At 38.8% G+C, this 72,089-nt stretch overlaps 1 protein-coding gene and 1 long non-coding RNA gene across 3 annotated transcripts; both read left to right on the top strand.

The window, feature by feature from the left end:
* The first annotated feature begins 34,879 nt into the window (after positions 1 to 34,879).
* On the top strand, positions 34,880 to 39,924 carry LOC145041394 (putative phospholipid-transporting ATPase 9). Its single transcript, XM_078989423.1, has 7 exons — positions 34,880 to 35,570; positions 35,669 to 37,002; positions 37,090 to 37,200; positions 37,300 to 37,665; positions 37,877 to 38,414; positions 38,503 to 38,694; positions 39,144 to 39,924. The coding sequence occupies exons 1-7, from the start codon at positions 35,184 to 35,186 to the stop codon at positions 39,780 to 39,782; spliced, it is 3,567 nt and encodes a 1,188-aa protein (XP_078845549.1). The 5' UTR covers positions 34,880 to 35,183; the 3' UTR covers positions 39,783 to 39,924.
* A 1,547-nt stretch (positions 39,925 to 41,471) lies between these two features.
* Positions 41,472 to 43,565, top strand: LOC145041393 (uncharacterized). 2 transcript variants are annotated; one of them, XR_013680175.1, is made up of 2 exons: positions 41,472 to 42,081; positions 42,901 to 43,565. It is a non-coding gene; the product is annotated as an uncharacterized LOC145041393 (long non-coding RNA). The 2 variants fall into 2 exon arrangements; XR_013680174.1 differs by having other exon boundaries at positions 41,472 to 42,446.
* The last annotated feature ends 28,524 nt before the right edge of the window (positions 43,566 to 72,089 follow it).

Here is a 72,089-nt window from a genome sequence, read left to right as displayed (position 1 = left end):
AAGGGCGTTGCTTTTACTTGGGGTCCAGAGCAGTAGACCTTGTTTGAGACTCTTCACTAGAGATTGTGCGAAGCTCCGATGTTATCCCTTCCGAAGGGAATGGAGGATTTTGTGGTGTATTATGACGCGTCTATATCGGGATTGGGTGCAGTGCTTATGCAGAGAGGGCACGTGATAGCATACGCATCGAGGTAGATGAAGCCTTATGAGACGAGGTATCCCACCAACGATTTGGAGTTGGGGACAGTGGTGTTTGCCCTCAAGATATGGCGTTATTTGTATAGGGTTCAATGTACCATATACACGGACCACAAGAGTTTGAAGTACTTGATGGACCAGCCCAACCTGAACATGCGCCAGAGGAGATGGTTAGATGTGGTGAAGGATTATGATTGTGAAATCCTGTACCACCCGGGCAAGGCTAATGTTGTAGCTGATGCCCTGAGTCGCAGAGCCAAGAGTGCCCCGATACGAGATATTTGTATGAGGATGACGGTTATGACTCCGGTGTTGGATATCATCCGAGAGGCCCAGACAGAGCCTGTGAGACCGGAGAACCGCAAGAGAGAACGGGTGACTGGGCAGGTAACCGAGTTTGTTACCGATAGGTACAAAGTATGTTTCGACTAATTACAACAAAACAACCCTTACAATCTCCCCCTTTGTAATCATAGTCGAAGACTTCAATTCGTAAGCAGTTGAATGGAATACAACATCACCCTTCGTATCTCAGTATACCATGAGATAATCTTATCAAGTTCCTTTTTATCTCCTTCATTATTCTTCTTAAAATGATTCATACGAACGATTAAGTTCGTATATTGAGAAGTTGAGTACCTTTCCACCTCACCAACTTGGAACAAAAATCGTTTTGATTTTCCAGACTTGTCCTTCCCTGAGAAGACTAATCCAAAAGGCTTCAAGCAAATTTCACCATCAACATACTTCTTTAAATCTGCTTGAGTCTTCGAAGGATCCATAGGAGCTGTAATTTCAACTCCTTTAGCTGTAGCCAACTCCACATCAGTTAATGCTAAGCATTCATAATAATTGTCAATGAAGATCTTGATTTGAGTAACTCCAAGCTTGAACTCCTATGGATCAGTATTCTGAAGATAATAGAAAGATCTTTCCTTCAGCAATAATGCAACTTGTATAAGGTCATACAATTTCATTAAAGGAAAATCAGCAATTGTAAAATCACAAACATTCCTATTCGCCCTGGCTACCACATACTTCATATTTTGGACAGTGTTTTCAAAAACAACATCCTTCTTTATGCTGATTACTTTCTTTATCTTTACTAATGACCACACCTCTTCAGCTGGTTTTGCAAGGACTGCATGAAACCTGATTTTCATATGAGTTCCTTCATCCTTCTCTTTGAATTTGCTTTCGGCTTTGAACTGGGGCATGATGAACATCATCTCATTGATTGGAAAGTCCAATTGGCTTGCATCAGTATTCGTGACTATGTAGCTCTGTTTTGGCTTCTTTTCGAATGAATACATATGATTAAATGCAACCTTGGCTTCAATTGTTTCATAGTTATAATGCTTTGATGGATCACCTTTGTTCATGCCTGGAGGATCACTTGCTCTTTGAGTCATTATACTTTGTACTAATCTCATCCTCTCCAGTTCAGCCTCAGCCTCAACATTCTTTTCTTCCTTTGACTTTTCTATCAAAATAGATTTTCCTCTCGCCTTAGAAGTTGAATCTTCTATTACTTCTTTCAATTTTGAATCACTCCCACCAACATCAACAAATTTACCAATCACAATTCCTTTCGAAATTGGTCTTGTAATTGGCACAGTTGTTACTACTGTCGAAGAAATTGGACCAATAGATGCTATAATTGGTTTTGTAGTTGGAATCTTCGAAGGAAATACCTTTCCCACCACCTTCGCATCATCACCTCCATCCTTCGAAACTTCACCCTTCCTTTCTCCCCCTTGCACACCTGTAAAAACATGTGGGGCATTTGTTGTTAGAAGAAGGCTGGATATGCGAGAAAGAGGAGCCAACTGTTGGAGAAGTAGTGCTTCAAATTGTGAAATTTTTTGGAAGAGATCATCCGAAGATAGTTGAGAAGACGAAGCTAGTTTTGTAGATAAGGCTTTGAGCTCTTTTAACAATGTGAGGACTTCCATAAAAATTTTGTTTTCAGTTGTAGAAACTTGAGATATTTGAGGACTCAAACTTTCATACAACTTAGCAAATTTTGTCACAACATCACAAATTATGTCAACCTTCTGATTTAGAGATGCAAATTCTGTGCGAACACATGCAATCTCTTTTTCCATGTCTTGGTGAAGCTCTTGAAGTTTAAAATTAACATCCTTTCGCACCCTTTTAACATCTTGAACGAACAATACATTATGTTCCTGATGGGTTTTAGGCATAAGAACAATCCTATGTGCTCATACAAACCCTAATGCTTGGATCTAGGTTTCTCTATTGTACATGCTTTGAATCCAAGACTAACAAACTTAGATCTAACATATTATAAACTGAATTAGGGTTTATAGAATTACCTTTTATTGTTATATAGCAATAACAATCAATTCCTTGCTTGGATTGGCTTCAAAAGCTTAGTGCCTCAAGTGTTGCACCTCTAATGGAGTCACAAACACCATATGCAACTTGGATGAAGAGGAGAAGAAAGGGGAGGCACCAAAAAATGGATGGAAACCCTAATGGAAGTGTTGTTCACGTTTTTAGGGCTTAAGGGTCCCTTTTATACATGTAGGCTATTAGGGTTTACAACTAGGAAACCCTAATCTGACTGCTTAGGCCCTAAGCAGCCCATGGACTCCTTAAACATATCCTTGGACGATTTCTAATGGGCTTCCCATAGAATTCGTTCAACCTATATATTATTAGGTGATCCATAGCCCAATTATAATTATCTTATAATTACAACTTCAGTCCCCTAAGTTTAATTAATCTCTTTTAGCCGCAAAATTAATTCTTAATTAATTCTTGACCAATATTAATTAAACAATATGATTTCTCCTTTAATATATTATTCTCATAATATATTAATAAATCATATTTAAACCTTTCTCTCCTTAAATCATCCTACATATTGCTATGGTGAAGGCAACCCAAAAGGACCTTGCTCATAATCGGGTCAAGTACATACCAAAATAGTTATGGACTTAGACACTAATCCAACAGTCTCCCACTTGGATAAGTCTAATAACTATTTTCCGTATGACTTTAGAACCTTATCAGCAATCGTAGCTTTCAAAAGCCGCTGTCAACTCTGATCTTATCAGATAGCGTGTCCTCTAGATAAGGGATTATATATTCCTCCATTCTCAAGATATCGTATAGACAAAAGACATGAATTTCAATCATTCTCTCTATACTGTTTCCCGACTTCCGATTTATGACGACAAACAACAGACTATAATTGAACACATCAACTTAGTCCCGGCTTGGCCAAGCGCTTATGTGTCATCAGTAAATCATCGGGAGGCCCACAAATATCGCTTTTATCCCACTTTGGGTAAAAGGAATGGATAAACTTCGACTCAAATGCTCGCTTGCATTTACTGATCGAATCATACACAACAATAAATTTTATAACACCAAGTTACTGGTGCGTTTACTTATTATCAATGTGCAACCGACCAACAAATAACAACTCACACGTCTCGGTTTCAAGAATATACAATATTATCGTCTCACTAATCACTCGTGATAAAACCATGAAGTGATCCAAGTGAGCGTGGGTTTAATCCAATACTCTAATCTTATCAAAGCACTCATGAACTCTGCAACAAACTTGTGCCATGTCTAAACACTTCAGAAAATCTACAGACAGATTCATGACAGTCTTTATTCATACCTACTCCCAACGTATGACTGACTGTGGATGTTTGAACAACCTAGTTATTCTGGAAGTCAAAACATGCAAATTGAAACATAACAAAAAATACTTAATCCTATATGGCCTCAACCTTTGTGAGAGTAATAAAATACTTCTATTTAACCACCATATTGATTACTCATTATTATCGTTTACTGTTTCAGAAAATCAAATTATTACTCGGATTACAACAACAGCTATCCCATGCATAAAGCATGAACACTATGTTTCCTATGGTCCTTACTTTGTGAAATGGATCAATTGAAAAACCTTTTTAATAATGGTCATTTCACAATTCCCAATCCTTATCATTAGTGTAAGAACACAAGGTTCTTTGCTACTATTAGAATATGCTAGATTCTAACATTTTACGCAACGATCCTTTCGTAAAGTCATAGCACAAAAGTCACCAAGACTTGGCCAATGAATTTACAAAGTGCTCTATCGGAAATTGTTACAAGACAATTCCATAGACGTGAAGTCTCACATTCAAAGTACATTCATTTGAACATCCTTCTTGCATAAAGTTTCTAATCTAGACATAGATTCTCAATATCCAACTCCCAATATGGAAACATTTCCACATTTTCCATATGACAAATCATTCTTAATAGAATCTTATCTATTCATAATAATGTCGATATGGTCCATCCAATACCATACTCCCAACTACTCATAAGCAACCAATCTTCAGCGAACTTTGCATCGTCCTTTGACAGTTGTTTAATTATTTTAGTCAAAACCAATTCTAGTCCTTTTTTCCCTCTTAATGCGCTAGACATTTGGAAAATTTTAGAATGGTAAATATTATAGCATTTGCAATCGATCCTATACCCGAAGCGTATGGGACACGATGCATAATGTCTTACATAAAGATATGATACTTTACCACTCTTTTGCCATAATATTGTACGTGTCATGTTCTCACAATTCGAACTATGAAGAGGGATGCCATAATCATAATCGAATTTAAAGAACACACAATGTATCCTTTGACTGAAAATGTTAAAATTTCTCAATCTAAGCTTTAGATTTTGAAATGAAGTATAATATTCTCTCCCTTAATTATAGCAAAACAACTTTTCAACCCATGCAACTTTGCAAATTGAATCTTTGTTTTTCTATAATTAATATTGCTAACTTGCAATACTTGTCATAATAATCATACAAGCATAACACTTATGCTCCCACTATCATGATGATTATCATATAAGCATAACATTTATGCTCCCACTAGCTTTGACATGTATTCAGAAAACAAATGAACTTCCAGAAAACAATGCCTATTGAATTTCTGAAATTCATATTTCTAATACCAGATGCTTCGATAAGCCTTTATCTAAGCTTGTTAAACTTATACACCTTTGCCTTAGATAGCTCATATGTGTGCTTAAACAATTTAGAACTTATGTTACTAAGTTCCAAATGTTCAAACTAATTGCCAAATCTCACAATTCGAACTATGGAAAGGGATGCCGTAACCATAATCGAATTTGAGAATACAATTTTCACAATTGCTATCTTCTTAAGATCTCTCTTAGTGAAAGCATTTCCTCATAGTTATTTTCATGAAGGAGGGAATCTTATGACACTTAGATTTTATGGTGTAGGAGTTCCTATCCATGTGAATTTGCCAAAACCAAGGTTTGCGACAAATCCAACCTCATATGGACTGAACTTTCTTAATCTTGATTTCTTGCCCTATGGTAACACGAGTGCCCATCATGTCTTCCAAGTAGTTTACTAACTTGTCCTTACATATCAATGTACTTTCCATCGACTAAGGCTTTAGTATGCATTCAAATGAGAACTCATAGAACTCACATACACAATTAATTCAATTGGAATGGCACATAAACAAAATAATGTCAGCACGATAGGTTGTAAACCTCAAGTCGTGTGCTAGTGATGATCGATAAGGTTTATTCTTGATTTGTTCTTGAAACCTTTCAAGACCATTTAGACTCCCACTGACTCCTTGACATATAATATTCTTTGACAAAGCAAATACTCAAGAGTTAGTGTAGTTCTTATCAAGACAAAACACTTCATATAATTGGTCCTAGTTGGTCTTTGTCTTACCCAAGACAACACAACTTACCAATTTCAAATGTATAAGAATAAGAAAACTTTTCCAGGTTCCACATTTGATTAGTGTTATAAACCTACTTAAAACTTTTTACTCAATGTCACAATCTTGACTCTAAGACTTGATATTGGAACGAAGTATGATTGACTTATTGATTTAACCATTTCTACAATACTTGATTCCTCTTCTTAGACATGCAATTGCACTAAGACTCACTTAGAGATCTATTGAGACATGGTTCTTAATCTTTAAGACTTATCATAAAACACAATAAAAGGTACTCTCCCTTCTTCTTAGAAAAGAGAAACTTTTATCTTTCTGCCTACTTGATTCTTCTTTATTCGTTCTACTATTCATTGAAACTCTTTCAATCAACTCAGAATTACACTTAATCTTATAAGTATAATCACATTTACTAAACTTTAGTAAATCATGACGAATATCTTTTTCACTCTTGTGGTGGACTTGATCAACGCACAACCTAGTGTACTTGATCTCCTAGTCCTTCAATTGACACGTTGTCAAAGAATTAGTCTAAGTTTCCCAATTGTGAAAGTTTTTCATTCATCATACAATACACATTGCATGATTCCAAGTTTCTGTCCAGTTGAAACTTGGGTGATGAGGAACTCTCCTTACTTGGAACTCTTGACACTTCCACAAATAATACAATTAAGAATCAAATCCATTATTGCTAATAATAGAAACATTCAAACATCAATTTTTCATACATGCCATCGCAAGGATAAATAAGTCAAAATTCATTTTATTGCGGAAAAATTTTTGTCCTTACAATGCAATTCAATTGAAAAACTATGTTATTAAATATTTCTTAACAATCTATTCTAACTCCAAGTAGTAGCTCAAGAATCCATTCTTCAAGTAATGCGATCGAAATCCATTTCTTCATGATTAGATTCAACTCACTTCTTTTCTCAAGCTTCCTCTCTTTTCTTCGATCCTACAAAACATCAAAATGTAATCTTATCACATCATGTATTAAGAATCTAGAATAGGAACTCAAAGGAGTTAGATAATGGATTCTACCTGAAGTAGAGCCATATGTCTTGACTCTCCCATCTCTTAGATCTTTCTGGTAGTTAGGGCAGCTTCGTCTCCACTGCCCCTTCTCTTGTCAATAAAAGCAAATGGACTCCTTTGGCACAACACATCGGACAATCATAGACTTAGTTCTTTCTGGACTTCCAATGTTGCCAGTGTCCATTGAAGTTTGGGAGTTTGATTCACTAGACAAATTTGCTTGACCAGCACACCAAATCATTGCTGATTCAGCAGCTATAAGCAAATAGGTGAGATCAATTAGGTTCACGTCGTGGTCCATCATATAGTACTCTCTAACGAACTCACTATATGATTCAGGAAGTGACTGAAGAACCCAGTCAACAGCCAACTCGCTTGAAATCTCGACACCCAACATGCTTAACCTATCAATGTGTGACTTCATCTCTAAGACGTGTGCACACACAGATTTCCCATCTTCGTGTTTACTTGCCAAAATGGCTTGAGTGAGCTTGAACATTTCAAGCCTTTGAACTTGTGGGTCAAGGAGAACAATTGGAGGAGGTGGAGGAAGTGAAGCATGACTCTCATTTCCTTGATCGTATCTCGGAACGTCATCTTCATTTGGAAAGCTTATTCCAAAGGATTTGGGAAGACCATTGTAAGATGTAGACATCTACAAAACGAGAGAAAATTCAAGTTAAGTTGATTAGAATTCTTGATGTAACACCCAAATGAAACATCAAGCTAGGATCCAACACAATACTCTACAACCTAGAAGAGGAATGCCGTAATCTAGTTGTAGAATATTTGAAGGTAGGTAAATCACGATTTACCAATTTCCACCATGAAAAACGAAAAGGAAGTTTAAGTTTTCAAATGAATTGAAACTCCTAGATCTTTTGAGATCCATTGAACTTTTCAATGGCATGTTTAATCTCGGTTATGCCCTACTATTTGTGACTGGGATGCCGATGATCACAAACAAGGTGTGAATAACCATACGAATCACGTGGTGCACCCAATGCTACTATTACCTAATCAATGTGCGGGTTAGCCACACACGCTCCATTGATCTATGATAAGCATCGAGCCACCCTTCGCCACCAATGTCATCCCCAAATTAGTGTGCCGGTTAACCACACACGCTCCACTAACGTTTGACAAGGGTACGAAGTGTAATTCCATGGCTTAGCATACAATTTCACATTTTGCCTAAAGTAACTATGATTTGGGAATTTGTATAAGCATTTAGTTACTTTGTACTTCATTATACTTATAATGGAAGGTTTCTATCCTATCCTACCCGTTCGGCTAACGACCCTCCACTAGTCAAGAGTGCGGTGGGTAAGAGTGGATACCCATTCAATCGCCATTTTATAAGCAATTTCCTTAAACACCCCTTATAGACCAGCTTCGTGAATGAGGCCTACTAAAGGTAAGACTGACTGTTTACTCATACATATACAATATTAGACTTTTAATGTTATATATAGTATAGGGTGTATTTTACACTTTTAAAATACTAGGTGGTTTAATTTAGTAAAATTATACTTTTAATTTAATTAAATGTAAACCAAAACTTTAAGGGCCTATTAAATCACTTTTAATTATACACTTTAATTAATTAATAAAACCATAAGGGTGTGATTTGAACTTTTCAAATTACTAGGGTTTTAGAATTTAACATTTCAAAATTAAACTTTTAATCAACTTTTAAATTCCAAAACTTGAGGGCAAGTTTGGAAACATTTCAAAACATTAGGGATCAAACAACAAATAATTCAAATTAAACAATTAATTTCATAATTATCTATATTTGACCTAATCTTATTTTAGTCATTAGATAATTACCAAATAACTTTAAATAAACCATATTTATCACATAAACAACCAATATTTAAAAGATTTAAAATTATCTATTGTTTTGGCAAGGATAAACATATAATTAAGATAAAATTCGGATTTTAACTTCATAAAACAATTTAAGCATCAAATCCAAGTCAAAACAGCAGCTAAATCCCGAAATACCCTCCGCCTGACGCACAGACTCGCCGAGTCAGACCTGGACTCGTCGAGTAGGGCCAACTCGCCGAATCCAGATACTGACTCGCCGAGTTGAGTCGGGTAGAGGCAAAAAACTCGTTTTTTAGCAAATAAAACAGTTAAGCATCACATACAACTGAAACCAATCAAGGCTCTGATACCACTGATGGGTTTTAGGCATAAGAACAATCCTATGTGCTCATACAAACCCTAATGCTTGCATCTAGGTTTCTCTATTGTACATGCTTTGAATCCAAGACTAACAAACTTAGATCTAACATATTATAAACTGAATTAGGGTTTATAGAATTACCTTTTATTGTTATATAGCAATAACAATCAATTCCTTGCTTGGATTGGCTTCAAAAGCTTAGTGCCTCAAGTGTTGCACCTCTAATGGAGTCACAAACACCATATGCAACTTGGATGAAGAGGAGAAGAAAGGGGAGGCACCAAAAAACGGCTAGAAACCCTAATGGAAGTGTTGTTCACGTTTTTGGGGCTTAAGGGTCCCTTTTATACATGTAGGCTATTAGGGTTTACAACTAGGAAACCCTAATCTGACTGCTTAGGCCCTAAGCAGCCCATGGACTCCTTAAACATATCCCTTGGACGATTTCTAATGGGCTTCCCATAGAATTTGTTCAACCTATATATTATTAGGTGATCCATAGCCCAATTATAATTATCTTATAATTACAACTTCAGTCCCCTAAGTTTAATTAATCTCTTTTAGCCGCAAAATTAATTCTTAATTAATTCTTGACCAATATTAATTAAACAATATGATTTCTCCTTTAATATATTATTCTCATAATATATTAATAAATCATATTTAAACCTTTCTCTCCTTAAATCATCCTACATATTGCTATGGTGAAGGCAACCCAAAAGGACCTTGCTCATAATCGGGTCAAGTACATACCAAAATAGTTATGGACTTAGACACTAATCCAATAGTTCCTTTGTCACTATTCTCAATTCTTTCAAATCACCTTCAAATGTAGACTTCTGAGAATTCACCCTCATCTCATTGTTATGATCACATATATCAACTTTCTCCAAAAGACGAGACCCAGAGTCTTTAATCATGCCCGAAACTTTTAAGGTGATCCTTCCTTCTAGTAGTTTTAACAAACCATCAACTTCTAAACTCGTTACAGAATGACCTCCCCCAATATCTGCTTGTGGTTAAAGAATTGAATTCAGCTTTGTATTCAAGATCTTAAACTGCTTCATTGTCATCAGCATATGATATGGGAAATCAGCTTCCTCTTCATTAAATTCCAAGTTCTCAAAAGTTCCTCCAAAAACCTTCAAATTCATGCTCAGTTTCCATAAAAATAGACTCTTGAATTTGTGAAGTGGTTGTGGGTGGATCAGTGGATTGAGAAGAAAAAAGAGAAGTAATTGGTTGTTTGATAATGTTTTCGAAAGTAGGAGAATCAGTGGTGGAAGTAGTGGTTATGACAGGTGTAATTTGTGGAGGAAGAGAAACAAAGGTTTCTGAGGTAACAGTTGAAGGTTTACCTTGGTTTTCTTTCTTCGAATCATCCTCACCCATGATGGCATTTTCATCCGTATTAGATATGTTTACAAGAATGTTAGAAGTTCGGGCCTCCTCAGATAATGACTTGGAAACCAAATCTTTGGGTGGTATAACAACTGTCTGTGTAGGAGTAGAAGTATCCTTGTGAAGATTGGCTTCAGGAGTTTCTGGAATTGTTTCATCTTCGTCAGCTGTAGACTCAGAATAGATGATCATTTTCTTTTCTTCTTCTTCTTCTTCTTGGAAATATGTTTATCCATATCAGCAACCCTTCGTTTCTTTGATGATGGTGAAGCAGGCGCTGGAATTTCATGAAATAAAAGTCCTTGATGAGTAACATGTGGCTTTCGGACGACATTCGTGAGTGGAGATTGGCTCTTGTGCTTTGATTTCATTTTGATTTTTCAAAAAATACCGGTCTTCGAAGGAATAATTTCTTTTTGAGTTAAGGGTGTATCAGCAACTGAAACTTCGTGTATTATTGGCTCTGCATAGTAACTAGTAACTTGTTTGGAACCTTTGTAGATTTAGACTCCTTGATTTGTTTATCAGAAGAACCAGCGTTAGTCTTCTTCGTACGATTTGACTTCGTCTATTCTCTTGCCAATAGAATTCCAGTCTCAACAGTTGTATCAATTGTTTGCAAATAAGTCACTAAGACTGTATTCGTTGGATCGACTCGTTTGAGCATTGCATCTGGAACACGAGCTACAACAGGAAACTCCTCAGCATCATCAGTTGCATCCTTCAGACAACTATACACGTGAAAAACAGCTTTTTCTTCATCATTAGGGACCATAATCCCCTCTTTCTCGTAAAAATATTGCAAGATCAAGCTCCAATATCTCGCACATGAAATGCATTAAGAGAATTCGTGTTTTCAATACTCTTCAAAAAATTATTTCCATAACTGAGCAAAGTGATGTGTGTAAAACTCACTTAGTTTTAATCCTACTTTAATTATCAAATAACACACAAAAGGCAGTGAACCTATCAATTGTGGTATAGCTAAATAAGCAGGGTATCGAACACAGGGAACGGCAAATTAAATTAAAAACTAATTCTATCTAAATTACTTTAGCAAATAAGGGTTTTTCTCTAGTTTTACAAGACTAGAAACTTACTAAACAAAACTAATGCAAGGCTAGAAAAGAACAAATTAACTAGATTCAATAATGGGAAAGAAACTTCTGCTTAGTTCAACTCGGTTAACTTTATGGTTGCTTTTAAGGTAACAGTGCAATGGATTAATTCTTTCGTTGGTTACCGATTCAAGTGATTAAGTTGTGTTCACTACCCTAATCCTTAGCAAATAAACTAATTCAAACAGTGGCCAATTGCTTAACTTAATTATATTTACTAGATTAATTATTCGGGTTAAGTTAGACTTGCAATAGCTAATTAAATTGTTATTCTTAATTAACCTCTTGTTCGATAGTCATCTTACAAGCTTGCACATGAATTTACTCAATTTACTTATTAATCCTAGTTTCATATTCATTAATCCTAGACATATGATATAGTGGTCACTTATCATATGAGGTTGATAATTAATAGATGTTCATGCTAATTAACTATCTTCCTATTAACAGAAAATAAATTATCATTCATACACAAGGTTCTTTAGCAAGCTAAAATAACAATTAATCACCAACTTGGAATTAATCCTACCAATCAATCAAACCATATTGTCAACTTTGTATCCCCAAACAGAAGTATAAAGAAATTAGTTCATAACTAAGGTGAATAACAGCAAACAAATAAGTTCAAGTTGCTTAATCATATTGACAAAACAAAAGAATTGAGTAGAATGATGAAATTACGCCTCAATTACTCCCGGAATTGGATTCTAGCTTCTTTGGTCGACTTCTAGGGTTCTTCTGGCTTTTTATTCGCAGCTAAACACTTCTGAAACTTCCCAGAATTCTCCTCTTTTCGCATTATAGAGTTATCTTTATATATGCATACCGACTCGTCGAGTCCCTCTCACATTAGTCGTAACCTGATAACTGTCTTGACTTCCGAATGCTTATCTTTCTGAATCCGCGACCGGACTCATCGAGTCAAGAGGCAACTCGACGAGTAGAAGTTTTTTTTTTTTTTTTTGGTTGTTTTCTTTCTTCTTTCCACTCTTGAGCTCTTAACCGCTTCTCTTGCTTCCTTTCGCTTCCGAACTTCATCTTTGGACTGAAAAACATAATTTAACACTTTTAAGTACTTTTTGTCCATAATATGCAACAATTTAGCTAATACATAATTAATAAACTACACTTAATACACACTAAATATGCACATATCACAAAGTAATCCACTTGAATATCATAATAAAGCCCTGCTACCATGACATAAACCTCCATTCTACCCTTGTACAAACCAACTATTCTTCCAGTCAAACACCTCAAGAAAATACCAAATAAGAAATTGTTGAATCCATTTGTGTTGCGTCTTGGGCCATAAGTTTTGTACCCGGATTGGGCCTGTCCATCCGTGGTTATCTAGAATAGTTTGATAGTTATCTAGATTAGCTAATAGGGTTTTAATAGAAATATGCATGCATGTATGCATAATTAAATGCAGTCATACATTACGTTTATCATTGTAACCCTAAACTCCTCTATAGTTGAAGTTCTTCGTCGAGCTCATATGAGGTGTTGAAGTTATAATCATTCGACATATTCAGTACAATTCTCGTGTTCTTTATTACGTTATTATTTATTAACTTGTTTAGAATCATTCGATCTTGAAAGAATTTAGTTCTAACAATTGGTATTAGAGCAGGAGATTGTGTGATCAATACACATTCCTTCTGTATTCAGATTACTTTAAGGTTTTCGCTTTTATCGTATAAATAGAAGTCGTCTTCTTCATATCGACGGTAACTTAGTTTCTGATAAAACCCTAATCTCAAGATTACAGTTTAATTCTAACAGCTCACCATGTCTCACGATGATTCGCATACAAACCCCATCAACATCTCAAACAACATTGGATCTACAACAAGGGTACCCATACTCTATACTCAAGATTACGAAGTATGGGCTCATCACTTTAAAGACTACGTGGTTGGATCTGAAGATAATGGCTATCTCATTTGGGAAGCTATCACTCTTGGACCGTTTGAAGACTACGTGGTTGGATCTGAAGATAATGGCTATCTCCTCTCAAAAGGATGAAGAGAAAAAGGAGAGCAAGTTTGCAGGAGATTCTGGATACGACTGTAACTACTGTCATGGCAAGAACCATTTTGTCAAAGATTGCATGTTGAGAAAAATGGCTGAGAAGAGAGAGGGTGAAGATGATGAGGCGTATTATATGCGCAAGTTAGAGGAAATCAAGAAGAAAAAGGTGACTAACAGCTCTATGAATGCGCTGATTGTACAGGAGAATGCTGGGGAAGATGAGTTCGGTGGCGTAGAAGTTTGGTCAACCGAATCTGAAGATGAAGAGGTTAGAAGGCCACTCATAGAAAGGCTTTTGTGACAAAGGAAGAAGGTTCGACTGGAAAGTGTTTCATTGTCACTACTGATCCATCAACCGAAAGTGAAGATAAGGAACCGAACCTGACCGAAAATAAGTTTTTTACGGCCAAGCCAGTGAGTGAGAAGATCAACGATTGCGATCGGCTGATAAAAAAGGTACAATCTCTTCTTGAAACTCTTAAAATTACAAAAACAGATTATCAAGAAGAATTAAATGAATTGAACTTTAAATTTTCTAACCTTAGTAGTAGCCTCACACAAACTCGCTTAGTGAATTCTAACCTAACTGACCAACTCAGCAGGGTGTCTTCAAAAAGTGAGGAAAGAAGAATGTGGATTGAGCTGAAGGAAGCAGAGTTAGTTAGAGCTAGGGACGAAAGTATTTATTTGTAAAGAGACAATTTAATGTTTTTAAAACAAAGAAATGTTTTCTGTATAATTGCTAGGCTTCTTTATACTAATATTGCTGAATTACATTTAAGTTGTGAAATTGGAAAGAAAATTCATAAAATGATATTGCCCTTTCTTGAATTTAAGGAAGATGATATCATAGCAGAATGTGAATCAGTAGTGTCCTTAGAAGAGACATCTATGTCTTATAGGCTAGGTCTGGAAAAGATAGAAACCTTCATCGACTCTAAGGAACATAAAAGCATGCTAAAAGATATACTAGATGAAAATGATAGGCTAAAAATTAAATATGAAACTATTCAATCTTTCGATCTCTCAACTGCCAAACTTGACAATGAACATAAAATAAACTTAGAAAATACATCTAAATTTGATATGGAAAGCGAGATGAGTGAAATCTCAGTAGAGGACGAAGTTGACTGCTCTAAGTTTATGAAAAATGAAGCTGAGAATGAAAAACCACTAATATCAGAAAACTCGGTTGAATTTGCTTGTTTGTCAAAAGAATAGAAACCGAAACTCAAGGAAAAGGCCATGGTCTATCAAAAGGTTCAGACTATGCCAAATCAGGTTTATGATGTTACTGGGGTCACTCAAAGGCAAACGGCAGAATTAAGAATCTTGGTCGACAAAGATAATGCTGAAGGATGCGATGACTACTTCTAGTCTGCTCCAATTGACAACGCATATGAAACCGTTGGCCTATCTAAGTAGACTACATTGAGGGTTAAAGGAAGATACATTGCAGAACCTATCAACACACCCTCAGGTTTCGACAAACCAAGCACAAGTGGAACACAAAAAATTCCTGAGGAACCAATTGAAGAACCGAAAGTCCTAACAAAGAATAGTGCAGAAACAAAAGTGTCCAACAAGACAACCGAAACTCAAAAGGAGAAACCAAAGGCCAGCTTCAATATCCACAAATCTCAAAAGGAGCTAGCCGAACAGAAACGCTTGAGAACTCAGAGACATGCCAAGAATCTCAATGAACGAAAAACGCACTGGAATTCTCAAAACTACAACTATGAGCCTCCTAGGAAAGGATCAATGGATAATGGAAAGTAAAAGTTGAAGGAAAATTACAGTCCTAATTCATACTATTCCAAGTCCCAGAACCAAAAGTTGAGTTTCGGTTCCCAATCCAGTTTCGGTCCTAAATCCAGTTTCGGTCCTAAACGCAGTTTCGGTCCTAAACCTAGTTTCGGTTCCTCAAAGTCCCAAGGTGAAACAAATTCTATGAAGGACATTAAAGGAAAAGGAAAGCTAATACCAGACTTTGAGATGAAAAATAATAAATCCCCAGCTAACCCTAGGGATCAAAAGAAAAATTCTAGCTCTGATCATCAAATAAGATATTGGCTCTGATCATCCTGACATCCACTAGCTCTGAGAACTTGATTTGTTATACTGATCCACTTCACAGTCACTATCGGGTCATGACTCCCTTCATATTTACTCAACTTGCACACCGTGAATGACCTGAAAGAACATCCCCTCTTCTTTGCACGTGATGGATGACATGACACAAGTCAGGACCCTTGAGTTTGGGATATGTTGATGACAAACCATGCACCCATAACAGATGGTGCACCCGCAATAGATAGTGCAACCTCATGGATCTCTGGAGGCTGATCCACTAGCTCTGAGAACTCGGTTTGTTATACTGATCCACTTCACAGTCACTTTCGGGTCACAACTCCCTTCATATTTACTCAGCTTGCATGCCATGAATGACCTGAAAGAACATCCCCTCTTCTTTGAATGTGATGGATGACATGACACAAGAGAGGACCCTTGAGTTCGGGATATGTTGATGACAAACCATCCACCCATAACAGATGGGGCACTTCCAACAGATGGGGCACTTCCAACAGATGCTGCACCCGCAACAGATAGTGCAACCTCAGGGATCTCTGGAGGCTGTTCGGGTGCTCCTAGATGAGCATCTAATAGTCGATTCATTTCTTGGCGATTCTCTTCCTTTAAGTCACAGAGAAGCCTCTTAATAGCTCCCATGACAATTGGCCGAGGATTCTCTCTAGGCGTGGAAGTCCCTTCGCCCTCATGCAAATCTACTCCGCTTTTAGTATGAACCATTATGTAACCATAAAACACTTAACATGAATATACAGATTCATGAAATCTAACAATTAAAATTTGTAAAAGTATTCAAGGAAAAGACACTAAAACACTATAGTTCTTTCTTTATCTCACATAGTTTAGGCTTAGGTAGGGACAACTAACTTAATTCGTTTATACTATGGTTCTGATATCAATTGTAACAACCTATATTTTTCATAAACAATTAACATTAAGTTTCCAGAAAAATATCAGGTTTTACATGCATGATACCAAAAACCATGGTTTCAAAAATCTTTTAAAAGTACTCCCAAAAAATAAACGAGTGTTACCATTTCATATCTTAACCATAACAACCTTCATATGATTTGATCAACAATGATAATTTCATTTATATATTTTGAGACTCGTTTTTTTACAGTCAATAGCTTGTTGGGTGACAACAAAACAAGTTAAGAACTTCAAAAAAATAACAAAAGACAAACTTCGATAAACTCACAAAACTTCTGAAAAACATAAATAAAAAAAGAACACGATATTTAACGTGGTTCGGTCAAGGTGACCTATGTCCATGGGCGAATGAGAGAGAAAGAGAGAGAGAGAGAGAGAGAGAGAGAGAGAGAGAGGAATTTATTAACTTTCTGGAACTATTAAAAGCACTCAAAATTGTATCTCACTTTAAGCTCTCACATAAATAACATACACACAGCTATGCTAAGCACACACACACAAAACCACCTTTCTTTCGTTATTTCACTTTCTATTACATTTTATAAGGTTGTAGTCCCAAAATAACATACACATAGCTATGCTAAGCACACATACACACACACACAAACACACATAAAACCAACTTGTAGTGGCCGGCGGTGGTGAGTGGTGGCAGTTGGGTCTTCCTTCGGATCTCCGGCCAAACAAACATTTCAGTAGCCTCATACCAACACCACAATCGAACATAAACACCACAATCAATTCTGGCCGAGTACGAGTCCATCCACCCCTCCTGGTGGCACTAAATGACGAGAAGGGTGTAAAATGACGGCGGAAGTAGCGACACATGCCAGGTCTAGTGGGGAAAAATGGTGGCAGTCCACCACCAAAAACCACAATCATAATAGCAGCAGAAGAGGAGGAGAGTACAACCGGTTTTTGCTTGACATCGGCGATGAGAGTGGCTATGAACTCAACAAATAGAAGGAAGGAGGGAGGCATGTGTGGTCATGGCGGTACACGACCATGACAATGGTCTTCGAGGTTCTCATCTTCATCACCAATCAGACGGTGATGGGCGACGGCGTGGCATCGTGGTGATTCTCCGGCTTCAAGAGGTGAGGAAGCAACGACCGGCGATGGGGGTGTCATGAGATTTGCGGCCGCAAATGGGAGAGACAAGGTGGGGGTGGGGTGGGGGGGCGTTGGCGGCTGATCACTTCCTTGGGGTTTAGGGTTTCTTAAAAGTTATATACCCGACACACCATGATAAATCTTGCCATAATGGAAAAATGGCCCCTCCCTATAAACATTGTTGCAACCAAGGCCCAAAATTCACTCTTTATACTCCTGCTCCCCCAATTCTTTTCATTTTAAGTTAGATATTTACCTTTTTAACCCAGCCCCCTGAAATCCTTTACAACTTAAGCCTAATAATTACAAAACAGCCCCTTAGCCTCCAAAAATCTTTTCAAAATAAATCCTAAAATTACTCTTTACCCCGCAAATAATCCGATTTATAACATTTGGCTCCCTAAAACCGATAATCCCCTAAATATTATGAATTTATTGCAACTATTCGTTCATCAAATTTTATCTATTTGATTTAGTAAATAGGATGTTATAACTCTCCCCCACTTAAATTAAATTTCATCCTTGAAATCATTCCTTACCATCCCTTACACGCCCGACAACTTGGGCGACCTGGTTACAATTCTGGGCACACCTTAGCCTTCCCAGTGTAACCATGACTAGCGTTTTCAAGGCAACCATAACCCTTTCTAGCAGAATTTTAAAACCTGAAGATGAACGAATTCCCTACAACAAGATCACGTCTTCTTTTTCTGAAATCTGCAGTCTCAAGGTGGTCAGACTCCCTGACAGACCGTTCATACTGCATCAGTATCGTTGAATCCAACCCGCTTATCCTTCAAATGACTACTCAACTTCTGATAACTCAAGGTCCCTACTGTGAGTGACTTGTTACTTCCCAGTCAATCAGCAATTCTGTTCGTATACGTAACCTAAAACACCATTACTAATACTTCCCAATTGCTGAAACTGCTTGAAATACCATGCTACTACATGACCGCTCCCAAAATCTACCGATACCTTCTTGGTCTCAATTCGCTCGTCAATCATCTGAAATATCGGGTTCCAACCCGATTATGGAGCCAAAAGGCTCATACGTAGTTGTTCCATGCTTCTTTTGAGCGAAATCCTCCTCTAGAACTAGTTGCCACTAGTTATCATGTCATTCTGACTCAAACAACTTCCTGATCCAACTGTTCGGTTCCATGTGTCGAATCCTAACGTCACCAAATCCAAGGCTAAAAGTGATTGCTACTTAACCAATGGTAGCCTTATATCGCGAATGACCTTAAGCAGTCCACTGCCTCCTTGCTCTCATAGTCGTATTGCGCTTCTTCAGTCTTATCACTGGCTTAACCGGGTCTAATTCATCTGGGTAGTTTCGAAATCTAATCCGTGGATTTCCATATCCTCACTGCTACACCCGAAATGTTGTTACTACTGTTCCTTCCGCATCCTAACAACATGCTCATGCCATCGACCAACCAAATGAAGGCTACGACTACACCCACAGACTTACATCACTCCTATACCAACTGACCAGTAGTGAATGCTACGACTCCCCCGTAGTCTTACAACACTTCCATACCAACGGACAATTAGTGAGTGTTACAGCTCCCCCGTAGTCTTACAACACTCCATCCTAACACAACTATAGCCCAATACCTTACCCCTAATCTATTGATTCAAAATGCATACAAAATCGAGCACGCACTCCACTGAACACCCAAACTGAGCTTAATTCATGACTGGAGCCCCAACCCATTTCCCCAAATTCTGCTATCATGCCCCCAAGAAGATGCGATCCACATGCTGGGGAGTTCTATCGAACTCCAAACTCGTAAAACCCTCAAACCAAATAGCCACTTGGGCTGCCATTTTCCCTCAATGAGGTCGAGAAATCCATCCCAGTCTCACACCTGTCCCTGTCCTAAATACTTGCATGATTCTCCCCCACTTAGATTCGACTAAGTCATTACAATACATGAGATTTGAAGGATTTCCGATCCTTCTTACTCGTTAATAACCAACTGCTGACAACCTGCTTCTTGTCTGTGCGAGTGTTCAATTACAGGCCCAACCCCCAATAACCACACAATCCCTGAAGATCAAGCAAACACATCTTGAATCCTAGAGAAACTAATAATATCAGATGCCTTGAAATGATGCCCCACTTATATCTTAAAGTCCAAATAGTTGATGCCCAGACCAAAGCCTCAACAGTAACCCACTTCCCCTGGCACTTCCAAAAGCTGACCCATGCATAATGGTTGAGTCACCAATCCTATTCGTATTCCTCCCGCATAATGTCCCTGAACTGATCTCAACCCTTAACCCAGATTACATTGAACGCTCCAAGCCAGCAAGGAGGGAAGCAACTTCTACTAACCACCCCGTAACTCATAGTATGTAATTGGCATATGACGAATGCTTGCATGGATGGTCCAAACACAAGTAGTGCAACCAACCCAGAGATTTGCTTACTAAGACCCTCGAAACGAAAACTCCCTCGTGCAATTTCTCGCAAGTGACGTACTAATTCTGGCCCTACTGGCTTCTCAAAACTGACTCGAACTCTTGGGTCTCTTCCTGAGACCCTCCAATATAGGCACCCAATCTGGTCCGCTCTTCCCAGCGTGCTCCAAACCTATCCCTATTCTCTAGCTCCAAAAATCATATCATTCAGGGCCTCGCACTCTGGCCCACTAGGGTTTCATTGGGCCTATTAGGGTTTCATTAGGCCCACTTTATCCAAGCATCCCCAAACGAGTCAAGACACAAACGAGGGACACCGTCACCCAACACTGTGGTTGGTGGCGGCAGGAGGCGGTAGCCACCACCCTACGGTGGTGGTTTGACTTTTTCTTTTCACTATTCCATTATTTTACAATTTACAATGCTAAACCCCAAAGAACACACACACACATCCACCCTAGTGGTGGACGGCGGTGGCACGTGGTGGCAGTCACCACCTCACAGTGGTGGTGGTGGATTTTCCATGAATACCAGTTACACAACATACAAAATCACTTAACACAATATAGCAACAAAACACACCTAAATACATAACAAACATGCACTCAGCCACCTTCCATGGTGGCTGGTGGCGACGGAAAGATGGCAGCAGACGGAGTTGATGGCGGTAGCCACCATGGTGGTTCTTCACGAGGTTTTTCTGACCAATGATCTTCCACAGTCGAACGACAACCACAACACGCACAACCCGAACGCACTAAGCTGTTGCAATTGATTCATGATGGTGGGTTACAGCGGGGGTGGCTACGAACGACGGTAGCAACAAAGACCATCAACGACAATCGATGTTGGGACGCAGCAATAGGAAAAATGGGAGAAGGGGACGAACGAGAATTATAGGGAACAACAGCATTGTAAACAACCCAGCATCTCTGATCTTCCAGACTGACTCACGTCAGTAGTACAACAGCGCCTTCATTCTCGTTGGGGCTTTCTCCAGCCGTTCACAACGTCATAGCCAGCATGGGTTGTGCTGATGTGGCGGTGGTACTCAATGACTCAAGCAATGATGGTGCAGCTCAACAGAAGGGGGTCACGACACTAGCGTTGAAGACAAAGGGTGAAGGAGATGACAGTTGCACATTGCTAGGGTTAGGGTTTATGGGGGCAATGTAACGGTTTGTACCCGCTCCCTTCAAAACTATTATCTATATTGACAACCCCCCCCCCCCCCCTTCTCATTTTCTTTCATATTAAGTCCCAAAATTACCATTTGGCCCCTGACTCCATAAAATCCTTTCAACTTTGATCCAATATTTACCAAATAACCCCCATATTTCATAATTCATTACAATTTACGTACAATATTTACCAAACACACCCTAACTTCAGAAATACTTTTTAAAAAAATCCCAAAATTACACCTTAACCCCCGAGAGTCTAAATCATGACATTTGGCTTCCCGAAACCAACACCCTTATTATTTGATTTTGGCTATAATAACATAAAATAATAATAAATTTACTTATCGGGGATCCGAGTTTATTATTTAATTAATCTTTTTTAAATGGGTTGTTACTACTCTCCCCCACTTAAATTTGATTTCATCCTCGAAATCGTTTCTTATCATTCCTTGCACGCCAGACAACTTGAACTACGTGGTCATAATCCCACACATAGTCCCAACCTTCCCAAGGTAATCAAAAGCAACCCTAACAGGGCTTTAAAAACCCGAAAATGGACGAATTCTCAACATTATAATCACATTACTCGATCTGAAATCTGAAGTCTCGAGATGGTCAGGCTCCATGACATACTGCCCACACTGAATCATTATCGAATCCATTCCACGCATCCTTTAAATTGATTATCCGACTTCTGATGACTGGAGGTTCTCACCAGAAAGCATAACCACATACCAAGTTTCCCATGCAGTACAACTACACTTAATAGAAAACTCATATGGAGTTCCAGATTACTTCTTGCTTTTTGAACCAATGAGCGATCTTACAGTGGCTCCGTGCGACCTTCGAAGGAAACTTCGACTAGCAATAGCTGTCCTAGCTATATCACCACTCATGGCTCCATCAATCCCTTGGGTCCATCTGATCATAATATCCTGAAAACTTGTCACTATCAAATCAAACACTAAAAGAGAACACTATCAGAATAACTATAGTCTTACATCACACCCGGTCCCCAACGACCTATCGTTACCCGATTCCAATCACACCGTGGTGTAACCATAATCTTGCGAACCAGCTCACCCTGGCCTAACCATCTAAAAGAGTCCATGAATGCTATGGTTATACCTCGTAGTCTTACAACACTTTCACTTTGACACAACCGCAACCTGATGCCTTACCCTCAATCTATCAATCCAATTACTCTTAGAGTCTAACACACACTAGACCGAATACCCGAACTGAACTTAATTCATGACTGGAACCCCAAATTGTTTCCCCAAATTCTATTATCAAGCACCAAGAAGACGCGATTCACATGCTAGGGAGTTTTACCAAACTCCCAACTCACACAACACTCAAACCAAACAGCCACTTGGGCCGCCTTTCTCCTTGTCGGGAATGTAAAACTTATCCCTGTTCCAAAACTGCTCCTGTTTCTGAATCCCGAGATAATTCTCCCCCACTTAGATTCGACTGAGTCTTCACAATACATGAGAGTTGGAGAATTCCCAATCGTCCCCACCTTGCAAAGATCGATCCGATGACAACCTACTCTTTCCAACTAGTGCTCCATTACCAGGCAATCATAAGTGATCACAATCTTCTAAGAACTAGCTGAACACTTCCTGAATTACAGTGAAAACAAAAGTTCCTAATACTTGAATGAGCCCACACTCAAATCCTTAAGTCCAAAAGGTAGATGCTCCAACTAACATCTCAGCAACGAGTTACTTCCCTTGGCGCTTTTCTCCGCCAATCAATAACGGTTACTAAAACCAATGAATCCTGACAATGCTGAATAACCATCCTGTAGGACCTAGTCCATAGACCTCCCACATAATACCCTTCTTCCCAAAGTGTTCCAACAATTCTACCGCTCTCGGCTCTAGAAATCATATCATTTGGGGCCTTACACCCTGACTCACTCACCAGCTCAATCATCCACAGCCGAACTGTAGTAGCTGAAACAACCTTTGCCCTTAATCGGGCTACAACTACTCCCCAGACATAGTCTACAATACCAAAAGTGCAATAGATCATACAATTAATCCTTATCGCCCGATACAAGAGATCTAAGGTGAATCGGACCTCACAAAATACTTATGCAACATCGACCCACCCGCGCTCACCAGCGATGAACTACTGTCGCCAGTCTCGGCGACTAAATGACCCTGAGCTGGAAATACAACCTGATCCTCGGGTCAAAAGCTTGCTCATTCCTTTGAGCTTGCAAAGCTGAAAAGGGCACAATCCTTGCCCTAGAAAACGAAATTCCTATCCATAAATTAACCATTCTGCTTCCAGCTGCAAAACTCCAACTTGTCATAATCATCACTCCCTTCCGGAGTCCCCACGACTCGCATTCCGGCCTAAAGCAAATCCTCCGAAGCCTCAATTCCATAAACTCCTATGATAGCCACTCCCGCTCAGCCCAGGGAATGTAATGAGTACAGAACATTTCCCTGATCCCAAGTAACTGCAACCCTCTAATCATCAGAATATGTCCCAGTAATAAGTCCCGTTATTGGAAAGCTCGACCAGCTCCTCCCCCTGCCATCGTTACAGCTGATGTAGCTGCTACGGCAGCCGTCTCAGCAAGGCTGCATAGCGCTCATCGAAATACTTAACCATGGTGGTCTTGCTAGACCCAAACATCTCCGGAATCCGACCCCGTACAATCCCAATCACCTCCTCCTGGATGATCTCCTTGACATGATCCTTTGTCAATACTGGCTTATCCTGGCTGCCAACTCCTAATCCTGACCCAGATCCGGTCTCAAGATGTCTCGTAACCACTATTATGATAATACACCAGAGAGATCTCGGATAATCCATATAATAACAGGGAACCAACTCCCAACTAAACCCTAGGGGTTTTGACATCTTTGCTACGCGTATGGGTCTGATGCTTTCAGTAGTACGGGCCCATACTACCTTCCATTCTACCCATATTTGTTTCAAGTATCACCATAATACCCTAACAATATACATATACATGGTGATCGCTCAATACTCACTCCTAGAGGGAGTTTAACTGTCTCACAACTGACCTACCGACCTCACACAACTCACCCGTCCATGAAACTTCCACCAACCATGCATCACTAGTGTATGCTAGCCATACAAAATGTTGGATCCTATAGACTTTCGAATATCTGATCCTACCCTAAGCCCCCAATCAAACAAGAACAGAACATAAGGCAAAACCAAACATTCTCAAGCTATAAGAATTAAGATCTTAATTATGTATAACCATAATGCATACACTAAGCAACTACAGTAATGATGTCAATCTCATGTAAGGAAAACCCTAGTCTAGCAGGCATCATGTAATCATACAATTCTATCATGAAATTCTTGAAGATCCTTAGCCTAGTACTAACATGTTGTCCTAACATATCATAATATCAAATAACCGTATGGTATTTTAGGGTCTACTTATTGGCTCCGGCTGATCGTACACTCTGCATCCTCCTTTAGTATTTTGAAAACCATTAAAAAAATCATTTAGAAAATTCTTTCCTTGATTTGATACTAGATTTACACGAGTGTTCCTCCAATTCAGTCAAAACAAGTCTCTGATACCAACTTGTAACACCCATAAAAATCAATCCAATTTAAAACTTTTTCAAGCATCCAAAAGCCATTAATTATTACAAAATGTTTTTAAAATAGTTTATTATCAAAGTATCCCTGTAGAGTCCGAATCCAATGATCCAAACAAGTGATCAAAACAAAATAAGAACAAGAATGAAGAAGAAGAAGAAGAATATTATCAAGCAATGCACACGTCTATTAGAAAAAACGTATGGTACACCTTGAGAACACACACTATGATCGTAAAATACTCTGAAACGACACTGCACTCTGACAGACTCTGACACTATTTATAGGAACAAACTGGCTGTGAACAGGGTTTACGGTCGAACACACGTTCACGGATGTAAACCTATTCACGGCCGTGAACACCAACATAACCACAAACTATACCAAAATGTACAATACAAGACCTAGATCTCATTAAGACCTATATATATGTTTGCCTAGCCCAAACCACTAAGTTATGACATATCGATCTCCCCCTTGGTTTGTGGCTAGCATGAACTCAGTCCTTTACAACCACCAGCACATCTGATCTCCCCATAGCACCCAGCCACATCCCTTTATCAATGATCTTAGCAATAATGCATGTGAAATCCTTGGTAGCAGGTTCCAAAACCTCCTGATCACATATAATTTGATGAGCGGCTAAGGTATGAATGTCCTTCTCACCAAATTGGAGCAAGTCCTTCTTATCAATCAGACGAAATACACCATCTTTGAACTTAATAATTGCATAGGCCTTGGTTTCATTGTATCCCCAATATAGCATGTTGCGTAAAGAACCATCATAGAAGTTCTTGATGATGGGAATCTTTGTCAATTGCTTTGTTGGAGGCCACATAACATTTCTGAAAGACTTGTTGGTGATCGAGTCATACACTCGTTTAGATGTCTTCAAGAATGACTCAGCGGTCTTCATTCCATCGAATCCTCTCCTCACTTGGTTTTCCAAGAAATTTTTGAAATCAGTTGCACGAGGATCATTGGAGGGATTGTAGAAAGGAGCTGCAAATAGTTCAGAAAGATCTACCTTGGTGACAAAAGAAAAATCATTCTGATTCTTGTAGTATTCCACAGTGTTGCTTTTTCTTTTCACCAGCCAACAATTAATTTTTTCGTGAAATCCCCACATTCGAATCCCAGACCACTCGCCATATTTGTGTTGGAACCTTTTCTTATTAAGCTTAGTCACAGTTAGTTGAGGCTGGTCTCCATGAAGATTTTGATCAGAATTCTTCATGAAGAGAAAACCTTCTCTTTTCTGTGATGTGACTTTCAGACAGAGCTTGCTCAGTTTCTCTTTCAAAGTGGTCAACAATCAAAGTGGTACTTACTGGTACATTGTCATTAGGCTGATCAAGAGTTGGTGTATTGACTAGGGCAGGTTCAAAATTCTGCGCTGCACTTGGGCCTTCAACTGTGGTCTAAAATTGATCACCGAATTCAGCAATAAGCCTATTCTTCAAATCAAAATATCCAGCTGACATGGCGCCAACATTAAGTTGGAGTTTAGAGATATGTATAGGTTTCCGAACATTATCTTGCTGAAGGTCGGAGATATGATCATTCTTTTGAGATTTTTCAGCTTCAAGCTTGGAGACTCGAATATCGAGATTCCCAATCTGAAGGTCCTTTTCAATTATCTTCTGTTTAAGGATAGAGATCTCCTCCCTTAGCTCTAGAGTCGATGGTTCCACTCCTATTGACCTGCCTTCCCTAACATATATACCTTTTTTTCGAGTAGGAAAGTCTGAGTCATGTTCTGCCAGGAACCTGGCGAGCCTCTTAGAGGCAACGTCATGCGCAGGCCTTGCTGGGGAGGAACCCCCAGGAGCTGAAGAGCTCCCGACTTCAAATAAAGACCGAACACCACTTGGTTTTTCTCGGGTTGGTATTGAAGGTGTAACGACTGTTGTTGCAGGCTGTGTTGGCGGAGCCTGTTCCCGTATAAGCACTCCTGGATTTGGATCAGCTCTTCTTGTTTTCAAAGAAGGATGGGAGGCTTGTGTCATTATTGGATCACTCTCATACGCCAATGATGTTGGAATTTCAACATTAAGGGGAGGAATCCTTGAAGTCGAATCCATAAGATTTGAAGCGTCGGCTATCTGATCATCTTAAGGAGGCGTTGCTTTTTGAACATCAACTCTCCTTGTCTCCATTGTGTGTTGCACAACATCATTGAAATCGTTAAAGAAAGATTTGAGGTCCTCATTTGTAGGACAATACTCGTTTTCAAACTCAAAACTGAGATCTTCATTTAAACCCGACATATCGCCACCAAAAAGATCATTATCAATTCCAAAAACCTCATCATCATCATCATCATCTGCATCTTCACCCTTACTATAATCACTTTGAACTTGCACAGATGTTAAATGATCATGTTCCTCATCCACTATTGCGACCGGAGGAACTCTATCTTCTTCATGATCACAAACAGTTATCACATCATCTTCTGTTTCCATAGCATCAGAGGACTCGTGAGACTTAGATGCATCACTTGACTCGACAAACATCCTGAACTTCACCAAAGGGTATTTGCATTCGAACATAAACTTACCCTTATGGTTCTGTTTCATTAAACCATAGGTGTTTGACCCAAGAGATTTCATGTCTAGTGTTTCTCCTCCTTGTTCAATCTCCGGGTAGCTGATGTTGATGATCAAGTGTAGGAATCTTGGGTACATAAGGAATTTATCTTTTTTTCTTTCCTTCAACATTCCCAATCAATTCATCTATGATGCACTTGGAGAAGTTGAATTCAAGACCTGCAGAAAGAGAGACAATAGCACCTGTATTTAGTAGAGAAATTTCATCCGCCCCAGATTTCCTTCCCGATATGCAGCTCACGAAGACATGAGCTAGAAACCTCCAGTGTAGTGGTAACAGTTTTTTGATGGTTAGAGGAAATTCTCCTTCATATCCCATTTGTTCGATGATTTCTTGTGTTTAATCCGTTGCAATCTCAGTCAGAAAACCTGGTTGGTCATTAATTCTCAAAACATCTCAGATGATCTGCTCTTTAACAACAATTTTTCTTCCTTTAACAGTTGCTTCAACAAATTTTGAACCACCATTTCCCATTTTCACCACTGCACAGTGCTCTAAAACTCTTTAATCTGGCTTTGGTAGATCACTGGATTCAAAGTTAGAGCAGAAGCTAGGCAGCACTTCTTCAAACCATGCACCATTGACTTGAATTCACCATGGGCTGCTGGTGGGTCCACCAAAAAGATCACCAAGTTATGACTGTCAGCAAACTTAAGTTCAACCATTTTTGATATGCACTTAACCAAGCCAAGTGAGAAAACAATTTATTTAAACATTTAAGATTAAGGTTTTAATCATCAAACAATTTAATTAGGCTTCAATGGTTATTAAGTGTTAAAAACAATGATCCATGTTCAAAAATTGGGGTTCACGGTCAGAGAGGGAGTTTACGACCGTAAACCCTTCAATGGACGTGAACACCGACAAGTGAGATTCTTTGATTGAACCCTCGATTCATGGTCAATTTCGTGTTAAATTAGCATTATGGAGATCACCATAGTCATACCTACAAGAATAAACAAACAATTTTGAGTGAAAAACACAGATTTAGATGGATCGATTTAACAGTGATGAGAGGATTCGTGAGGAGTTTACGGCCGCAAAGATAAATAGTGGGAGAGAAGAGTTTACAGCCGGACATGGTGGATTTTATACCTGGACCCAAGACCTGGTCCAATATCCATCGACTGCAACCCAAAATGCTTTAAAAATAAGCCCAAAACTCCAAAAAATTTAAAAATAATGCATTTTGAGGACTAGAAAATAAAAATAAAATAAAATCTAAAAATTCAAAGTCATATATATATATATATATATATATATATATATATATATATATATATATATATATATATATATATATATATAATTTTTCAATTTTAACAAAGTAAGAATAAAAATATAAATAAAAATAAAATAAAAAATAAAAATAAAAATTAAAAATAAAATAGAGATTTAAAATGAATTAACACTATTTTCACTTTTACTAATGCTAATAATATTCTATGATTTTGGAATCAAAGTTATTAGACAACCTTAATCCATTTATCAGTATCTCCACCTTCATGTCTAGATCTGGTTGATCACCGGTATTGTGGTTCACTTAAGCACGAAAGATTGTGACAAAATTTAGGACATATAACAAATGACAAGACATTTGATCCTATGTCCCTAGATAGAATTAAGGACCATTCAACTAACGACGACCAATGATATTGTTGTCCACCTAAATTAAGCAGCCAGATCTACAGATAACCAATTTTATGTTCAATTTTAGTTGTACTAGAACATGTTTCCCATTTCCTGATATACCCCGATAATCAAGAACTTCCGAGATACTCCTTACTTCAGGTAAGCAGACTATTATTAAGAGAGTAGATAGATTTAGACTGCATATGTTAAACACCCAGGTTGGATATATTCCAATCGCGTTGAGGGGTTAACATATGACTACTAGAAAGGTTGAGAAGCTGTGTACCAGGTCGGATGTTTTTCAAACACCTAGAGGAGACAACATATGGATAACAGACAGGAATAATTGCATAGATAGGAGATGCAAAGAAATAGATTTGCATATGTTGCAGCCCAGGTCAGATATGTTCCAATCACATAGAGGATGCAACATATGACTAACAGTAAGAAAGAAAGAAAATAATTTTCTACATACCTACTTTATCGAAATTCCCCAGTCACCCTCTCAATATCAGAATTAAGGACAGAGTCCGTACATCAAGGAAAAGTTAAACCACAGTTCTATATACGAGTTTCTTTTAATGTGACTGATAGATTCTCACGTATATCTTCCTGCTTAATCTATCCAAGTGTCATATTGTCAGGCTAAACATAACTACCTAGTTCAAGATTTGTTAAGTCTCTAGATTCCTTAAGTTCATCTATACCTAGTCAAGTCCATTTAAATCTTTCGTGCCTACCAGTGCATCGAACACAGAGCCTAGACAATTCGACTTTGGTACATTACACAGATCCACATTGTCTGTTATCACATGAATATATCACTTCCCATCACAACACCTACATAAATATGCTACTGAAAGAACATTATTTTTGGATTTTTGATTTTCTAATTTTTTTTTTAATTTTTGTTTATTTCTCTCCCTGAATTTGTGCATGGGTGAGAATGGTAAATTTAAACTATCCTAAAAACAGAAGTAGTCCTCAAAGCGTATCATTTTCAAGGATCCCACAAGCACATCGAATCGAGCTTTTTTAAATGATTTTGTGAACAAATCCGCCACATTATTAGTAGTGGGAAACTGTTACAACCGAATGAGCGAACGCTCATAACAATCTCTGATAAAATGCAATTTGATATCGATGTGCTTGGTTTTCGAGTGTTGGACTAGATTTTTAGCAATTTGAACTGCAGCTTCATTATCACAAAAAGTAGGGGTTTCTAAAAAATTCAAACCATAACCCATGAGTTGATGTTGTATCCAGATAACTTGAGAACAACAGGCAGAAGCAGCTACCTATTCCGCCTCTGCCGTTGAGGTTGAGACTGTATTCTGTTTCTTGCACTACCAGGACACCAACCGGTCTCCAAGAAATTGACATCCCCCAGACGTTGATTTACTGTCATGCTCACATCCTCCGTAATTACTGTCAGCAAAAGCATATAAATCAAATTCAAAATTTTTCGGATACCAAAGACCCAATTTTGGGCTGCCTTTAAGATACTGAAAGATTCTTTTGACAACAATAAGATGTGAAAGTTTAGGATTAGCTTGGTATTGTGTGCATTGAAAAACTGCGAACATGATGTCTGACCTATTTGCGGTTAGATACATCAACAATCCAATCACTGATCTGTAGTCAGTCTTATCTACGGATTCACCTTCAATATCTAGAGTCAACAGGTGTCTCTCGGCCATTGGCGTCAAAGAAGGTTTTGCATCTCGAAACCAAAACTTCTCTAGCATATCTTCAACATACTTGGCTTAATGTAACAGGATTCCGGTTGAGTCGTGTTTGACTTGAAGCCCCAAAAACATGGTCATCTCCCCCAAGGAACTCATCTCGAACGTCTTCTTCATAACACTTTCGAACTCCTTGCATAGCTTTGGACTTGTTGACCCAAAAATGATGTCATCGATGTAGATCTGAACTAGGATCTGATCGGCACCAACATGCTTAATGAACATGGTTTGATTGATTATCCGCCGTGTATATCCATGCTCGAGCAAGTGCTTCGTAAGAGTTGCATACCACGCCCTTGGAGCTTGATGTAATCCATATAAAGCCTTGTCCAACTTGTAGACGTGATTAGGAAACTTTAAGTTGACAAACCCAAGAGTTTGATCAACGTAGATTTCTTCCTTCACAGTACCATACAGGAAGGCAATATTGACGTCCATCTGGTAAACTGTGAAATTCATGTACGATACATATGCGAGGAAAATGAGAATAGCCTCCAAGCGAGCCACCGGAGCATAAAATTCAGTGTAGTCTAGACCCTTTATTTTCCAAAATCCATGTACAACCAATCGGGACTTATTCCGCACAATGACCCCTGAATCATCTTGCTCGTTTCGATAAAACTAATGTGCATCGAGTGATCTCTTGCCTTTAGGTAATTCAACCAACTTCCAAACCCTTAATTTTTCAAACTGATTCAACTCCTCATGCATGAAATCAACCCAACTTGGCTCATTCAAATCCATTTTGACATTCTTTGGCTCTATTTGAAAGATGAAGCAAGAGTAGAGACATGTATTGACATCCTCACTCTGACTCCGCGTTCGAACACCGTCGCCCAGCTGACCTATGACGTTTTCGATCGGGTGGTCGCATAGAATTATGGAAGGTATCTCCTAGCTGATGTCATTAAGCGTAATGGGAAGGTTGTGAATATTAACAAATCCATCATTTGCTGAATGATCCACCTCAGACGGTCTAGAATCGTGAGAGGGCTTGCCACAAACTTATTAACAATTGGTTTAGGACAGAGAAGTTCCATAAATGTTTGAGTAGCAGTGAAAGCGTCTCTGGACATGAACTCTCTTTCATCAGGAGTAAGAGGAGTGACATCAACATCTGGATTGGTTTGATGACTCGGAGAATCTGATGAATTGCTTGGAACAGATGCATCCACTAAATAAAAGCTTCTTGAAAAACTCTTGGAATCAAGCACCACAAGTGTCGTGCCTCTAATGGTTCACACCCAAACCCTAGCAACCAAGGAGCTTGAAGAGAGAGAGAGAGAGAGAGATAGAGAGCGAGAGAGAGGAGAATAGTGGAATTTTGGCTCTAAGCTTCCAAAGGGAAGTGTTAGATGAAAATCTAAGGCCAATGGTTTTTTTATAGCTGAGGTAGCTTGGTGCCAAAGCTAGGGTTTATGGAGGACACCCTAATTCCTTTGCTTGGTGACCAAGCAACCCATTCCCCTCTTTCAAGGGGCTTGGATGAAATTACTTGGGCTTTCCCAAGATATTTTCGTCCACCTCATCCAATGAGGTCTATGGGCTCCTTTCCTCAAATTACAATAAATGACAAAACAGACCATGCACTTTTAATCAATCCAATTAATCTCAAAATTAGTTCAAATTAATTTCTGATTAATTATTAATTAAATAATATGATTTCCAATTAATATATTATTATCACAATATATTAATAAATCATTTATTATGATTTCTAATTAATTCATTAACCATATAATAAATTAAGAAACCATTCTCTTTCTCTAAAAGCTATTATATTTAATTTCTAGGTTTGGGAGCAACCCAAAAGGACCATGCAACTATCAATTCAAGTTTATACCAATTATAAGACACCTAAGCCAATAGTATCTTGGCGCAAGAAGAAGTGCCTTTGGCGCAACAACATCCTTCTTGACCCAAGTCTGTAGAAAATGATATAGGTTCTCTTGTTGCTCCATATCACTCCCAAGTGCTCCAAACCTCTTCCAGGTGCTCCAAACCCCCTTCTGTACGATCCGTTCCTTTGGCACATGATTTATACCTTTGTCAGACGATCAATTCCTTTCTCAGATGATTTGTTCCTTTGTCACATGCTTTATAAACCCCAAGTACTCAATTGTGGTCTAAGTGCTCTATGTTGGACAAGACTTCATACCCCAATATAGCCATATTAGTAGGTTCAATAAATTCATTTGCCATTATGTTTTGATTAGTTTTCAAATTAGCAGACACATAACCTCTACCCTCCAAAATTGTAGACACATAATCATGGATGGAATTGTATAACAAATGGTTTCGCTTATGCTAATTTGGAGTCTGAAGGTCCTGTCTTTACTAACATGGATGTAATCATATCTCAAATGGTTTCATATGCGCTAACGTAGAGACTAATAACTATATGCATGCTACTTTGGAGACTGAATGTTCTTTATTTGCTAACTAAAGGTTTTGTTCTTGATAATTTAAAAATAAATAACAATGTAATGCCTACAAATTTGTTGACTTAATTATAACTATTATCACTGTTGATAGTAAAAAATGAGTTTCAAAGAAATCAAATGAGATAATTATGGATCATATTATAGAAATCTGAAATTAAATTTCCAAACATAGATTGAAGTTCAAGAGCTATCTTTTTGTTTAATTCTGAAGACAATATAAGATATCATGTAAGTCTAGACTAAAGTTCTTCACCGCAACAATATTTGAACATAAGCAAATAGATTTTGATATACATTTTGCTCGTAAGATAATAGATTGCTTCACTGCTCAAAAGATAATTAGATAGGAATATATAAAGAATACCTAAACCTTAATGGCTAAACCTTAAGGGACTTTGACCTAAACTCTAATCACTAACATCTCCTTATAGTTTGATTGGGAGGAAAGGGAAAAAAACATAAAAAAAAAACATAGATATAGATAGTAGTGGTGGTGACAGAGCTCCAACGATGACGACTAACAATGACTGATCGTCGAAGAAATAGAGAGAACAAGCGGCGTCCATATGCGGTTTTGTTGAAGAAGAAGAGAACTGACGACAATAGCGTCCGGAGGAAGGCAACATGAAAGAAAGATGGCTTAAGCTACGGCGGACGGAGCCAATTCAGGCAAGATTGGCGATTGTAGTGTTGAGAGAGAGAGAGAGAGAGAGAGGTTGTTCGACGGAGAAAGTACCATCGGAGGGAGGCGGAAACAGTATCGGAAGAGTTTGACTCGTAAAGTGATCCGAAGAAGAAGAGACCGGCCGAGAATACTCTAACATTTACTTCAAATTTTAATGATGAAAACTACCGAGAACACCATGTGCAAAGAACAGAACCAGAGAAATTATAAGCAAAATAAAAATGTTGGTTCAAACATTTTTTTTTTAAATCAAATATAAAGGTTCTTCTAGAAGAAAAAAAGTTCAAGTTTCTTTCGATGTATTTTTTTTAATTACCGGTAAAATAGTGAAAACGAAAAAATTGAAGAAATATTAATCTTTAAGAAAAATAAATTTTCTAGATGGTTAATTATAGTTTCTGACTTTGTCTGATACACGAAGACCTGAAATGTTTATTGTTGATTTTTTTTTTTTTTTCGTTTTTGGTTGGTGATTGTTGAAAGTTCTGTAATTTCCATACGGCAGACATGCGCGTTTATTGAGCCTAATTTTGAAGTCAACACAGTCTCATTCAAACCTTCTAGTCTGTGATAAAAGTCCTAATTGACTCACGTTTTCTTATCTTCTTGTTCTTCTTTAAGCCCCATTTATATCTTTGGTATCTAGTTTACAGTTTCCAAACATTTCATTCTTTCATTCTTTCTCCATAAACACCATAGCTTTAATTTGGGGTCCCCTTTAATTTACATTCATTAGAATTCGCGGGTCTACACAGCTAGTTTTCTGGGGTTTACCTGGTTCATCTTCATCTTATATTTTCTCGGTTTTAGTGGGTGCCGAATTCTTGCTTGAGCCCCTTCAATCCGAAGGTGTAAAAAACACCATTCTTCTGTTGTTTTCGATTGATTCTTCATCTGGGTATTTGTAAGAACAAGTTCTACTGAAAGAATTTTCAGTAAAAATGGCTCATGGGAGGAAAAAGAAGGTACATCTTAGCAAGATGTACTCATTTAGGAGAGGTGCATTCGAAGAGGATCATTCACAGATTGGAGGGCCTGGGTTTTCAAGGGTTATTTATTGCAATGAAAATGGTGGATCAGAGGGCGTGATTCAAAATTACGCCGATAATTATGTGAGGTTAACAAAGTACACACCAGTAACATTTCTCCCAAAATCATTGTTTGAACAGTTTAGAAGAGTCGCTAATTTCTACTTTCTTGTTACTGGGATCTTAGCTTTTACACCATTAGCTCCTTATTCACCTGTTAGTGCTGTTCTTCCTCTTATTATCGTCATTGGTGCTACAATGGTGAAAGAAGGGATCGAAGATTGGCAAAGACAACAGCAGGTATGTCCATAAGTATGAAATTTAGATTTTTGATGATTAATTTCATGATATAGAAAGTTAAACCTCATTTAATTTCGAAATTTCAATTCTTTTATCAGGATCATGAGGTTAATAATCGAAAAGTTCAAGTTCATCGTGGTGGGGGAGTTTTCGAATCGAGCCAATGGAAGAAACTAAGAGTGGGTGATATAGTGAAAGTAGAAAAAGACGAATTCTTCCCTGCCGATCTTCTTTTGCTTTCATCAAGCTACGATGACGCAATCTGTTACGTTGAAACGATGAATCTAGATGGCGAAACGAATTTGAAGTTAAAACAATCATTAGACGTAACTTCTTCAATCAACGAAGATTCAAAGTTTAACAACTTCAAAGCTACAGTAAGATGCGAAGATCCAAACGCAAGTTTATACACGTTCGTTGGAACAATGATGTTTCAAGAACAACGATATCCACTTTCACCTCAACAGCTTCTTTTACGAGATTCCAAGCTTCGAAACACAGATTACATCTATGGCGCCGTGATCTTCACTGGTCATGACACGAAAGTCATCCAAAATTCAACGGACCCACCTTCAAAAAGAAGCAGAATCGAGAGACGAATGGATAACATCATCTATTTCTTGTTCTTCGTCTTGTTTCTAATGGCTTTTGTAGGGTCGATCTATTTCGGGATTGTAACTAGAGACGATTTAGATGGTGATCGAATGAAAAGATGGTATTTAAGACCAGACGATTCTGATATCTTCTTTGATCCTGAACGAGCTCCCATGGCAGCAATCTATCACTTCCTCACAGCAGTGATGCTATACAGCTACTTAATTCCCATCTCTCTGTATGTTTCAATTGAAATGGTGAAAGTATTGCAGACGATTTTCATCAACAACGACATTGATATGTACGATGAAGAATCTGATAAACCCGCGCATGCTAGAACATCAAATTTGACCGAAGAACTTGGTCAAATTGATACAATTTTATCAGATAAAACAGGAACTTTGACAATGAACTCGATGGAGTTCATCAAATGCTCAGTAGCAGGGACAGCTTACGGGCGTAAAGTTACAGAAGTTGAAAGAGCCATGGCTAAAAAAACAGGGTCTCCATTTCGATTTCTTGAAGATGAAAAAGATGCGTTTTCTCATTTATCAGTGAAAGGATACAACTTTGAAGATGAAAGGATTACAAATGGGAGATGGGTTCACGAACCACATTCTGAAGTGATACAAAAGTTTCTTCGATTATTAGCAATTTGTCATACAGCCATACCTGATGTTGATGAAGAAACAGGGAAAGTGACTTATGAAGCTGAGTCACCTGATGAAGCAGCTTTCGTGATTGCAGCTCGAGAACTCGGGTTTCAATTCTATAAACGGACACACACAAGTGTCTGTTTTATGGAGTTTGATCCTAAATCGAAGAAAAATGTCGAAAGGTTTGATCTTATTCTTTTTGTTTTATGGGTAACTTTTATTATCGAATTTAAAGTATACTTATGTTTTAATTATCTGTTATTTTACAGATCGTATGAACTTTTGAATGTTCTAGAGTTTAATAGTACACGAAAGAGAATGTCTGTTATTGTAAGGGATGATGAAGGAAAGCTATTATTACTTTCTAAAGGTGCTGACAGGTTAGTAAACAACTATGAACTATCCAAGTTTTTGTGGAATGTAAGGGTAAAATGGTCATTTACTCTTATTCATTTTCTATTTTTTTTTTTTTTTTTCAGTGTGATGTTCGAAAGACTATCAAAAAACGGGAGAGAATTCGAAGAGAAAACAAGAGAACATGTGAATGAATATGCGGATGCAGGGTTAAGGACTTTAATACTTGCATATCGTGAACTCGATGACAAAGAATACAAAGAATTCAATGAGAAATTCACAGAAGCTAAAAACTCGATTAGTGCAGAAAGAGATGATTTGATAAGTGAAGTGACAGATGCGATTGAGAAAGATTTGATACTTCTTGGAGCAACTGCTGTTGAGGATAAACTTCAAAAAGGGGTTCCAGAATGCATTGACAAACTTGCTCAAGCTGGAATCAAGATATGGGTTTTAACTGGTGATAAAATGGAAACAGCCATTAATATTGGGTAAGCTTTTCGTACTTTTATTCATACTCTGTTTCTTAACTTTCGAAAGTCAAAATTAGTACTTTCAGCATTCAAATTTGATGTCGATTTAGGGTTTTCTTCATCATCAAAACTTTAACTTTTCATCACTCATAACGCAATTGAACATAGATATCTATAAATCTTGTCAATTTTGAAGTTAAATAACAAAATTTGTGTTCTCTTTTCGCAGTTTTGCTTGTAGTTTGCTTAGACAAGGAATGAAACAGATAGTAATAACATTGGAGTCGCCGGAAATCATAGAAGCAGAAAAAGCCGGGGATAAAAATGTCATTGGGAAGGTTTCGAAAGCTAGTGTTGAGAAACAGATATCAGAAGGAATAGCTCAGATGAAAGCTTCAAAGTCTGAAGCATATGCTTTGATCATTGATGGAAAATCTCTTGCGTATGCTTTAAACGATGACACAAAAAACGAGTTTTTAGAACTTGCAGTTGGATGTGCTTCTGTTATTTGTTGTCGTTCATCACCAAAACAAAAGGCATTGGTTACACGACTTGTTAAAGAGGGAACCGGAAAGACGACATTAGCAATCGGCGATGGAGCTAACGATGTCGGAATGATTCAAGAAGCCGACATCGGAATCGGAATCAGTGGAGTTGAGGGAATGCAGGCGGTTATGTCGAGTGACATCTCAATTGCTCAATTCCGGTTTTTGGAACGATTGCTATTAGTCCATGGACATTGGTCTTACCGAAGAATTTCTTCAATGGTAAAAAAAAAAAAATCCCTAAATTTGATGCACAAGGGTATGTCGTAAATTGAATATTTGATTGATTTTCTTGGTTTAATTTTTGCAGATATGCTATTTTTTCTATAAAAACATCGTATTTGGAACCACGATTTTCTTGTATGAAGCTTATGCATCATTCTCAGCTCAACCTGCGTATAATGATTGGTATTTGTCTCTTTACAATGTCTTCTTCACATCGCTTCCTGTCATTGCATTGGGAGTATTTGATCAAGATGTATCTTCTCGATTTTGTCTCAAGGTATTGAAAATTCAAATATTTTATCTTTTTTTATTTAACCGATTTAATGGAGATAAGACTTATTAGGGTTTTTTCTTTTTGACTTAATGGGCTTAAAGTATTAAGGCACTAACCTTTCATTTTTCCTTGCGACTATTCTCATGTTAAAACTGATGAATATTGTTAAAACAATTTGTTTGTTGGAATGTAAGGGTAAAATGGTAATTTAGTCTCATTCAGACGGTTTAATGATTTATTCGGTCTAAAAAAGAAACATATTGTATGTATACAGTATACAACACTTTATCCAGACAGACATCATTATCGATGAACTACATTTGTATGTTACTTTTTGAGTTGATACAAAATGATCGACTTAATAGATAAAGTTAGGGAAATTCCCCTTAAGCCCTAAATTTTTGCATGATGTTATTAAATATTTATTAAACATCATTTTATTCTTTTTACAGTTCCCTTTGCTATACCAAGAAGGTGTACAAAACACACTCTTCAGATGGCGTCGAATCTTCAGCTGGATGCTCAACGGGCTAATAAGTGGCATAATCATCTTTTTCCTCTGCATCACAGCCTTAAACCCCGAATCATACGACAAAAATGGAAAAACAGCCGGGATGGAGATTGTGGGGGCCACAATGTACACATGCATCGTATGGGTAGTTAACTGCCAGATGGCACTAGCCGTTAGTTACTTCACCTTAATCCAACACATCTTCATCTGGGGAGGTGTAATCCTGTGGTACGTCTTCCTGTTAGCTTATGGTGCACTCCCGGCTTCGATTTCAACTACTGCATATGAAGTGTTTGTGGAGACACTTGCACCTGCTCCTTCGTATTGGGTTGTGACTCTTTTTGTAGTGATTGCTTCTTTGATACCGTATTTTGGTATTAAGGCGATTCAAGTGAGGTTCTTTCCAGGGTACCATGGAATGGTGCAATGGATAAGGCATGAAGGTCATGGTGAAGATCCTGAGTATTGTAATATGGTTAGACAAAGGTCGATAAGGCCGAGGATGACTGTGGGGTTGACTGCTCGTTCGGTAGCAAGAGATAATAATTTGTATAATTTGGATCGTCATCTTGAGAGATGATTTTGGGTACATAATGTATTTTGATTTAGATTGTTGTTTGTACATTGTAAATTTGGATAGTTGCGGTATAGGGTTACGGAAATTAATTCTTTTACTTGATATTTATTGTATAATAATCAATAAACAATTTCTAGTTGTATAATTGTAGGCCCGATGTATGGTATATTTTTTTTTTGGATTGATGTCCATTCTTGAATCGTGTCGATAAGTGAATCTTGAAAGTGCTGAGATGGGTTTTAGTATCGTTAGACATTATGGTATATGTTGGCTTCTGAGCTAGCATATCATTATGTTTTGATGTAGTCACCGCTGTACATTGATTTTAAAAGCCCGATCCAAAGAAAATAAACGGGCCCTTAAATTTTTTTTATGTAAACCAAATTCATTAATACTGCAATAAGATTCGATACCTAATAGACTAGGATAATTTTTTTTTTGTCTATTTACAAATAATCAGGGACGATGCGACACAACCGTTACATAAGCCATATGGTTCCAACTAATGAGCTTTGGATTTTCATTGGAAAAATATATTAACGTAAAAAAAAGAAAAAGTTGAGCCTTTGACAAGACGGACATGTACGATTATACACCCTGCACCTCCTCATGGTCTGCCTTAGATGAACAATGTAGACATAATGACTACTATAAGATATAATACGAAAGTTGGTGATAACCACGTATAATCAAAATTGGAATTTATTACTTTAATTTTGGAGTATGATATCGGTTGGCCCTTTGATGAACCGAATAGATTTGAGCATGTGGTCACACATAAAAGAATATGGTGTTGTGGCATAGCCGAAATTCGTTTTAGGATATTCTAAATAATTTACAAAATATGAACGAGTAGAAAAATACTTCAAATGATAACAAAATGTGAGAATATATACATTCTAAATTAAATTGTCCATTTAAATTGCACATAATATTCTCTTACATCCTTAAAATCATCTAAAAATAGAATCTAAACTGAGAAGCTTAAAAATATCTTTTTCGATGTAAAAAACCATACTACCAATGATAACCTAATTTATTAGAAACCAACGATAAAAATATAATTTCTATTATGAAAACAAAACATTAATGAAGTAATCGAGTAAATAAAGGATAACAGCAAAAATTAATTAATTAACTAACTTGGTGACAACTAATGAATTTTTTGGAAACGGTGATATATTAAAAAAAATAAAAAATAAAAAAAATAAAACTGCCAAATGTTAAAACTTAAAAGGGCATACAAGCTAATCACTCCAATTACAAGTTTCAAAACAACCCCTAAACTTAACCATTGGTATACCATAGAGATGGTACAGTCTACCATGATAAACAGTATGCAACTACGCATTGAAGGAACTATTAAAAAAACGACATTTGAATAAAAAAAAGGGTATATATATTCTTCGGTCAAAGTGGTAGTATTCTATTTATGCAATTTCATGTTTGTTTTTGGGTTGGCAATTAGCCATATGAAGCCCAAACTTTATATATATATATCTTAACTATCTTATAAAACAAATCTAACTATTTTTAAAAATAGATTGGATTTAATAATATTATTTTTTTAAGACGTCCAAACCATTAAGCTAATTGTACAAGTAACCATTAATAAAATAATATTAAACTTTAACCACCTTATTTTAATACTTATAAATCCGATATTCTTCCTTTAATTCACGGTTCATTCAAAATTTGAAAACTTTTTCATCCAAATACGCTCCAGCAAATATCTTAAATTCTGCATATATTGACTTGCTCTTCATCTTCGTCCAATTGAATCGATCAATCGAGACCTTTACAGCATTAACGATCATCCAAACATCAGCCACTATCACCGATGTCCTAGGGTTCGCCATACCCATCGTCACCACCAATCCCCCATCTGTAAATCCTCAAAATCGCGCTGCTAGAGTATTTAAGAGTTTATCGCTTGGGTTGCTTGCCCTGATATCTGCTTTACGTCAACATATTTTTTCATCATATTTACACTTATTAGTTAACATTTGGTGGTATATACTTTGTAGCTTACAACGTGAACCGAAGGTCACCCTAGATTTGCTTCCAAATCAATTTGGGTCCAAAAGTAGCTTCCAATATGTCTGTACAAACACATATGAAGCAAGGCGGATCAAACTCGAAAAGAGAAAAAAGATAGAGAGTTTAAGTAGAGGCCAGATTGAGTATTTTGAATTTGGTGAGAAGTTCTAGGAAGAATTTTTTTTCCCTAAAATGATACTTTTATCGATCTGTAAACCCCAAAACATCTTCAATCTAAAGAATCAAAATGAATACCACCAAGGTCTCTCTCTGAACCTTCACTATCTAAACATCTGTTTTTAACTATGTATGTGTATCGATTTATGGATTTGGATCTAAATCTGGACACCAGAAACATCAATTTTATCCCTATTTGATTTAGTTTTTATTTGGATTTACGGGTATGGTTTGGACAACTTAGGCATGACCATTTCGTTGAACAACATAATTAGGAGTAAGTTGTAGAAGGAGGAACAACCGTTGATGAAGTAAAAGTAGGAATTTTTTTTATTTTTTGTGTTTTGTATAATTCTCTGTTTTAATGGGTATGGGTGTCTGTTTTTCGTTTTTGTGTTTTTCTTATGGGAAAAAGGCCTTGCTCATGATGTACAAAGGATTATGGAGCAGGTTTGTCACTCCCATCTTTTTTGTTTTAAGAAACCAACCCATAGCCTTGTATTCCATATCTCCTTATATCGATTTTTGTATCCTATTTTTTGGTTCCATGTCTATCAGTGACTGGGTTGGATATGAACATGGTGACCAATTTTGATCAACTAGCTGGTTTTATCAACGTTTAAGTAAGAAATTAGAAATGATATCAAGCACAACTAAACCTGATATACTTTTTAATAGTTTAATAATTGTTTCACTTATTTTTATTGGAAATTTGTAATTGATTCTTCTGTTTGAATGTGTCTTGGAGTTTTTTTCTTATTGTTTTGTTAGTTTAGGGTTTTGTTGAAAATATGACCACAATCTTTTCCTCATTTTGTTAGTGAGGATACCGTATGTATTTGTTAGTACATTGACCTCTGTTTATGTACAAGTCTTGATTTGGATTTCTTATTTTTTATTGCAGATGAAGCTTCTACTTTTTTAAAGAAAAAAGTTTCAGCTGCTGCTAGAGGTGCACAAAAAAACCGATTCACGATCCGAACCGGTTTCCGAACTGAAAACCGGTTCACCCCCGACCCAAGCTAGAACCAATCCGATGCAGATCCAAACCGCCAGTTTGTATAGGTTTAGAAATATATATGTTGGCACCGGTTTAGAACCGCTTTAATGAGAACCGGTTTGCAGAACCTGTTTAGAACCGGTGTAGAATCGGTTTTTCGAAGTTACCTAAATATATATATTTTAACAAAAGCTAATTGAAGCAAACAAAAGGATTAACGAGGCAACAAAAGCAAAGCATGCTTAAAGGATTGAGCAATTGTTTCTAGAAGGCAAAGCATGCTTAAAGAAGGGGACAACTTTATACTTTCCATGTGAAATTCCTGCACAAACCATGGTTGACCATTTTACCCCTGCACAATTTTATCTCCTTTTTTGGTGCACCTGAACCAACAAGAAAGGAGCAATTGTTTCAAAAAGAAACATTGCCTTCTCTTTCTTTGGTATCTCATAATATGATGTTGTGTTCTTACAATGTTGGTATTGCAATTGTATTGGAATTTAGCTTAACAGTAACAAAAGAGATGGAGTTTTTTTTACGTGAAATGCATGCAGACAACTTATTGCTTACTGTCAAACTCTACCTGCTTCAAACCATATTTCATACAAGTGGTTTCTTTTTTCGAATCGGTTTCATATGAACCGGTTTGGAACCTAATGGAACCGGTTTGCAAAATTCACATATTTTTATTGACGAACCGGTTTAGGCTTGAACGGGTGTTAACTTTGTTGACCTGACCCGAACCGGTTTGGAAAAAAAAAACGGTTTGTGCACCTCTAGCTGCAGTTAGGAAAACTTCAGACCATTTATTGGAACTATGGTGGCTTCCTGATATTCCATTTGTCTTTGCAAGCTTTATGGTCACAACAATTTTCAATTTGCTTTAATTCTTACTGATTTCATTTAAATATTGTTAGTTTTCATCTATATCTGGATTCTGACATTTTTTAAAAATTTATTAATTTTTTCCCCAAGGAAGCACAATTAGAGTCTTACAAATGTTTGCTATGTCGACACAAATAACTAGAGGGTGAACCCACGTTCCGCATGGGTCAAAGGTATTTGATGAAGTACAATGTTGTATTAGAAAGAAGCAAAAGTACAATGCTATGATAATCAAATAAATAAAACTACATTTCCATTTATTGCATTTAATCTATAGTTTTATATAATACGGTCGAAAAGAATGACAATGACGTTCTCTGATTTATGCATGCAACAATGATCAACAACAGTTTGTATAAATCTGACAGTAGTACAACTATTTGCTTATGAAATTTAGATATTCAAAAGAAGAATACGTAGTTGACAGATTGTTCCATGTTTCCGATGAGTTTTTTTGGGTTAGATTTTTGCCGGTTCTTGATAGTATCTACCGTAGATGGTTTTGATGATCCTCCACTCCCGGGTTCTCCCAATACCTACAAAAATCACAAAATCTTGAAAATACAATATTGTTTAGGTACAAAAAAAATCAAACCAAAAGATTGTATTTATTATTGTTGTTAGCATGAACACCAGAATCATTAGTGGTAGCAAGGATAATTTAGTCCTTTTATGATTTCACTTTCATTCCCACACTCGACCAATCACGTCATCTAATGGTGTGATATACATGGCTTTTTTTTAGCCCGTTGAAGTATACATTATCCGATTACCTTCTGTTTTTTAGTAAGTCGATTAATTTGTTATAGAGAAATACTCTTTTTTTAATAAACGTCACCATATACTTAGGAAAAAATATTACAGGGGGGACAATACAACCATTTGGGAATTCAGGCTTTCATAAAAACACCGTTTGGTGGTGAGCATGGGGAAAGTAGAAGAACCCTTAGCTTGCTGGAAAATTTGAGTCAATATCAACAATGCCTACATTCAAACACATAAGTGAGGAAACATTGAAACGGATTTGCTTGACCACCCAACTTCATAACACCCAAAAACATTGAAACAAATTTGCTTGGATTGTTTCATATTCACTATCAACAAAGATTAGAAAATCATTTAGAAGATTGGTTTGCAATTTAAGAGCAAAACAATTATATATAACCATATTATAGGGTATAAGTACTTAAGTATATATGAATTTGAAGAACGTATTTAATGTTTCATGATCATGGACTAATTTCCTATCACACATATCACAACATGAAAGAAGACCTTAAACTACAAAATTTTTGTTATCCAACATTAACCCAAAAAATCATAATTGTGAACGGTTTAAAGAAAATGATTATTTGGGGTGTGACACAATATAGTTTCTTAAGGCTGAAAAGTGAAGAACCATTGATTTTAGATGCTTTAATATCACTAATTTTTAATACACAGGTTTCAAATTTTATGTAGCATATGTTTTTATGATAAAAAAATACCATTAATGAAAATTAGAACTCATTCAACAAAATTTTCAAGCATGAGATCTTGTTTTCATAGCTTATCCATAAACACATGAGAGTAAAATCAAGCATTAAAAAAGATTTGCAAAATGAAATCTTGATAATTATCGTAGCAATAATAGAAGACTGTGACATGAAATTATACAATATGCAGACTCATGTGATATAGCCATGAGTCACATAATGACAAATTGTCCATCAACTATTGCCATTTTTGTGGTTTTAAATAAATTATTCCCATGGGTTTCTGCAAATATATGGATGTTAGAAGCGTGGTATATAGTAAGAAGCATAATATTGAATATATATAACCTGTGAAATTAAGCTATATAGCGCCTACACTGTCTGTTAGCTTCGGAAATCTTGATTCGCCTCAAAATCTCCTTGTCGTCTATAACCAAAGGTTGGTTGTTGGTGCCTGGGGTGTCGTCGGTGTGTAGGGTTGTTGTGCTTTGTAACCTCCTTCAAAGTGACCATTATCAATCGTCTGGAAAAAAATTTCATCATATATCACGAATATCACAAATTTCAGGATCTCAATAGAAATTATCAATTATAGGGTTTCAAGTTTACCTTCAAGATCGAGTCCAGTACAAAATTGGTAGTTCCTTCTTGACTGGAGTAAAATACGACTACCGCCGTCCTTTACCTAAACCGCCATCGAAGAAGTAGTATGCGTCGACCTCATCAATTGATTAGAAGGTAATTAGAGGAGTCGATCCAGAAGCATAAGCCGATAGGTTGCGATGTTATGAGAGAAACAGTGCAATGGGCTACCATCATATAGAAATCAATTGAAAGAAGACTCAAAATTGAGGAACTCTTAAAAAGTGGAAAAGGTATAGACATCTGATTGGAAGCCGGGGAGGTGGAAGAGGGGACATAACACGTGTTCTGGACACTAATTCATTCCGATCGAAAAAGAAAAGCGGTGGAAGGAAGAAACTTGAAGGTCTTAGTTGATTAAGGCATCGGTGGTGTGGGGGTAGGAAGAAACGTTTGAGCTCTAGATCCCCATTTAGCGATGCATGCACATAAAGTTGGCAACTTTGTATGATTAACCACCTTGGGGAAGTCAGATTTGAGATTGGATCGAAGTATTATTAGATTAAGAGTTGAGTTGGGAAAGTTGGCCAAGCTAGTGAGTACGCGGGGCGTACACGCGTGCATGTTGTGTGTATAAGCCTTTTAAGTTGTTGTGCGTATAAGCCTTTTAAGTTGTATGATGTCCGTACAGGCTGAGTACGCCAAACGTACTTAGCAGGTTGGATTTCTTTTGGGCTTGAGTGGGCTTGTTTGTATTGGGCCATTTTGGGCCATCAGAATGCATGTGTTGGACTGTTGAGATTTTGTTGGACTTTTTTGGAAAAGGCCCATGAAAGGGATTAGGACCAATTTGGAAAATTAGGCCATATGTGGGCCTTGGGTGATTACGTTAGATTTTGGGCTTTTAGACAACTGGTTTGGATCTTGGCCTTGGGCCAAGTTAGAGAAAGGGTAAAAATGACTTTTCCCATAATTTGGACTCTAAGTCTAAGTCAGGACTCGATTATTAATTGGTGGTCATTTTGCTATTTGATAGCACATGGATTTTATGGATCTACAATCAGAGTTTTATCCGTGGGTTCCAGGTATCTGAGGTGAGTCCCCTTATTGTATAATGGGTTGAAGGTACCAATTTCGGCTCATTGGCTTATTCACCATGGAAATACCAGGGGCTGGCCCTTGGCATTTGTATGAAAGACCCGAAGGTGGCTCCTGGAAAATCCTATGCAAGACTAGGGTTTGGACCCTGACAGTTAAGTAGATAGTTAGATGTAGGTTGTATGCTAGTTGTCTTTGTGATGCTTGCATGGAAGACGAGGAGGTGGCTCCTGGAACTTGTTTGTAAGACCCATGGTTTTGGCTCCCGTCCTGGCAAGGAAAGACCATGATACGGCTTGTAGCTGAACCGAAAGACTATTGTTAGCATGTAGCACATACTATTGCATGTTTGATATGTATGATATGTATGACTCGTATAATATGTATGATATGTGGTATTTTGGGGGAACTCACTAAGCTTTGTGCTTATAGTTGTTGTCTATGGTTTTAGGTACCTTTGGTTTAAAAGGGAAGGGCCCGAATTGATCGTAGCGCATGCAACCATGTTTTTCTACAACTATGTGATTTTGAGATTGTACTCTGATAAATGTTTTATTATAAAATACTTCTAATTTTTAAACCAAATGATAAGTGGGTGTTTTGATTGTGTTAAAAATGAAAATTTTACCTTGATATTTTGGGATGTTACAAGTTTGTATCAGAGCCTTGGTTCGAGGGATTTGGGCATACTCTCGGGTGTGCCTGAACTCAAACTAAGGGTTTGGTAGTTTTTTCATAAAAAAATGTCTTATAAAAGGGGTTTCTAAAAAAAGAAAAAGATATGATGTGTGTAATCTGCCGAGCTCAAGTATGTGGTTCCCAGTATACACATACATGTTTATTATGTTATTTGATTATGAGAATCGCATGCTAGATTAGGGCTAAGGATCTGCTTAGGATTTCATGATAGGAGAGATGCCTTTATATGCCTGATTGTGTGAGCTTTTAGGATTGCATGCTAGTATGGATTTTAGATAAGGGGATGGAACGGCTTGATTAGCGTATGCTAGTTAGATTTTTCGTTTCCCGAATGATGCTTGCTTTGTGATTTGTAGGACTCTTAGTGATGTGGATCAATTACTAAGCGAATATGCTAAGTCACATGTTGCACAGGTTAAATAATCTCATAGTGATATATTTGACCCTATTGCTCAGCTCTTGTCTGAGTTCACCGTTCTGGGGTTGAATCTTTTACTCGAAGGATTATTTGATCTCTGTTACACGTGACTACATTCATGAGGCAGTTAGTTGGCATTGGTGAGAATCTTTTAGCAGCTGATGGCAAGTTGAGGCCGGAAACCTAAGAGATCGTAGGAAATGCTTCAGTGGGTTTAGCAATGTTGTTTAGCGATCAATTGGTGCATCATTTTGAGGAGGCGAGTTAGAGGATTCGTGATGATTCTTAAGGAAAGTATGGATAAGTGTGGAAGGTAGTATTGGGTCCATTCTACTAAAGGCACTGGATCCATACTCGAATCGGGAAGAGTCTTGGAGAATCTAGGAAGCTTGTTGGATAAGAATTTTTGGTTATGTTCTGATCATTTGTGTGTTGTATTTTAGTTTGGTGATGAGCACTCAGGAAGGAGGTTCTAGATCTGGTTTCCGCTTAGGTGCAGGTACTGAGCTAATTAACGAGTAGATGCAAGAGTTCATCTAATCAGATATTACCTACGACATTTGTAACATCCATAAAAATCATGCCAAATTTAGACTTTTTAAAACATTTAGAAATCAATAGTTATTACAAATTTATTTTCAAAACAGTTCTATATCAGAGTATCCCAGAAACATAGTCATAAAAAATGAGGAGATGTATGATCATGCCTTTACTTCGTGCGATCATCTGATGTACCTGAAACTGTAAGCCCAAAGCTTAGTGAGTTCCACCAAAATACTAATACACTACAAATAGAACATATACATATAACAACATGTAATGGGTCTACAACGTACAGACTGGATTACCCCTGGGCCCTCAGTGTGAGTCTGGCTTGCCTTCTGGGCCCACAACTCACATCTGGATTGCCACTAAGCCCATAGTACGAGTCTGGTATGCCCTACCCGACTCTTAGCTTGTATCTGGAATCCTTCCGAGCTCACAGGACGAGTTTGGCATGCGCTACTTGTCACACCCCAAAACCAAGAATGCGGAAATGTTCTAGGATGGAGGACTTCATGTAAAGTATCATAATAATGCAAAGTAGTAAACAAGCAACAACATCATCCATTGAATTAATAGTAAAGTTTTAATACATGTGTGTTCTTTGTAGTGTAATAGACACCAAAAATGAATGATCAAAATAAAAGACGAGTCTTGTCTGTGCTCCGTCTTCTCAAAACCTGTCACCGATACCTGTCTACCGATGACCTGAAAATACAAGTTATTTTGAAAGCGTAGATCAGTATTTAAGCTGGTGAATTCATAAGATTTTAGTGTATTTGATTTGTAAAACTGTAAAGAAAAGACTTGTAAATGCTTGATGAAAAAGTTCGTATAAGTATGAAAACCCTAGAAAATCCCATATTTCCTACTAGTATAAAATGTAGTCTTCTACCAAGACTCGACAGTTTTGGAGGTTTGCTTCTCCCTATGAATGAAGGTTTTTCCCCATGTACATGGGCAGAACACAGACGTTACAATTGGGGGGGGGGGGGGGAACAAAAATTTCAAAATAAAGCTAAACAAATGATCTATTATTTTTTGGATCGATTCTCAGTATCACAGAGAGTAAATTTACGAGTTGTTTTTTAAAAAAAGTTGTGATTTATCGTGATCTTAAAAAAAACTTGTATGTTTTATTTAAACACCTAAAAAACATAGTATTGTTTTTTCATGTTAACTTACTATATAACAAAAATTACAAACAGTTAACATTAAACGATATAAACTAAAATTTTAACAAATAGACATCTCAATTCTCAAATAATTGCTTTGCTTTTCTGATTCTAATACTTTTGTTTAATTGTTTTGTTGGGTTTGGGATACGGAAACTTAAGACTTATTCTAAACAAATAAAATTTAAAATATATTAAACAAACTGATAATAATGATCCAAAAACTTGGATAAATATTATAATTATAAATAAAATTGAGATTCATAATCAAAAGATATCGTATCCATTTTCTATGCAAAAGGAGTATTATACTAGCATACTGTATGCTTTCAGAAAAAGCTGCAAAAGAAACAATATAAAAACATATATACTCTATAGTATTTCTCTAATAATCTCCTTCAAAAACAAAAAGCAATAAGACTTTCTTCTTTCTCCATTCTCATTTCTCTAAGTCGCACAAAAGCAAAACAAGAACTGATTTACTATGGTGATCATCATGAGCGGCAACAACGTAATGCCTACACACTTTAGGGTTTCGTTTGAGATGATTAAGTTATTAAGTGGTAAATCAGGTATTTAGATTAGCTTTTTGGTTTCTTTATGGAATTAATTAGTTTTCTTAACAAAGTTTCGCTGTCAGGTTTTTGAGGATTTAGATCAAGTATTATACTAGTACTAAGAAGCCACAAAAGCAGAGGGGCCATGGCCCCTCCCAACCCCTATTGAGTTCCTCCCCTACCCATGTACAATTATTATTGTCAAAATATAGTCTACCTAATCGTTTATGTGAATGTGTCACATGATAAAAGTAAACGGGAAAAATATATAATCATTAAAATCTTATCCTTTTGTCTTAGGATAAACACGTCTTGGTAACTCGCCGAACAGTACAACCATAGACATCCGTCGATGTGCAGTTTCCTACTGTAGCTAACAGCATGGTGTGGAATGGCCAGTCCCATATAGTATGTAATAGTATCTTTTCATATAGTATGTAATAGTATCTCTTCATATAGTATGTAGTAGTATCACTTCATATAGTAGGTAATAGTATCTCTTCATATAATATGTAATAGTATCTCTTCATATAGTATGTAGTATATTTGCATAGACTCATGAATGAACTGACTCTTGTGTGTTCCAATTGTACTAGGAATAGCAAGTAGTATCTCCTAAACTATACCTATTATAGTTTACTAGTAATGTATTTTGAAGCGTTCATGTATGTTTATACACTTTTGCTACACAAAGTGTTGGAGTTGAAGTCACAACTATCTTGTCAATACATACATATATATATATATATATATATATATATATATATATATATATATATATATATATATATGTATACTTACTACATAAGTGTATAGATATGGTTTTTAAGAATACATAAGTGGAAAAGAGGTTTTTGTAATACATTTAAAGGGTTTGAAACAATAAATAATCATGACTTGATGTCAATTTATAAAATGATTTAAAGGTAGTTTGATTGATAAGACAGTTTGAAAGCATAGCAATTTTCATATGTTTGATAGTTATAAATCACGTGTGATTGATATAATAACTATGATATTTAACTTGTATTCCTCCCCATAAAAGCATTTAAAAGCATGCAAAAGCATTTAAAAGGTTTGTAACACCAAGAATTTCAAAACAAAATTTTCAATTTTTCATAAAACATATTTCATTTAATATTCATAAAACAACCATATTTATTTATTCAATTCAAGTAGATACAACTCCCAAGATCACAAATATACATAAACTCCATGTGTGTACGGATCAAGCCGACGCCTTCCCGCGGTCGTCACTAGTACCTGAAACAATAACATTAAACACTATAAGCACAAAGCTTAGTGACTTCCCCAAAATACCACATATAACACATATTAGCCACTCGAGGCTATAACTATGTGGGTCCGTGCACCCATACTCTGTGAACCCTCAGGTTCTAACTCTGTGAACCTTCCGGTTCTAACTCTGTAAACATGCACAACGTAATCACATAGAGATAATGCAGTACAACACATAACACACATAGCATACAGATATTCTGTCACTTAACTCTGGTTACCTACTCAAGGTAAAGTATAGTGAGAAGACTCACCTCGCGTATCTCGATATGTCGTAAGTCCTGAAATCACTAGTGCTCGATCTCCCGAGCTATAGTCCTCCTAAATCACAATACATCTTTGATTAACACTTTCCCAACTAAGGTTGGCTACTCCTTAACAAGTCAACAAAAGTCAACCCTGGTCAACGGTTAACGGTCAACTTTGACCGGACTCGGCGAGTGCATACAGCGACTCGGCGAGTCTGAGCGTATACACTAATTTCCCTGAAATCCTCCCTTGACACGTCGAGTATTCCCCTAACACGACGAGTTCCACCTGGCATGAGTTGTGGGGCCACCACGACTCAACTCGTCGAGTCTCAAGAACAACTCGGCGAGTCCAACTTGACTTAGTCCACCTGTCCACTCTGATTCCCCCCTGACTCACTGAGTCAACCCTTCCCAACTCAGCAAGACCACACGCTGTATGATCGGGCAACATTCATACTACTCGCTGAGTCTGTTCTTCGGACTCGGCGAGTCCATGCCATGCAATGACTCAAACTTGCTCATAAGGTCAGATCCAATCCATTAACCCATAGATCCAGTCCCTCCAAGCTTATTTAGCACGTAAAGTCACTATCTTGATGCACATACAATCTCTATATGACCCTAGATGATGTTTTTGTCTCAATTACAATAACTCAAGGCCATAAACTCCATTGCTATACATAAAGCTGAAAGAGTGAGGCTCTCTGGACCTCTATGGATCCAGATCCAGAGTCTCAACACAAGAAGGGAACTATTTGACATCAAATCATTCCATAAATGTCCATAAGAAACCCTAAATCACATTATACTCCACAAAACAGAAGATGGATCGAATTCATACCTCTAGATCGGTGCTCTAAGCTTCAAATCCATTGAATAGCAACCTCCTTTGCTTCCTCTTGCTTAGATCCTTCTCCTTCTTTGCTAGATCACACACACAAGGTCAATAAGGCTTCCTTTCTCTCTCAAAACGTTCCAGCTCTCAAGGGTTTCTCTCTGAGGGTTGGGTGAGCACAAATGACGGCCATAAGGCCCTTTAAATAGGTCCCAAACCCCGAAAATTAGGGCTTCACCACACAGCGTGGACTCGCCGAGTCCACTCTTGGACTCGTCGAGTCCGGACGCGAACCCTTGCCCAAATCCGCGATCCTGCTCGGCGAGTCTGAGCTCCAACTCGCCGAGTCCACTCACAAATTACCAAAATAACTCAAAATAAATACCTGAGAATTCTGGGCTGTTACAATTCTCCCCCACTAGAACTAGACTTCGCCCTCGAAGTCTCACTCTGCAAATAACTCCGGATGCTGCTCTCGCATCTCACACTCTGGTTCCCATGTCATCTCGGACCCCTTTCGATGCTGCCACTGAACCAAAACCAAAGGTACCTCCTTGCTCCTCAGAACTTTGATTTTCTGATCTCTAATGGCCACTGGTCTCTCTGCGTAATTCAGGCTCGCATCTACCTGAATATCATCTAATGGAACCACTGCCGACTCGTCGGCTATACACTTCCGCAATTGCGACACATGGAAAGTGTCATGAATCTGTCCCAACTCTGCTGGCAATTCCAAGCGATAAGCTACCCTGCCTACCCTCGCAACTACCCGAAATGGTCCGATATATCGGGTCCCCAATTTGCACCTCTTTGGGAATCGGATCACTCCTTTCCAAGGAGAGACCTTCAGGAGCACAAAATCACCGACCTGGAACTCAAGCTCGGACCGACGTCTGTTCGCGTAACTCTTTTGCCGACTCTGAGCAATCAGTAACCTCTGTCTGACCTGCTGGATCTGTTCTGTCGTCTGAAGCATTATCTCCATGTTGCCCATAACACGCTGCCCGACTTCTCCCCAGCAAATGGGGGTCTGACACTTCCTCCCGTACAACAGCTCAAAGGGCGGCATACCAATGCTCGAATGATGGCTGTTGTTGTAAGAAAACTTGGCCAAAGGCAAATACGTATCCCAACTTCCCCCGAAATCCAATACACATGCTCGGAGCATGTCCTCGAGGGTCTGAATCGTCTTCTCACTCTATCCGTCTGTCTGGGGGTGATATACGGTACTAAAATGCAACCTAGTACCCAACTCCTCATGGAACTTCTTCTAGAACGTGGAAGTGAAACGTACATCACGGTCGGAGACAATCGAGATCGGCAACCCATGCCGAGACACCACTTCCCTCATATATATCTCTGCTAACTTCTCCGCAGACGAACTCTCACTGATGGCAAGAAAGTGAGCACTCTTCGTCAACCTATCCACAATCACCCAAATTGCATCAACTCCTCGAACAGTCCTTGGCAATTTGGTGATGAAATCCATGGTGACCAGTTCCCACTTCCATTCGGGAATCTCCAACGGCTGCAACTTACCATGCGGTCTCTGATGTTTGGCCTTAACCTTACGGCAGGTTAAGCACCTCTCAACGAACCACACAACATCTCTCTTCGTACAGGGCCACCAATACTCCTTCCTTAAATCCAAATACATCTTAGTGGCCCCGGGATGGATCGAGAACTTCGACCGATGAGCCTCCTCCATCAAAATGGCACGTACACCTCCCACGAATGGTACCCAAATACGCCCCTGAAAAGTCATAAGCCCCCGACCATCAGTAACGAATTCTGATATCAAACCAACAACTCGCTCTCTCTTCTGGTTTTCCGACCTCATTGCCTCAGCCTGTGCTCCTCGAATGGTGTCCAACACTAGAGTCATCACAGTCAACCGCAAACATACGCCTCGCAACAGGGCACTCTCCACCCGAAGACTCAGGGCATCGGCTACTACATTAGCCTTGCCCGAATGATACAAGATCTCGCAATCATAATCCTTAACCACATCCAACCACCTCCTCTGCCGCATATTCAGGTTGGGCTGATCCATCAAATACTTCAGACTCTTATGGTCCGTGTAAATCGTACACCGAACCCCATACAAATAATGGCGCCAAATCTTGAGGGCGAACACCACTGCCCCCAACTCTAAGTCATGGGTGGGATACCTCGACTCAAGAGGCTTCAACTGGCTCGACGCATACGCTATCACACGCCCTCTCTGCATCAGTATCGCTCCTAATCCCAAAATCGATGCATCGCAGTAGACGAAAAAAATCCTCCATTCCCTCCGGGAGGGCTAACACCGGGGCTTCGCATAACCTTTGGCGAAGCGTCTCAAAGGAGGCCTGCTGCTCGGGGCCCCATGAAAAAGAAACACCATTCCGGGTCAACCTAGTAAGTGGCACTGCGATCTTAGAAAAATCTCTGATAAATCTCTGATAATAATCGCCCAACCCTAGAAAACTCCTGATCTCAGAGGGTGACCTCGACACCTCCCAACTCATCACCGCCTCCACTTTGGCCGGATCGACCAATATCCCATCCTGGTTAACAAGATGTCCTAGGAACTGGACCTCTCGCAACCAGAAATCGCACTTGGAGAATTTGACATAAAGCCTCTCCAATCTCAGAACTCCGAGAATTTCCCTCAAATGCCCCTCGTGCTGCTCCCTAGATCTCGAATATACCAAAATGTCATCAATAAATACGATCACCGAACGATCCAACATCGGCCTGCATACCCGGTTCATGAGATCCATGAACACTGTCGGGGCATTGGTGAGCCCGAATAGCATCACCACAAACTCATAATGCCCATAACGCATCCTAAACGCTGTCTTCTGGACGTCCTCATCTCGTACCCTCACCTGATGGTATCCAGACCTCAAATCGATCTTGGAGAACCAAGATGCTCCCTGCAACTGGTCGAACAAATCGTCGATCCTCGGCAATGGGTAAAGGTTCTTGACCGTCAGCTTGTTCAACTCCCGGTAATCAATACACATCCGGTGTGAACCATCCTTCTTCTTTACAAATAGAATGGGCGCTCCCCACGGCGAGCTACTCGGCCGAATAAACCCTTTCCCCAGCAGCTCCTGAAGCTTCGAGGATAACTCCTGCATCTCTGGAGGTACAAGACGATAAGGCACCTTAGCGATAGGCGCAGCCCCCGGAACCAAATCAATACCGAACTCTACTTGCATCACGGGAGGCACCCCCGACAACTCCTCCGGGAAGACATCCGGGAACTCACGCACTATAGGAACCTCCTCCACCGACCTCAGCCTCCTGGAATCAACCCACGTATCCGACACATACACCACAAAACCCTTACAACCCTGCTGTAAACACTGCCTCAACCTTGCGGCCGAACAAAATACCGATCCAGAACGGGTACCCTCGCCGTACACTGTAAGAACTCCCCCACTAGGGTCTCGTATGGTCACTAGCTGCCGCTCGCAGTCGATAACCGCACCGAACTTGCTCAGCCAATCAATGCCCATGATGACACAAACATCCCCTATGGCAATAGGAACCAAATCAATCGGGAACTCAACACCGAAGATCTCGAGTACGCACCCATGGATCACCTCCGTGGCATATATCGCCTTCTCGTCAGCTATGGAAACTCTCAGAGGCCGACTTAGCGCCTCACGACTAACACTGATGTGCTGACTAAAAGCCAAAGATACAAAGGATCGACTCGCACCCGAGTCAAATAATACCAAGGCAGGTACATAATTCACAAGAAAAGTACCTACGCATAACATGATATAAGCATAATATTTCAACATTATAATAAATACACGAAAGAATACATACCAGCCACAACATCGGGCGCTGCGCGGACCTCCTCCGTGGTCAACTGAAATGCTCTCCCACGTGCCCTCGGCGCCTCGGCCTTCACTGGCCCACTCCCGGTGGCTCTGATGGCGGCAGGGGCAGATCCCCGCAACTGCGGACACTCCGCCTTCCGGTGTCCGGTCTGGTTGCAGTGAAAACATACTGCAAACCCCTTGGGGCAGTCCTTGGCCATATGCCCCTCCTTGCCACATTTGTAGCAAGATCCCGCTCTACATACCCCATCATGACCCTTGCCGCACTTTCCACAATTGCAGCCCTTCTGGCTCCCTGATTTGGGATCAGCGGGCTTGGCCCGCTTGGCTGCCGGCTGTAACTGTGCCGGTCGCCGATCCCTCCCATGAGACTCAGCCTCCTCCCTGGCCTGTGTCTCCAACTCGATCTCCCTCTTCCGGGCATTTGCCTGAAGCTCAGCAAATGTATGGTATGAGGAGTTCGCCACGAACTCCCGTATGTCCCGTCTCAAAATACTCAAGTATCGACTCATACGTGCCTACTCAGTAGACACGTGCTCAGGGCAGAACATCAACCTCTTGTGAAACATCCTGGTGATCACTGTAACAGACTCCATGCCCTGCTTGAGGGTCAGAAACTCCTGGGCTAAACGCTCCCTCTCCACCTGGGGAACGTACTCATCTCGGAACATGGCAGTGAACCTCTCCCAGGTCACTACCGCAAGCTCAGCAGGCGAAAAGTGTGCTGTGACAAACTTCCACCAGTCCTTCGCTCCCAAGCGAAGCTGGTTCAGCGCGAACCGTACTCTCAAATGCTCAGGAGATGAGCAAGTGAAGAAACACCCCTCCATGTCAGAAATCCATCTCATAGCCGTCACCGGGTCCTGGGTCCCATCAAACTTTGGTGGTTTCGTGTTGCTGAACTCCCGGAACAGCAACGCGTCACCACCCTGCGGCCTAGCAGCATAACGCTCGTCGAATGTCTCGATCAGCGCGGTCTTAATAGACCCGGACATCTCTGGTATCTCTGCCCTGATGACCGCAGCCACCTCCTCATGAATGATCTGTCTGATCTCCTCATCGCTAACCCCGACACTCTCTGGCATGTGACGTGTCCTCACCATGATCAACCTCTGAAATACAACATACGATAAATTAGAATCCGCTCGAGCATACTCACACTCGATAACTCATCCCTCCTTGATTCTTGGTATTCCAAAGATTCTTACTTGGACCGTGTATCGCCCCAGTGCTTTCAGTAGTACGGGCCCAATACTATTGTCCACACCGTCTCAGTACACACCCCAAATCCTCCTCTTCGGATCCCAAATTCCAAGTACTCTAACATTCTCTAACAAATCTCTCATAAGCTCCTCGCTGCTACCTACTCGCTCTCAAGCATCTCCTAGCAGCTCACAACTCCCTAGGCTAAGGCATCACAAATCAGGGCACTCTAGTCCTAATAAGAATACCTAGCCTACTCTAGCAACAGAATACATCATAAACATATAATATAAGGGTACTTTGGGAAATCACCGTTCGGGCGCTGACTGATCGTACACACGTTTCTTCCTTGAATTTCTCTAAAAATCTTTTACTCTTAGAAAAGTTTAGTTTTTCTTTTGAAAATATTTTCCAAATCCTCAGTTTGAGTTCAAATACTCCCGAAGGTGTACCCGAATCCCTCAAACCAAGGCTCTGATACCAAATTGTAACACCAAGAATTTCAAAACAAAATTTTCAATTTTTCATAAAACATATTTAATTTAATATTCATAAAACAACCATATTTATTTATTCAATTCAAGTAGATACAACTCCCAAGATCACAAATATACATAAACTCCATGTGTGTACGGATCAAGCCGGCGCCTTCCCGCGGTCGTCACTAGTACCTGAAACAATAACATAAAACACTGTAAGCACAAAGCTTAGTGAGTTCCCCAAAATACCACATATAACACATATTAGCCACTTGAGGCTATAACTCTGTGGGTCCGTGCACCCATACTCTGTGAACCCTCAGGTTCTAACTCTGTGAACCTTCCGGTTCTAACTCTGTAAACATGCACAACGTAAATCACATAGAGATAATGTAGTACAACACATAACATACATAGCATACAGATATTCTGTCACTTAACTCCGGTTACCTACTCAAGGTAAAGTATAGTGAGAAGACTCACCTTGCGTATCTCGATAAGTCGTACGTCCTGAAATCACTAGCGCTCGATCTCCCGAGCTATAGTCCTCCTAAATCACAATACATCTCTGATTAACACTTTCCCAACTAAGGTTGGCTACTCCTTAACAAGTCAATAAAAGTCAACCCTGGTCAACGGTCAACGGTCAACTTTGACCGGACTCGGCGAGTGCATATAGCTACTCGGCGAGTCTGAGCATATACACTAATTTCCCTGAAATCCTCCCTTGACACGTCGAGTATTCCCCTAACACGACGAGTTCCACCTGGCATGAGTTGTGGGGCCACCACGACTCAACTCACCGAGTCTCAAGAACAACTCGGCAAGTCCAACTTGACTCAGTCCACCTGTCCACTCTGATTCCCCCCTGACTCACTGAGTCAACCCTTCCCAACTCGGCAAGACCACACACTGTATGATTGGGCAACATTCATACTACTCGCCGAGTCTGTTCTTCGGACTCGGCGAGTCCGTGCCATGAAATGACTCAAACTTGCTCATAAGGTCAGATCCAATCCATTAACCCATAGATCCAGTCCCTCCAAGCTTATTTAGCACATAAAGTCACTATCTTGATGCACATACAATCTCTATATGACCCTAGATGATGTTTTTGTCTCAATTACAATAACTCAAGGCCATAAACTCCATTGCTATACATAAAGCTGAAAGAATGAGGCTCTCTGGACCTCTATGGATCCAGATCCAGAGTCTCAACACAAGAAGGGAACTATTTGACATCAAATCATTCCATAAATGTCCATAAGAAACCCTAAATCACATTATACTCCACAAAACAGAAGATGGATCGAATTCATACCTCTAGATCGGTGCTCTAAGCTTCAAATCCATTGAATAGCAACCTCCTTTGCTTCCTCTTGCTTAGATCCTTCTCCTTCTTTGCTAGATCACACACACAAGGTCAATAAGGCTTCCTTTCTCTCTCAAAACGTTCCAGCTCTCAAGGGTTTCTCTCTGAGGGTTGGGTGAGCACAAATGACGGCCATAAGGCCCTTTAAATAGGTCCCAAACCCCAGAAATTAGGGCTTCACCACACAGCGTGGACTCGCCGAGTCCACTCTTGGACTCGTCGAGTCCGGACGCGAACCCTTGCCCAAATCCGCGATCCTACTCGGCGAGTCTGAGCTCCAACTCGCGGAGTCCACTCACAAATTACCAAAATAACTCAAAATAAATACCTGGGAATTTTGGGCTGTTACAGTTGGACAAGGTGTTAGGTGTCAAGTGAAGACTTGAACACACACAATGATCCTATATACATATAATAACATATATATACATATCCAATTAGTCATTTAACAAATAATTAACTAAGTTAAGACACCTTAGGACATGAAAACACTTTGATTCAAGTGCTATAGGTACCAAAGGGTTGCATCTAAAGGGTGCATGGCATGGCATTGGAGTTTATGGCCCAAGGACCACTCCTTATGGAGTTTACGGCCTAAGGCCATTTCCCCCATGAGTTTACCGCTGTAAAATCATGGTACTAAGTTCCATTGGTTGTTTTGAGGTCTTATAAGTTAAGATTGAGCATCCATTGATCAAGTCCAAGCCTTAGGAATCATTAGGGGCACACTATTACCTCTTTATAGAGTTTACGGCCTAAGGACCATTTCCTTATGAGTTTACGGCTGTAAAATCTATGTGGACTTTGTTTCTTTGATGTTTAAGGTCCTAAACACTTCAACGAAGTGATCTAGACTAGTATCCAAGCCAAGGAAGGAACTAGGGTGCACTTTGCCTCACTTATAAGGGTTTACAGCCCAAGAACATGCCTTGGCTGTAAACACCTTTGATATTATGTTTTCTTGGTGTTTTCTAAGTGTAAACAAGTTCATCCAAGTACATAACAAGCTAGGACAAGTGTACTTACAAGATAGAAGCTTGAATGGGTGTTTAAGGTCCAAGAACACTAGTGTGTGTTCTTGGTGTTTTGAAGAATGCTTGAAGATCTAAACAAATGGAATGATTTCATGGATGAAATCATGTAAGATCACTAGATGATGAAGTATATCAAATAATAAAGGAGGTAAACACTTACTAAGTTGAAGATCAAGAAGGAAAATCGGATGCTACTTGAGAGAGAATGGCTTCTTGGTTTGAAAATGGTAAAAAGTGATAAAAATGACTAAGTGTCACTTATATAGTCCTTAAGGTTTACGGACCCTATACCATTTGGGCCGTAAACTCCAAACCTTTGTAGTTTTGGGAACTTAAATGTTGCACACTTTACCCTAAAGTATCCTCTCTCCAGTTATCTCTTGCAATACTAGGCTTTAGAACACTCAAACTGACTCCAAAAGGCTTGAAACTTAGCAGAAAGAGTTTTGAATTCTATTGAAGTGAATGGTTGTACAGAGAAGAAATTTTAGATTGTTGCATTATCCCCCCGTTAGAGGGAATTTCGTCTCGAAATTAGAGTTTAAGTAAATAAAGTAGTTACAAATTACTAAGCGAATAGATGAGGATATTTCAATTTCATTTGATCCTCGCGCTCCCATGTGAATTCCGGTCCTCGCTTAGCGTTCCACCAAACCTTCACTATTAGGCTGCAACTTTGTTTCGTTTGCTTGACCTCTCGGTCCATGATCTCTACAGGTTCTTTCACGAAGTTGAGCCTCTCGTTGATCTCGATCTCATCGAGTGGGATTACAAGAGTCTCGTCGGATAGACAATTTTTCAAGTTTGATACGTGGAAAGTAGAATGTACGTTATTGAGTTCACGTGGTAGATTGAGTTTGTAAGCTACATGGCCGATCCTAGCAAGAATCTCGAAAGGCCCTATATATCTTGGATTTAGCTTCCCACGCTTACCGAAGCGTATCAAGCCCTTACAGGGTGAGACTTTCAAAAGGAATTGGTCTCCCACCGGAATTCCAAAGGTTTCCTTCGCTTGTCTGGGTAGCTTTTCTGATGGTCTCTAGAGGATTTCAATCGTTCACGAATCTGAACGATCTTCTCTTCCGTTTCCCGTATGATTTTCGGACCTGTGAGAGTGCTGTCAGGAACTTGTCCTCTAGCTAACTGGGTGTCACCCACTTTAGTCCAACATAGAGGGGATCTGCACTTTCAGCCATAGAGGGCTTCAAATGGAGCAACCTTTATGCTCGTGTGGTAACTGTTGTTGTATGAAAATTTGACAAGGGGTAAATGAGTATCCCATGCCTTCCCAAAGTAGATCACATAGGCTCTCAGCATATATTCCATGGTTTGGATAGTCCTCTCACTCTGCCTGTCGGTCTGTGGATGGTAGGCTGTACTCATGTCCAACCTCGTTCCTAGGGAACTTTATAGCAACTGCAAGAACGTCGAAGTGAATCTGCTATCTCTATCGGAGATAATGGATATGGGAACACCATACAGTCGTACAATCTCCCTAATGTATGTTCTTGTTAGTTTCTCCATTTTGTCAGTCTCTTTGATTGGTAGGAAATGCGCGGATTAGGTCAATCTGTCGATGATGACCCAAATGGTATCAAGTCCACCCGTTGTCTTGGGTAACTTGGTTATAAAGACCATAGTAATTCATCTCCCATTTCCATTCAGGTATCTCTGGTTGCTGAAGTAAACCTGATGGTTTCTGGTATTCGACCTTACCCTTTGCGCAAGTAAGGCATTTACTCACGAAGGTAGCAATCTCTGCTTTCATGTTAGGCCACCAATATAACCTTTTAAGATCCATATACATCTTATCTGAACCCGAGTGAACGGAATACCGAGTGTTGTGCGCCTCGATCATGACCACGTCTCTGAAGCCACTGTGTTTTGGTGTCCAGATTCGGTCATGAAATATAACGCTCCGCCACCCTTGCTTTCTAAGTTCTTATCCATTCCTCTCAGGGATTCGCTTGCCACATTTTCAGGTTTCAAAGCGTCGAGCCGAGCCTCCTTAATTTTTATGGATAAGTGTGAATGGATAGTCATAGTTAATGATTTGACTCTACGACCAGAGTATTCTTTCCGACTTAGGGCATCAGCTACTACATTGGCCTTGCTAGGATGATAAGGAATTTCACATTCGTAGATATTGAGTAGCTCGACCCACCATCGTTGTCTCATGTTGAGCTCTTTCTGGTCAAAGATGTGTTGGAGGCTTTTGTGGTCTATAAAGATAGTGATTTTCATACCATACAGATAGTGTCTCCAGATCTTCAGAGCAAAAACAACTACTCCTAACTCAAGATCATGTGTGGTGTAATTGACCTCATGTGTCTTCAGTTGTCTTGAGGCATAGACAATGACCTTACCTCGTTGCATCAGAACACATCCGAGCCCTTGGTTGGATGCATCGCAATAGACCACGAAGTTTTCTATTCCTTCTAGGAGGGATAATATTGGTGCGGTGCATAAGGTTCATTTCAGCGTTTGGAATGCCTTCTCTTGTTTCTCTTCCCTGTCAAAGGCCACACCTTTCTGGGTCAGTGTGGTAAGTGGTTTTGCGATACTAGAGAAGTTATGTATGAACCTGCAATAGTAGCCAGCGAGACCTAGAAATTTACGAATTTTCGTAGGTGTCTTCGGTGCTGACCAGTTCTCAATAACCTTAATTTTGGAAGGGTCCATGTGTATTCCATATTCACTAACCACGTGGCCCAATAATTCGACTCTTCGAATCCAAAACTCACACTTGGAGAACTGTTCATAGAGCTTCTCCGATCGTAATGTTTCTAAAATTTTTTGTAGGTGTTGACTATGCTCCTCCTTACTTCGGGAGTAGATAAGAATGTCACCGATGAAGACGATAACAAACTGATCCAAGTAAGGACGACACACCCTATTCATCAGGTCCATGAATACAGCTGGTGCGTTGGTTAATCCGAATAGCATCAGTACAAACTTGTAGTGTCCACAACGAGTTCGGAAGGATGTCTTGGGGACATCTTCATCTAGAACTCGCAATTCGTGATACCCAGATCGTAAATCTATCTTCGAGAAGTAATTTCCTCCTTGAAGTTGATCAAATAAGTCATCAATTAGGGGTAGAGGATAACAATTTTTAACAGTAAGCTTGTTGAGTTCCCTGTAGTCGATGCACATACGAAACGATCCGTCTTTCTTCTTGACGAACAAGACCGGTGCTCCTCATGGTGAGAAGCTTGGCCTAATGAATCCCTTCTTGAGAAGTTCATTAAGCTGACAAGAAAGTTCCTGCATCTCTGTTGGTGCCAGATGATAAGGAGATTTGACTACTGGCGTAGCCCCTGGCACTAAGTCGATTCTGAACTCGACTTGGCGTTACGGTGGTAACACCAGTAGTTCTTCTGGAAAGATGTCAAGAAAGTCGCATACTTCTGGAATGTTCTTAATTTCCATTACTTCTAGACTCGTATCTATGATGTGTGCAAGGAATGCATGATTTTCCTTTCGTAAGCTCTTTTGAGCTTAAATACTCGAAATGATGCGAAGGTTCGTACTAGATTTTTCGCCGTAGATAATTAGGGTTTCGTTGTTAGGGAGGTTAAGACGAACTGCTTTCTCAAAGCACATGATGTCAGCGCGAAGACAACTTAACCAATCCATACCGATTATGACGTCAAAACTTTTAATTGACACCAGCATGAGGTCTATTTGGAAAGAATGACCATTTAGAGTTAGAGTACAACCTACGTATATGCAGTTAGTACTTTCCTTTTTCCTATTTTCCATTTCTACAGTGAATGATTCCCCTAGTGTACGTGGTTTTTGTTTAAGCAAGTGAACAAAATTTTGGCTTACGAAGCTTTTCTCCGTTCCGCTATCGAATAGTATGCATGCATATGAATTATCAAGGAGAAATGTACCAGTCACTATTGTAGGATTAGCTACGGCTTCCTCGTGGCCCATAGCCAAAACTCGTCCCACTCTACCGGTATTTGCTGTCTTCGGGAAGTTTCTTTTGAAGTGACCCACCTTGCCACAACCGTAGCAAGCTTGGCCCACACCAGCATTGGGAACTTGAGTGCTCGACTTTGCGGGAGCCTTGCAGAAAAGGGCAGTATGCCCCTTTCTGTTGCAGTTAGAGCACTGCATTTCCCAGCAAGGTCCGTGGTGGTGGAAGTTGCATTTGTTGTACTTCGGAAGGTTACCCACATAAGGCTTTGCTAGGAATGGATTAGTAGGAAAAGTAGTAGGTACAATAGCAGCATTTACTGTAACTAGCTGTTGTTTCTTTGAGGATTCTTGTGAATACCCTCCTTTCCTCTTGTTCCAACCTTTATTCATGTTGTTGTTGTTTCCCTTTTGTTGATCGGGTGAAGCAATTGTTGTGTTCTGGTAGTTTCCGTGATCGATAATAGATTGTGTCAGTTCTTTAACGCTGTCAAAAGTAACAGGCCTTTTCCCCAAATAAATCGCTCTATTTTCTTGCTCTCAGGAGCAACCATATCCGGGCAAAGATGGTTGCCAGATCAACCATCTTAAGACCCTAGAGTTCCTGCTCGAGTTTTTGAATTTCCCCTCGAGGACAATAGTCTCTCATCAGCATGGCTTTCAAGTTCTCCCAGCTTATCAAATTTGCCACAATTAGAGTTAGTGACTTAACGTGGCCATTCCACCAAGTTAAAGCCCTGTCAGAAAAGGTACAAGTAGCAAACTTGACCTTGTTTTTCTCTGGGCAGGCGCAGATTTCAAAGACTACTTCTGTCTTTTCTATCCACTATCTTAAAATTATCATCCCTCCAGTTCCATTGAAAATTCGGGGTTTGGCATTCGTAAAATCCTTGTAGGTGCACTCTCTGGGGTGCCCATGACTCTCGGAATGGTTAGAAAGAGGTGTACCAATTCCTGATCCACTAGGGATAGGAGTATTGATGTGTGACATGGCAGCCGCTACTGCCGCCATGACAGCCGCTTGGAACATAGCAGTGTCGAACTGAGGATTTGGTGGCGGTGGTATCCGTGTTTTGTTATTATTGTTACGTCTTGAATTTCTGCAAGGAGGCATCTTTTAACATAAGGTTTAAAAGATAGAAACAATGATAAGAATCCAATAGTATAGAAACTGAAAGTGTCTTGTGAACTAAGTCACCATAGTTCAATATCAAATGAGAGCATGAATTTCTGAATAGATTAGATAATATGCCAAAATTACTGGTATAAAAAATGTAAATAAGTTCGGGAAAATAACCTAACTAATGGTCTTATATCATGCTATAGGGGAAAATGTTGGCGGCTTAGAAGTCTAATAAAGTACTTGAAAAGCAGGAATAATTTACAGACAAGTGCTACTTAGAACATAGGTAAGGAAGCTATTCCTTGAGTTAAAAGAAAAGATATACTAGACATCTTCTAACGGCGATGGGAATTCCTCGGGCGAACCCTCAGATCAGCCAGTTGACGAACCACTTCTTGAAGGTGTCGCTCATGAGCTCTCTGGCGAACTCGAAGTTCTATGACTTCAGCTCTGGAAGCAGCTAGCTGTTGCTGCAGAGTCTCATTGGTTCTCTTGGTCCTTTCTGTATCTTCTTCAAGACGGTGAATGCGGACCGTGTTGACACCATAGTTGGCTTCAATTTCCATGATTTGGTTGAGAGCTGCTCGACCTTGCTTGACATTCCGAGCAATCCTGCGAACAACAATGGGCAGGACTCGGTCAGTCGAGCCTCCTTTGCTAAGGCTATAAAAGCTTCAGCCTCCATTGAAGGGTAATGGATGACCCTGTTCATCACTCCAACAATTCAAGTTTGTTGCCCACAAGGGTGTGGGACCTTGAAATGTGGGTCGGGGTTGAGATTTGGAGCTTGACCCTCTTGGGGTAGGTTGTTGACTTCTGGCTCAGAGTCAGAACCATCCGAAAAGCCTTCTGCAAGGTGATCATCCAAAGGGATTGGATGGTCATCTTCTAAATCTCCATCTAGCCATCCAGCATCACCCTGATTTGGGAAGTACGGGTCTCTAGGGATATGAAATCCATCCATGTTATCTACGCGAGAAGTAGGGGTAAAAGAATCAGTTAAAGAGACGTACTAACTAAGATAATTATAGTAACACGAAATACTCCTATAGTATTTTAAGTTATGTTTTGTTCTAAAGTTCTCATTGTAGTAGTGTTGGTAAGTTTTTAGACTTATTGTCATACCACAACCATTCCTGGGCATATGCTAATCACTTCTCGGATCAGCATAGTTGATCAGGCTATGCCACTCCTAGAACTGACCATACATCCCCAAGCATATTTGTGATATTCCACAATCGTAATACTTTTGTTCTGTCCTAGTGACACTGATTTTAGTATGAATGCACGTATGTATACTTAGTTAAATATTTTATTATTTAAAAGTATAAACTCTTGGTCAGAGTGTTTTAATCCCATTGTGTTTATAGTTAGTATATCTTTTATGGGTTGATATACTCAATTCACTATAAACAATGCTTTGATACTGTCACACCCCAAAACCACGAACGACGGAAACGTTCTGGGGCGGAGGACGTCATGTATGCATCACAACAAATGTAAAGTAGTAAACAAGCAACAACATCATCCATTGCATCAATAGTATAATTTTAATTACAAGTGTTTTCTTTCATTGTACAAGATATGATAATAACTTATCAAAATAAAAGACGAGTCTTGAGTGCTCCATCTTCTCTAAACCTTGTATCGACACCTGTTTATTTGTAACCTGAGAATACAAGTTATTTTGAAAGAGTAGATCAGCATTTAAGCTGGTGAGTTCATAAGTATTTAATGTCATTACTTTGATTAGTTGATCTGAAAGACTGGGAAATGAATGATGAAACATTTAGTATAAGTATGAAAAGTTCTAGAAAATCCCATATTTCCTACTAGTATAAAAGTAGTCTTCTACCAAGACTCGAATGTTTTGAAAGTAGTCTTTTACCTAGACCTGACTGTTTTGACAGTATGTATCTCTTGAAAATGTGATGGTTTTTCCTTGTTTAACTCTTATTAGTAGCCCCTTAAGTATAACTGAAATGGTATCAACTTAGAACATCCGTAGACTGCTCATTTACCTCTGTTGCTAACAGCCGGGTGTAGGAATAGTTAGTCCCTTATGTATACCCACGATGGTATCAACCTAGAACATCCGTAGATTGTTCATTTACCTCTGTAGCTAGCAGTGGTTGTCGGAATGGTTAGTCCCTCAAAGTATGATGTGGTACTAGGAGATAAAGTCCCAGTCTACCTCGTCGATGATGTGATTGAATCACAAGGTAAAGATAGAAAGGCGAACAATATAACCATATCTAGACATATAACATGTAATATTAAATTGCCATATAATGTCTATGTAAAAGTATTCATGTATAAGTATTCATGTATAAGTATTCATGTATAAGTATTCAAGTAAGAGTATTCCTTCATATAACATGTAGTCTGGACTCATGAATGAACTGACTCTGGTGTAATTTCTTGTAGTAGTGAAAATGTTTTGTTTACTCTAAACTATTCCTATAATAGTTTACTAGAATGTAATTGATGAGTGACCAAGTAGGTTTATACACCATTGATATCTATTTGTATCGGAACTAAATTACTGAGGGGACATTTATGACCATATATGTATACATGATATATAACTAATATTTAAACGACTTTTGGACGAATACCCAATATCCCACCAGACCACATCTCAAGGCGCGAAAAGGAAATAGGGTGGATAGCCTTTCTAAGTCTTTTAAACATTTCTTATATAACTATACATATAGAGGCATGCAATTTATAATATAAAAGCATAAAGAAGTTTTGTAAAACTGTTGAAAAGTCTAATAAAGGTTTGTGACTTGATGTGAGTTTATAAAATGATTGAAAGTATTTTGTTTGATAAGACAGTTTAAGTACACGTAAAACCATTGTTTGAAAACACCTTTGTAACCGATTTTGAAAGGAAGCTTACAGTATGTAAGACAGTTTGATAATGAGCTTTAATCATGTAAAAACGTTTAAGAAAGTCATTTGAAGTAATATGTTTAGTGAAACTGTTGAACTTGTAGTGAACCTATTTGTATACTAGTTATAAATCACATATGATTGATTTATTAACAAGAAGTATCCCAAAATATTGATGTTTTTCGTACCAAAATAATCGTATGTTTGTAGTACTAAAATAATCGTATGTTTGTAGTACCAAAGGTGGACACATATACATACAGTATAAGCGGAGTGTTTGATTTATATATAAATAACAACACTTTTCAATTTCCGAAAGATATGATATTATCATGATGCATTTTGCACACGAAAGTTTCTTTATAATGATTATAAATCACATATGATTCCGTTGATAAAAGTATAAAACGAAACTTTATATAACATACGATAATCATCGTGTGTTTTACTTGTATTCCCCCCTTAAAATCATATAAAAATATTCATAAAACATTTAAAAGTGTGGATTATAGGGGTATGAACTCACCTGATTGATTGAAGAATGCGTGACGAAAACCGAGCAGAATTTCTACTCGAGAAAGCGGATCTCTCGATATTCTCGGGAGTCTCGGGAGTGTAAAACTTTCTTCCCACCTTGGATATGAAAGCCGGGCCTTTGGGATGATTCCGATGGTTGAAATGCAGAGCTTCGGCGCGAGAAAGGAAGGAAATTAGCAATTTTGGCCGGCACCCTCGCATGCTATTTATAGGGGTCTGAGGGGGTTGCGTTACGCGGGGCGTACTAGAGTACGCGCTGCGTACTCATGCGTCATGCATGAGCGCATCCTCGGTCGAAGCATTGGAGCGACGTGGACGAACCGGAGCCTAGCATCCGAGTACGCTGGGCGTACGAGGGATCGGACCGGTGACTCCTCCTTCGGATAATACCAGGATTTAATTTAATTTATATTTAAATTAATTAACAAACTTCAAAAATTCATATCTTTCTCATACGAACTCCGTTTTCGACGTTCTTTATATCCACGCGAAGGTGAGACTATGATCTACAACTTTCGTTTAGACTCCGTCGGCTAGTTTTGATTTATTTTTAATATTATATTTTTAATAGGTCGGGACAGGAAAAGTCCGTTAAAGTTCCATAACTTCTTCATCCGACGTCCGTTTTCGTCAGACTTTTTACCGTTGCGCTAGTATTGTTGAGCCCTTCGATTCTCGTTTAGATTGTGTCGGCTAAAAGTCTCTCGATCTCTATTTCGAGTTTTTAGCTGTCTACTGCTATATTTGTAACTTAGAAAAATCACCACTTCCTCATACGAAGTCAGATTTGGACGTTCTTTTTATGTACGTTTACGGTTTGATGATATCTAAAACTTTCATTTAGATACCTAAGGCCAAATACTATTGTATTGAAACTTCGCGTTTTACATTTATCAGTATTGCCGGTTTTGCCGAGAATCTTCGATTGGCCATAACTTCTTCGTTATAACTCGGATTTTAGGGTTCTTTATATGTATGAAAACCTTGACACGATTCCTACTACTTTATTTAACCAAAATAATATTTTTGGAAAGTTAAATTTTGACCTAAATTTGACTTGCGTTCCATTATATTGCCTCGAAATATCGAGTTGTCACATCATCCCCCTGTTAGAGGGAATTTCGTCCCGAAATTAGAGTTTAAGCAGAATTGATACTACGCTACGGATTGAAGTTTAATTTGATCTTTCTGTTCCTAAGTGAATTCAAATCCTCGCATGGCCTTCCAGTGAACATTTCACTATCGGGGAACGACTTTGTTTCTTTCGTTTGCCTTACTAGTGTTATAACTCTTCTTGGTCGAATGTATGTTGGATGTTTTGTGGACTGTGAAATTAGTACACCTTGTACCCTACAAGTAGTGCCTCCAGATCTTCAGAGCGATTATCATTGCTCCTGACTCAAGATCATGTGTTGTATAGTTAACTCCCTGTGTCTTAAGTTGTCTTGAGGTATAGGCAGTGACCTTTCCTCTTGTATAAGAACAAAACCAATTCATACTGATTATGAAGTCAAAACCTTGTGGTTGATTAGGTGACGTGAAGATCTAAACTAAAGTATGATTGCTCATGACTTAAGGAAAAATGGTAGGTACTTTTGTTCTATCTGACTTTCTTGTCCCAATCGACAGAAAGGGCACGCATTGGGCTTCTAAGTTTACTCGCATGGCAGCATGATCACTCGTAGTCTTCTTAAGTAGTCTCCATCTTGAAGTTCATCTTAGAACTCATACCTGGTTCATCAATTTCAGTTTCGCGTATACGAGTCGTATATAATTAAGATTGAAAAGGTAGTCGAATAAATGATTCTTCTTTAAGCTCACATCCCAACGAGGAAAAGAAGTTAGAGTGGAATCATCAATTCTAAACCTGTAGAACCTTGATTATATACTACCCTTATGTATACATTCTTCAACAATAGATCAACCGTATGGGTCTTTGGATTGAACTTGACGTGTTGTACGAGTGGTACTTCGGGGCGGTTTGTTGAATTTTTCTTCGGAAAGGATGAGAAACAATAAGTGCTCTATGCATGAGTACTTTGGTATTCTGGAACGGCGGCTTTGCTAGAAAGAAAATTTCGGAGGAAGAGATGTACGTATGAAGCTGTTTTTGTGAGGATCAAATTGAATCAAGTCATATGATAATGTTAGGATCATAAGGAAACTTAAAGACATTAGATTTGAACGTAAGATGTTTACAGACAAAACACAACCGTGCAACCATCAACAGAGTTACAGCACTTTAGACTACTATAAGACTATTGTTGCGAATAAGGTATACTACAAAAGACAAGTATACGCAGGACGAGAATTCCTATACAGACAGGATCTCGCAAAAGGTAAGACTCTAGTTGCACTAGTTCTAGTTGGTTTATAAAAACATAGATATTACTGACGGTTGGAAGTGAACCTATACTATAGTAGGGTCCTTCGTTGTCTCTTTCCATAATGAGGTCACACTCCTCCGGATTCACCATCATTCTCCTCTGTTGGACAGTCCCTCTTGAAGTGTCCTATTACGCCACATAGATGGCATATTCGAGAGATTTCGACATTGGTGGTTGAAGTAATGTGTTGGATCCGAGTCCAACAGCAATTTGTAGTATGTCCGTTCTGGTAGTGTTTCCGGCATACTGCCTAGCTGATGTAGGGACAATTGGGATACCAGAAGAGATGGTAGTAGGATGTACAGATGTCGTGGCTGCGAAGGTTGCCACATGTTGTCGTCTTTTGCTCATCCCTTGGGGTGATTTTCCTTTAGACTTAGCCCAGAACTTTCGGTTGCTATTATTGGACTTGGGATTCGGGGTGTCGTGGTAGTTTGTTTCTTGTTGAGGTACTTGACTGTTACTTGGATTGGA

This window comes from Lactuca saligna, chromosome 4, assembly GCF_052625555.1.
Source record: "Lactuca saligna cultivar CGN05327 chromosome 4, ASM5262555v1, whole genome shotgun sequence".
Taxonomy (NCBI): domain Eukaryota; kingdom Viridiplantae; phylum Streptophyta; class Magnoliopsida; order Asterales; family Asteraceae; genus Lactuca; species Lactuca saligna.
Note: the sequence above shows the minus strand (reverse complement) of the source record. Positions and strands in the feature narration are given on the sequence as shown.

What these genes read in the sequence shown, in the direction of transcription:
- LOC145041394 (XM_078989423.1), top strand. Translation starts at nt 35,184, where the DNA reads ATGGCTCATGGGAGGAAAAAGAAGGTACATCTTAGCAAGATGTACTCA. An exon ending in ATTGGCAAAGACAACAGCAG is followed by an intron (nt 35,571 to 35,668) that starts GTATGTCCATAA and finishes TTCTTTTATCAG; the next exon opens with GATCATGAGGTTAATAATCG. An exon ending in GAAACAGCCATTAATATTGG is followed by an intron (nt 37,666 to 37,876) that starts GTAAGCTTTTCG and finishes CTCTTTTCGCAG; the next exon opens with TTTTGCTTGTAGTTTGCTTA.